Consider the following 72089-nt stretch of genomic DNA (forward strand, 5'->3'; position numbering starts at 1 on the left):
TATTTTTATATGTTTTTGAGGTTTTTGATTGAGAAAAGGGATTACCAAAGCATTTAAAGTTTTTTATTAATGACGAGAGCTTGGATGGGTGAGATGTCCATCTCGAATCTTAGCCTCTAGAGCTCGTGGTATCCACCACGTTCCTTTTCCATCTTTATTGAAAAGTATCTAATAAGATTTAAGTGTTTTTGAATTTTGATTCCTGAAAATGAACTTTTCAAAGGGCTTAGGAAAATGAGTTTGAGGTGCTTATTAAAGAAAAGGGCTTGGTGTTGACTAAGTTGAATTTTTCAAAGGATTGATTTTATTTGTGAACGTTAATAGATGTTAAGCGATTGATTTTGGTTTGGAAAGGTTTTTGTGTAATTTTGAAAAATGTACTTGATGTTGATCAATCACCTTTGATTTTTAGTATTTTTTGAAAGGTTAATTTTGAGAGTCGTTTTACTTTTTTGGATTAACAATTATTCATCAACTAAAAATATAATAAAATAAACTAAAAAATAAAGCAATAATAAAAAAAGATAAAAGAAATAATAAAAGGGAGGGACACACTATCAATACAAGAGGTAAAAGAATAAAATAATTAAAGAAAATAAAAGAAAAAACAAAAATAAATACATAAAGCAATAATAAGAAAACAATAAATAAAAAATACACAAAAGACCAAAACAGACTAAAAATTGGGGGTGCAGCTAGGAAAATGCTCCAGGCCCAGAGAAGGAAGTCTCGCAGGGGTATACTGATCAATTAAGGGGAGTGGGAAGACTTCGACTTCCCCAATTCCACATTTGATTACTATTCCCGTAGCAACAAAAATGGAAGAAAAAAAGTTTCGACGAAAACGTAAAAACACCATAATTTTCTCAAATTTGTACGGAATTAAGAAAATAAATAATAAAAAAATTATCTACTCATTCTCACAAACACAGTGGTATATTTAGAATCAATAAATAAATAATCAAAAATCAACAAAAATGCAGCCACATATATTTGCTTGATTCAGCCATCTTGTCCACCCTCAAGACAAACGAATCATGGATTCATGCTCAGGGTGATGCTGGGAAGCTATTGGGTACATTATTTATGTAAAATAAGCATCAATTTGTATTTTACCATTTTTGTTCAAGGAGGTTCAAGAACACTTTAAACCATTGATTTTGAATCAATAGAGTTTCCATACAAAATAATGGTGATTAATATACTAATTAAGTGTAACAAGAATAATAATGCAAATAAAATTAAATAAACGAAAATTAAACCATATTGAATCACTTTTGCTCATGGAGGTTCAAGAACATTTTAAACTCTTGATTTTGAATCAATGGTGTTCCCATGCAAAATGGTGATAATTAAGATACTAATTAAGTATAGCAAGAATAATAATACAAAGAAAATTAAATAAATAAAAATTAAATCATATTTAATCACTTTTGCTCATTGGGGTTCAACAACACTTTAAATTCGTGATTTTGAATCAATGGAGTTTCTATGGAAAATTGTGATGATTAAGGTACGAATTAAGTGCAACAAGAATAATAATGCAAAAAAAGATTAAAAACACAAAAAAAAGTTTTATGATGGATGAAGAATGACAGATGGACATGTGGGGAATGATGGAGATATATAGTAACGGTGACCTACAGGAAATGAAGAAGACAATGAGGTGGGTGAAGTTTCACTAGGGATAACAATCTACTGGAGAAAAGACATTGGGGAATATTTGAAGTGTGTTTTATCAATAGGTTCAAACATGATTTGATGACACCTTAGAATATATCTAACAGTTCTGGAGATTTCTCCCAAGAAATTCATCCAATCTTTGGAGATTCCTACTAGGGAATTTATCCAAGACAAAAATAAAAGGGAGCCTTCTTACGAGAAGATCATCCACGTAAAGGATCGGGAGTCTTCTACGAGAAGATCAACCATACCAAATATATTGGAGTTTTCTTACGAGAAAATCATCCAAACAAATAGGATTAGGAGTATTCTTAGAAGAAGATCATCCACACAAATCTTTGGAGGTTCTTCTAAATGAATCCATCCAAAAAAACAGGATCGGGAGTCTTCTTATGAGAAGATCATCCACACAAAAATATTAGAGTTTTCTTACAAGAAAATCATCCAATCTTCTGGAGAATTCATTTCAATGAAAAAATCAAACCGACAATATTCTAGGAAACATCACGACAAACAGAGCACAATCTCTGAATGTGCCAGAAAAATCTGGAATCTAAGCCAACAAAAATCGAACTATGGTTCAAGGGTGCCAGATAACAACTGGACTTGAAAGATGCCTACGAAAACCGAACAAGGGTTTAAAGGCACCAAATAACAATTTTATTTGAGAGAATGAATTGCCAGACAAGAACTGGACTCGAAGGATATATTACCATACGGGAACTGGTGTTTTGTCTTATGTTTGTCAGACCAGAATTGGCTTTTAGATAGTCTACCAGAAAAGAACTGGTTTCTTTTGATTTATTGTTAGACGGGAACTTGCTTTAAAAAATATGCTTTCAGATGGAAACTAGTTTTGAAAAGAAAATTATCTACCAGACGAGAACTAGAGTTAGAAGAAGGATACCATATGGGAACTGGTTTTAAAAACTAAATTTCAGATGGGAACTGACTTTAAAAACTGACAGTCAGACGAGAATTGAATTTCAAATGATTTACCATATGAGAACTTGTTTCTGGTGTTTAATTTTTCATTATATAATCATATGATCGATGAATGAGATGGTATGCATGGCTTAAATCTAGAGCAAAATGACACGATTCACGCATGAGAATGATTTATGCAGTGACTCATAGGTTTCTAAAATGCCCCTGTGGTAGGTAATTGATGGAATCCTTTGTAGCAAAGTTCCTTTGTCAAAAGGCAAATGTTATTTGATAGGATGATAACATGATTCCCCGACACTTGTCTCAAACTTATCAGTTGCTGACTGATCGTGACTTAGTAAGTCTATGGGAATCCTGACTGCAAGTGCACAGTCGTATCGCGTAACTTTAAAGATTATCGAACCCAAAAGGACTAATAATCGAACGTATTGTTATCTAATGTTACTATGTAAATCTAAGGCTGAGGATCTTTCTAAGATTGGAGGGATGAAGAGAAGTAACTATAGCATAAACAGAATATGAATAAAGATATTTAATAAAGGGATATCGGTATGTAACGCAACAAACTTCGGGGATTCGATAGATAGTTGGTGTAATCTTAAAGATCAAAATATTCTTCAGTATAGATTATTTATAAAAAGGACTTTGTCTCACACTCTCGTTTTTATTGACTCTGGCCATACTCTTAAATCAGAATGCTTGGCTCTCGCGGTCTCATTATGAATTTAAAAGTAATTTTTCAATATGAATAAAGTCTAATTAATCCTAAAGTGCTATTGCTATGTTTAGGATTAATGCCTAGTTTCATCTATCCGGTCAAAGTCTCACACTCACGTTTTTATTGACCGTAACCTTTGTTTGCTTTGTATTCTCGTACGAAAAACAGTTTTGAATCAAACAAGCAACTAAAACCGGAAAATAATATTTTATAAAAGCCAACACCAATTATTTATGAATCTTGTTGTTTCGACGGTCTTTACATACCGATACCTAAGGGTTTAGCCGGACATGGATCCGGTAACAGACATGATATTCAGAAAATGAAGCATACAATAAGGCATAAGTAATTAAAAAGGCAATTAAAATGAAAACTGGAATATAAATCGAGAACTTGGAATGAATGTTGATTCTTCAAATTAAACAATGTCGATAAGCTTTGGCAATCGAGTACATCGTTACAATCAAATTCAGTAGCTTAAACAATAATTGCAATAGTCCCCCGATGTGGAGAATCTATTGCTTTTACAAAGTAGGGAACTGCCTAAGAAAATCTAACAAAAAAAATCTGACTGGAAAAACGCACCCCCTTTCGTAAAAACTGACCTTCCTTTATATACTCCTCACTCTCCCTAATTGTAGCATTGGTTGGTTGAAAAAGTAAGTGGAGGTCGTAGCTAAGAATGTGGAGGTCGTGGCTAAAAATGTGGAGAGGAATAAGGGAGACCGGGTTGATGGCGGATGCCACAACCCTAATATGGTCTCTGTGGTGGGTGCCAACTTTTGTGGGATGGGCGCCACCACTTCCTAGCTTCGTGGCGGGCGCCACCACTTCCTTTAGGTCATGTGGCGGGCACCACACATCCAAGTGGTGGGCGCCACACGTCCATTTGGTGTGGTGAGCGCCATGCTTTCTATTTTTCTTCATTTTCTTCTCTTTTTTTCTTTCCCTTTTGCTATTTATCACTTTGCTTGCTATACATCTCTTATTCGATAAATACCTGAAATAAACATAAAATATTGTGTAATAATAAGTGTTAATCAAGTAAAAAGAAATGCATATGAAGCCAAATATACGATACGTTTTCGCGTTATCAAACTCCCCCATACTTAAACCTTTGCTTGTCCTCAAGCAAATGCCGCGTACATGAATAAAAAGTTTTGTAAAATCTTTGCAGCATACAATATCAAGACTCGTAAAATACACAATTGCATTCAGATACTCATTCTAGTCTATAAACTCTACTTTGGTCAAAAATTGCATCAACAGGTACTAACTTCCACACTAAGGGTATCGTTGGAACACATAGTCACAATAGTGCAACCATAAGTCTCCATCCTATACAAACCAATCCGAATCATATCGTCATGCCTAAGCCTACCTCACTAAACCTTCTTTTTATCCTTTTTCATTCTGGCGTAATCACATTAAGCCTGTTATCCTTTCACATTCATAGAAAGATAATTTGTTAGTGACTATGATCTCATCATTATTTATTTATTTCTTTTTCGCACTTTGGCTCAAATAACAGTTAAAGATGGTTATACCGTTGGGCTAAATGACCGGGTGAGGGTCACCTAACTTAAAAGGAACAACATTTTTCATACATTTCGTCAATCTTTTTCTCTTTTAAGCCTGAGATCATACACTTATTTGCATCGACTTCTCGCGTAGTGTGTGCTTAGGATGGTGGTGACTGCTAGATAAACTACTAAGGAATATTAAAGGATGGAATTTAAATCTATAGCATAACAAGTACTCAAATCGATCTTATACTTGGGAGATTTAAGGTGTTAAAACGATGCCGATCTTGTAAAGTTTTTCCAAATTTCTATAATTCAACCTCAGTTTTATTTATAGGTTAGAATTTTCAAAAGATGTATTGTATTTATGAGTCTAGATTTTTGAAAAAAAATTGTATGGCTTAAGCAAATGGGAGAATTAGTAAATAACGGGGACCACACATAAAGACTCGACAGCACATTGATATTTTAAGCAAATGCGATAAATAGAAGCGGTAAAGCTTCTTCCCCCATACTTAAATCGTACATTGTCCCCAATGCAATGACATAAGACAGGAAAGAAAGGTAGAACCTGGGTAGCCTGTTACTGGTGCCTTCTGTAAGACCCAAATTTTGTCCCTAAGATCCCTCATGGCATCATAGCATTGCATTGCATAGCCTCAAGGATCTTTGAGCATCTTGGCTCCCTTTCCATTTGGGTAGGGATCTCCTGTGAGTGGTTTAAGATCACCAGGCATGCTTGAATGTATATCATTGCTTTTCTCATTTTTATTCACTAACCAAAAGCACAAAAATATGTCATTTAACATCTTTTGTTGTAGCTCAAGCAATCACCAGGTCAAGAGCTTCAAGAGGATCCTTTGTGCAAGAGATGAGGTATTTTTCTTGAGATGAGGACCACATGATCATTACAAAGAGATCACATGAGCTAGGGTTCCATTTTGGAGCAATTTCATCAAGTGGTAAAGGCTCAAGTTCATCAAGACATTTCAAAGGTCATCTGAGGACCAAAAAGTCAACTGTGCAGTCAACTAAGGACTATGAGGTGGGGAAATGAGTTGAGACACCTCAATCATGTTCAAATGAGGCTTATTCATCATTCTAAACATCCATCTTGAAGATTCAAAGGTCATGGCAAAAGTTACTAAAAATGGAAAATGACCTGTAATTCAAAGTTTCCAAATTTGGCAAGTTTTTGGTCCATATTCAACTTGACTTGTCAATGTCAAATAAGTTTCAAATGGATTTTTGGTGAACATGAAAGTTGTAGATCTTTGTCTCCCCTTTCCAAAAAGTCCTAATTCATGTCCATATGATGAATGGTTGAGAAGTTATGGTCATTTGGTCACAAGGTGTGCATGGAAATTCAAAATGGCCTAACTTTTGATACAAAGCTCTAATTTGGTCCATTCTTTTTGCAAAATTCTCCTCTTGATCAAGACATTTCAAATGAACCATTGCCATGCATGAGAGAGGCTTGTATGCCCATTATTTCCCATGTGTTCATTTTGGAGGGAATTTCCATAATTCAAATTTGGTTTATGATACAAGCAAAATACCAATTCCATGTTGATCCTTGGTTGATTTTAAGTGAATTCAGGCCCTTGCATGAGAAGGAGCATGTGTGTTTTGGCCATGCAAGTTCAATGTGCAATTTTGCAAGATACTCCAATTCTCACTAATCATGATTAAACAAAGCCTAATTTGGATTTCAGTGTGATTAGCACGCCATATAAATACCAAACCCTAACCATAATCACAGGATAACAGAAAACTTCAGATCAAAAACTCAAGAATTCTCTCCACTTTCTCTCACTTTGAATTTCATTTTTCTCCATATAAACACCAAATCTCTTTGCATATTCTTGTTCCTGGTGCAATTCTAAGAAGATCCATCCATTACTTGAAGCAATTGAGCAAGATTTCATGCAGATTCATGAGCATCCACATGTTGATGGAACTTGAAAATTGAAGAAGATTCGAGTGGTTTCAGCTGATTCTCTTTGCATAAAGCTTCAAGGCAAGGATAGTGGAGTAGATTTGGAGTTGTAGAGAGCTTGAGGACACGATTTCAACAACTTCCAATTTCAGGTGACTTCAAATTCATCATCTCCTTTTGCTTTTTTATGATCATAAAATGATAGATCCTGTTGTGTAGAGCTTGTGCATATGTTCAGAATTGAAAATGATTAAGTATTGAGCCTGTATGATGAACTGGAAGTTTTGATCTCAAATATGTTTTGCTTCCATCCGTGCAATCTAGGAAGAATTAGTTGAAATGATTATGATATTTGGATTCCTTGTTGAAAACTGGTTCGATTGATGTATAATTTGTCCATTTCTGGAAATTTTATGGTTGAGCTCCGCCGGAGATGGCCGGAGAAGACGACCAGAGACTGTAGCTCCGGCGTCTGGTTATTTCCTAGGGTTTTAGTCCACCTGTGTGCTGATGTGTTGATCGCTCGACTGTGTGAGTCGAGAATGGGGTACAAACTGCAAGTGCACAGTTCTATCGCGTAGTTTTAAAAGATATCGATCCCACAGGGACTTATGAATCGATATACCGTTATCTAAGGTTACTTCGTAAAGCTAAGGTGGATAATGGTTGATTGTTTGGGGGAAAAGCTAAAACTAAAATAAGATCTAGATTAAATATTAATAAAGCGGATATCGGTATGTAGTTCGTCGTAATTAGGGAATCAATTCTTTGTCGGTTTCTTGGTTTTAAAATAAATCGTTTCAGTTAACTTTATTGATTAAAGGTTTTATCTCAAACTCTCGCTCTGTTGAATAAACCATGATTTTATGTTAATGTAGCTGTCACTTATAATTAAGTCAAAAACCATTTTTTTTTAAAGCAATAAAGTTGCAGAAACTCTTTTTAAGAAAACACTGACCGTTTTAAACACCCTTATCTCAAACTCTCGCTCTGTTGACTTAGGTTATACAATTAAATCCGAATGCTTAACTCTCGTCCTCACATTCAATCTTTAAAAATACTTTTTGGAAAAGGTCAGAATTTAATTAACTCTAAAACTTGCTTTCGCCCTGATCTAGAGTTAATGCCTAATTTACACTGTCCAGTTAAAACCTCAAACTCTCGCTCTATTGATTTTAACTTCTTTATGTCTTTTACTTTTGTAAAAATCTTGTTATTAAACCTGTAAATTGAGACCGTAAAAAGATTGATTTTAATTTTAAATTTAATTAGACCGACTTAGTCTTGATCCCTTATTCCGCTTACTTTACATACCGATATCTAGGCGAATTAGCCAGACATGCTAAACAAACAAAAATATATATCATGCATAAACAGACTCATCCCAGGCAGATAATATAAATAAATAATAAAGCAAAGCATTAAATAATAATTAAAGAACCTGAATGCGTTAAACAATAGTCTTGAACACTCCACCACAAGCCGGTAGGATTTGTTCTTGGATTCTTCAATTAAACAACAAATTAAAACGAAGGAAATAAAAACTAGATTCTAACGTAAGGTTAGATCCGGTAAAAAGGTACACAATAGTTTCCGGTGTAGAAACTATTGTGCGAAAAGAGTTAACTAAATGCTAAAAAGGAAAATGTAAATTGCAAGGGAAATAGTGTAGAACTTGTAAAAAAAAAAATAAAGAAACAATGCCTAAATTGCTGGAAAAGAAAATTGCAAAAGCGAAAAACGGCAAAGGAAAAAATTGGAAAAGCTTCGGAACCACTTTAGGTTTTAAAAGTGGCTATTTATATTGGTGTCATTAAGTAACTGCCTGCTGCCAAAAGGTCTTCAACGTGGCTAATTGCATGGCGTGGATATAGGGCCCAACACTCCTCAACGTCTCTTCAAGTCTCTGAGGCGTTACTTGCGCCAAAAATGTAGGGGAATGGTGTGACGTTCGTCACAAGGCTGTTTTGCGTGACGCTCGTCACGCCCTCTGTGACGTCCGTCACAGGCACAGGATTTGTGTCTTGCGCTTTGGGCTGGGCTTTGGCATTTGGTTCTTTTTCTCTCCTTTTTGCACCTCCTTTTCTTCCATTTTTACTTGTGCTTCAAAATAAACCACCTGAGACAAATAGGAAGAAAATACCACGTAATATCTTATAAAATGAAGTGAACTGAAATAAATAGTCATAGAATTTAATGGAATTAAGTCCTAAAATATGATATAATTTCGTGTTATCAAACTCCCCCATACTTAGATCTTTGCTTGTCCTCAAGCAAAATTCAGTATAGAACTCGTTTTAAAAATTTAGCCAGATGAAATTTCAAAACACACATCAATTCGTAATAGGTTGCATGTGGATTTTGTTTAGAAGCAACTTGAGTTAAATCTTGATATCAACACCCACTGACACAACCTAGATAACCCCACCTTATGCAAATCAGTTCAAGTACACTATGATAGCTATCCTAGTTCCTTTACTCTTATTTCACCCGTTTTCATTCTAGCGAAATCACATTAAGCCCTTTATCTTTTCGCGCACATAGTGGAGTAACCGGTTAGTGATTCTGATCCCCTTTTAGCTAGAAGTTCTGGTACATAAGTCGGATAACTTCGTTATTCAGTCCATTGCAAATTGCGGGGGATCGAACCGTAGTCCGCCCTACCGAGTTCAGTACCAGATACCTACTGAACCAACTCATAATGGATCTTTCATATTATGCTTTTGTATGATCTGCAACCTTTAGATTAAATGATCTGGTAAGGATCACCTAACTTAATTAGTGCATTTCCTGATATATATATTTTTATGTTACTTTGGGAATCATTCACTTATATTCATCAGCTCTCCACGTAGTTTGCTATTAAGATGGTGCTGACTTCTCGTATAAACTACTTGGGGTTACTATAAAACTAAAAGTTCAAGGAATCGGTATAATAGGTACTTATCCTGATCTAACATGTTGAGGTTCTCAGAGCGTTGTTATGGTAATGATTTCGTTTTGATTTCACTCAAGTTTTATAAAATAAGCAACCTTTATACTTATTTGGTGTGTTAAATTTTTGTTATGGCTCAAGAAAATTGAGGGGAATAGATAATACGAAATTTATTCACACTCGGGACTTAACTTAAAATAATAGATTTTTTTTTTATATAGTAATTAAAAAAAACAATGGAGGGAAAGGTACATACTTGAAAAGGGAAATAGAAAGAACATGGTTTCCCCCCCATACTTAAACTAAACATTGTCCCCAATGTTTTAAGGAAATGAAATACAATATGGAAAGGAAAAAGAAACTACAACTAAGGTTGTCTTCCGCCTCTGGTTCTTGGACCTGGTGATCTCTGACGTAAGTCTAAGTTGTCGAACCTGCTGAACAACTCAGTAAACCGCTGGTCGGTTATGGCATTCCTAGCATCCTGTTGTTGTTGCATTTGATGCATCATCTCGACATTCTGTGCCTGCATACCATCGATAGCATCCATGATGTCGTCGTTGGTTGCAGGCCTTCTTCGTCGACGACGTTGGGAGGATGGGCCAGTTGCATTGCCGGAAGGGTTGAGCGGGACTGACTGTTGTGTAGGCGGATGATCACCTTGCTCCATTGCTTCAAACTCGTCAGACCCTAGGTTTGCTATAAACATAGTGTTGAAGAGGAAGGGTATACTCATAGTAGTAATGCCACAAAAAGGGCTTAGGTCAAGCATAGGCTGACGTAATCCAATAACATTACCTATCATAGTTATCAAACCGCCTATTCGGATTGGTGCTCGCTCATCCTGGATAAGGTGGTCCAAATTAGCTAACATAAAAGTAGCACCGTTTACTGGACGGTTCTGGGAAGCACAAAAAATGATGAAGAGTTCATCACGTGAAACTGAAGTACTGTTTGGCTTCTTCCCAAATAAAGTGTGAGTCAGGATCTTATGGAAATAGCGAAAGGTCGGGTTGTGTATGTTTCCAGAGAGAAACTCATGTTCCTCGGGCTCGTCATTTCCAGTCAATTTACCCCAAAAGTGTTCAAGTTCTCTATGTTCAAAAAGTTCTTCCTGGCTTACTGTGAATGTGTCAAAGGAGGTAGGAAAACCCAAAAGGTTGGTAAAGTCTCTAATATTAAATTGGTACTCCATGTTGAACATTCTGAACTGGATAAAACCTCTGCTAATTCCTTTCCCATGGCTGGGTAGATAGATTAATGAGCTAAGGAATTCTAGTGTGAGTTTCCGGTAGGTGGTGAAATGTCTCAGGATAGGGGATGTCTCCCATCCTATCTGGTTCAGCAAATACAGGACACTTTGTCTCAGTCCAAGGGCAGTCATAGCCCAATCATCAGCATATAAACTAGGTAGCATCTCTCTAGTGGCTAGTTCTTCAAACTTTTGTTTCTGAGCCATTCCTCTGAATTTGATACCCATACGATCACTATGTCCCATCTGGTTAGTGTTAGCTAGAGAAAAGAAGACATGAGTTTTAGTCAGGATTTGGCCAAATGCCGAAAGAAGAAAAAAATTATTATTATTATATTTTTTTTTCTTTTGAATTAAAATAAATCAGGAATGAATACTAAACAGAAATTAAAAGAATAATTAAGGAAGAAATAGGAAAATGATAATAATAGAATAAGAAATAATAAAATAATTGTGGGTTGTCTCCCACTAAGCGCTTTGTTTAAATGTCGCAAGCTCGACAAGGAAACTGTTAAATATAATCTATAGGTCCTGGGGGCATTTCGTCTAAGTGTAGGATTTGCGAATCCCCATTGGTTTCCACATAGTGATAGTGTTTTAGACGTTGCCCGTTTACGGTAAATGGTTCTGTGGATTTGCCTTTAATTTCTATTGCTCCACTGGGAAAGATGTTAGTGATATGAAAAGGACCTGACCATCTGGATCGTAGTTTTCCCGGGAATAACTTTAGTCTAGAGTTAAATAAAAGGACTGCGTCGCCTTGCTTGAAGATTTTCCTTGATATACGCTTGTCATGCCATTGTTTTGTTCTTTCTTTATAGATTCTGGCATTTTCATAGGCGTCTCTTCTGAGTTCCTCTAATTCGTTTATGTCAAGGATTCTCTTTTCACCGGCGGCTTTATAGTTTAGATTCAGATTTCTAATAGCCCAATAGGCTTTATGTTCTAATTCTACCGGGAGGTGACAGGATTTTCCATAAATGAGCTTAAATGGGGTCGTCCCTATGGGGGTTTTATAAGCAGTTCGGTATGCCCACAAAGCTTCTGGTAATTTCAATGACCAATCTTTCCTTGAAGTGGCGACCGTTTTTTCTAGTATTTGCTTGATTTCTCTGTTAGATACTTCCACTTGTCCACTGGTCTGAGGGTGGTAAGGTGTCGCTATCCTATGTCTCACTCCATACTTAAGCAGTAGTTTTTCGAGTACCTTGGATATAAAGTGCGATCCACCATCACTGACTACTATTCTTGGGATGCCAAATCTCGGAAATATTATATTCTTAAAGAGTTTAGTTACTACTCGGGTGTCATTTGTTGGAGAAGCTATAGCTTCGATCCATTTTGATACGTAGTCAACTGCCACTAGTATGTATTTGTTACCGAAAGAGGATGGAAAAGGTCCCATGAAGTCTATTCCCCACACGTCAAAAATCTCTACTTCCAAAATACCTTTTTGCGGCATTTCGGCACGTCTAGATATGTTTCCCGTGCGTTGACATCTGTCACATTCCTTAATAGTCGCATGTACGTCCTTCCATATAGTTGGCCAATAAAAGCCGGCTTGTAGGATTTTAGAGCAGGTCTTGGATGTACTTGTGTGTCCACCATAAGGAGCGGAGTGGCAGTGTTGGATTATATTTTCTACCTCTTCTTCGGGTATACATCGACGGAAAATACCATCGGGGCCCCTTTTGAAAAGTAAGGGATCATCCCAGTAATAGTGTTTTATGTCGTAGAAGAATCGTTTCTTCTGCTGGTAAGATAAAGTAGGTGGGACTATTCCGGCAGCTAAATAATTGACGAGATCAGCGTACCATGGTGTGATGGATATAGCTAAGGTGGTTTCTACTTGTTTGTCGGAGTTGCTCTCTTCCAAAGTAGCTATAAGTTTGTCGTACGAGAAATCATCATTAATTGATGTTCTTTCCGGTTCAAGGTTCTCAAGTCTAGAGAGGTGGTCTGCTACTACGTTTTCAGTTCCTTTCTTGTCCTTGATTTCTAAGTCGAATTCTTGTAGCAACAAGATCCATCTTAGGAGTCTAGGTTTAGCATCCTTTTTTGTTAAAAGGTACTTGATAGCAGCGTGATCAGTGTAAACTATTATTTTGGCTCCGACCAAGTAAGAACGAAATTTGTCTAGCGCAAATACCACTGCTAGGAGTTCTTTCTCGGTAGTGGCGTAATTCATTTGCGCTTCATCCAGGGTTCTGCTTGCGTAATATATAACGTGAAGCTTTTTATCCTTTCTTTGTCCTAAAACAGCACCTACAGCATAATCACTGGCATCACACATTATTTCGAATGGTTCATTCCAGTCTGGTGTCTGCATTATGGGTGCTGAGATCAATGCTTGCTTAAGCGTTTGAAATGCTTTTAAACAGTTATCGTCGAATATGAATTCAGCATCTTTCATCAATAGTCCGGTTAAAGGTTTAGTTATCTTAGAGAAGTCTTTGATGAATCGTCGGTAGAAACCGGCGTGTCCTAAAAAACTTCGTACTTCTCTCACGGTTCTTGGGGGTTGAAGATTTTCGATTACCTCTATTTTGGCTTTGTCTACTTCAATTCCTCTGTTCGAGATGATGTGTCCTAAAACAATTCCTTCTTGTACCATAAAGTGGCACTTTTCCCAGTTAAGTACTAAGTTTACTTTTACACATCGCTCAAGAACTCTTTCTAGGTTTTCAAGGCATTCTTCGAAACTTTGTCCGTATACGGAAAAGTCATCCATAAATACTTCCATGATGTTTTCGAGAAAGTCGGCGAAAATTGCCATCATGCATCTTTGAAAGGTTGCAGGAGCATTACACAGACCAAACGGCATTCGTCTATAAGCGAAGGTACCAAAAGGGCACGTGAACGTTGTCTTTTCTTGGTCATCAGGGTGGATTGGTATTTGAAAGAAACCTGAATAACCGTCTAGATAACAGAAATGTGAATGTTTTGCTAATCGTTCTAACATTTGGTCGATGAATGGTAAAGGGAAATGATCTTTTCGGGTTGCTTTGTTTAGTTTCCTATAGTCAATGCACATTCTCCATCCTGATTCGATTCGTTTAGTTATAGTTTCCCCTTTTTCGTTTTCAATAACGGTTATGCCTCCTTTCTTTGGTACTACGTGTACAGGACTAACCCATTTGCTATCAGATATAGGATATATAATACCTGCTTCCAATAACTTGGTTATTTCCTTCTTTACTACCTCACTCAGGATCGGATTTAGTCTTCTCTGGTGTTCCCTAGAGGTTTTACAGTCTTCTTCTAGCATGATGCGGTGCATACAAATAGAAGGACTTATTCCTTTAAGATCGGTGATGTGGTACCCTAGTGCGGTTGGATATTTCCTTAAGATATGTAGGAGTTTTTCTGTTTCGAGTCTTCCTAGGTCTGCATTAACTATCACAGGTCGTTCAAGTTCTAAGTCTAGGAATTCATATCTCAGATTTTTGGGAAGTGTTTTCAGGTCAAGGGTTGTTTGTTAAGACATTGCGTAGGGTCCGGTGTTATTGCTAAACATTGGTTAGATTTGTCTTTTAAAAGATAGTCTGAAGATTTGTCTTCTCCTAGCTCTGCTTCTTTTATGCAATCATCGATGATATCCATGAAGTAACATGTATATTCTATTGCAGGTGCTTTCAAGAATTGAGAGAGAATGAACTCAATTTTCTCTTCACCTACTTCGAAGGTGAGTCGTCCTCGTTTTACGTCTATGATTGCACCGGCAGTCGCTAAGAACGGTCTTCCCAGTATAATGGGTGTAATATCATCTTCTCTAATGTCCATAATTGTAAAATCAGTGGGAATGTAGAATTGACCTATGCGTACGGGAACGTTTTCAAGAATTCCTACAGGATATTTGATGGAACGATCTGCTAGTTGCACAGACATTTTGGTTGGTCTTAATTCTCCCATTTCCAGTTTCTTACATATGGATAAAGGCATAACGCTAATTCCGGCTCCTAAATCGCATAAGGCTTTGTCGATGACAAATTTTCCTATGTGACAGGGTATAGAGAAACTACCCGGATCCTTGAGTTTAGGGGGCATGTTTTGGATTATAGCGCTACATTCGGCAGGGAGTGTAACGGTTTCGCTATCCTCAAGTTTCCTCTTATTAGAAAGAATTTCTTTTAAGAATTTAGCATAGGAGGGCATCTGCGTAATAGCTTCGGTGAACGGAATTGTAACGTTTAATTGTTTAAGGAGATCAACAAATTTTCTAAATTGGCCCGCATCTTTGGTTTTAACAAGCCTTTGAGGGTAAGGGATAGGTGGTTTGTAAGGTGGTGGAGGTACATAAGGTTCCTTCTTTTCTAGGGTTTCCTTATTACTCTCTTCCTTTTCCTTAGGTTCACTTTCCTCAGTTGATTTCTTAGGGTTTTGGTTTTCTATCCTTGGATCAGACGGTCCTTCCACTTCCGTTCCACTTCTTAATATAATTTCATGAGCGTGGCTTCTCGGGTTAGGTTGGGGCTATCCAGGGAATGTACCAGTTGGGGCAGCAGTAGGTGCTTGTTGTTGAGCTACTTGTGATATTTGTGTTTCCAGCATTTTGTTATGGGTAGCCAAGGCATCTACTTTGCTTGCTAGTTGTTTAAGTTGTTCGCCAGTGTGTACATTCTGGTTTAAGAAATCTTTATTGGTTTGTTGTTGGGAAGCTATAAAGTTTTCCATCATGATTTCCAAGTTAGATTTCCTAGGGGCGTTATTGTTAGGCATGGATGGGTTCGGTTTCTGATATCCCGGAGGTATAGCTGGGGCTTGATTTGGAGACTGTCCAGGTGCGTACAAAGCGTTATTACTCTTATATGAAAAGTTTGGATGGTTCTTCCAATTTGAGTTATAGGTATTCGAGTAAGGGCTTCCTTGAGCATAGTTTACTTGCTCTGCTTGGATTCCTGTCAAGAGTTGACAGTCCGTAGGAGTGTGACCTTGGATTCCACAGACCTCGCAATTCTGAGTTATAGCAACCACGGCGGCTGGAGGTGATACATTTAAACTTTCAATTTTCTGGACCAGAGCATCCACTTTTGCGTTAACGTGATCAAGGTTACTTATCTCGTACATGCCAGTTTTCGTTTGAGGCTTTTCCACCGTTGTTCGTTCGGTTCCCCACTGATAGTGGTTTTGGGCCATGCTTTCGATAAGCTGGTAGGCATCAGCATAAGGTTTGTTCATTAGTGCACCACCTGCAGCGGCGTCTATTGTTAACCTTGTGTTGTATAGGAGACCATTATAAAATGTGTGAATTACTAACCAGTCTTCCAAACCATGGTGTGGGCAAAGTCTCATCATGTCTTTGTATCTTTCCCATGCTTCAAAAAGAGACTCGTTGTCTTTCTGTTTAAATCCGTTTATCTGGGCTCTTAACATAGCTGTTTTGCTTGGCGGAAAGTATCGGGCAAGAAAAACTTTCTTCAACTCGTTCCATGTGGTGACTGAGTTGGAAGGGAGAGATTGAAGCCATCTTCTAGCGCTATCTCTCAATGAGAAAGGAAAAAGACGAAGTCGAATTGCCTCTGAAGTGACACCATTAGCTTTAACAGTATCAGCGTATTGGACAAATACGGATAAATGAAGGTTTGGATCCTCGGTAGGATTTCCAGAGAATTGGTTCTGTTGTACAGCCAGCAACAGCGAAGGTTTAAGTTCGAAGTTGTTTGCTTCGATTGCGGGCGGAGCAATACTTGAATGCGGCTCATCTTGCGATGGAGCGGCGTAATCTCTAAGAGCACGAGCTGGTTCTGCCATCTCGGTTATCGAAGGAAAAAGGTTTTTGAAATCAGGAAGTTCTACAGGAGGGAGATTGTTTGCAGCACGATATTTCCGAATTCGTCGTAAGACTCGGAGATATAGTTCGATATCGTTGATTCGTAAATAGAGCGGCTCGCCTTGTGAGCGAGTGCGTGGCATACAAATCAACGAAAGAAAGAAATAGAAGAAAAAGAAACCTTAGTCTCTACAGTGTAACGGAATAGTTACGATATCGATTAAATAAAAGTCCCCGGCAACGGCGCCAAAAACTTGATCGCTCGACTGTGTGAGTCGAGAATGGGGTACAAACTGCAAGTGCACAGTTCTATCGCGTAGTTTTAAAAGATATCGATCCCACAGGGACTTATGAATCGATATACCGTTATCTAAGGTTACTTCGTAAAGCTAAGGTGGATAATGGTTGATTGTTTGGGGGAAAAGCTAAAACTAAAATAAGATCTAGATTAAATATTAATAAAGCGGATATCGGTATGTAGTTCGTCGTAATTAGGGAATCAATTCTTTGTCGGTTTCTTGGTTTTAAAATAAATCGTTTCAGTTAACTTTATTGATTAAAGGTTTTATCTCAAACTCTCGCTCTGTTGAATAAACCATGATTTTATGTTAATGTAGCTGTCACTTATAATTAAGTCAAAAACCATTTTTTTTAAAGCAATAAAGTTGCAGAAACTCTTTTTAAGAAAACACTGACCGTTTTAAACACCCTTATCTCAAACTCTCGCTCTGTTGACTTAGGTTATACAATTAAATCCGAATGCTTAACTCTCGTCCTCACATTCAATCTTTAAAAATACTTTTTGGAAAAGGTCAGAATTTAATTAACTCTAAAACTTGCTTTCGCCCTGATCTAGAGTTAATGCCTAATTGACACTGTCCAGTTAAAACCTCAAACTCTCGCTCTATTGATTTTAACTTCTTTATGTCTTTTACTTTTGTAAAAATCTTGTTATTAAACCTGTAAATTGAGACCGTAAAAAGATTGATTTTAATTTTAAATTTAATTAGACCGACTTAGTCTTGATCCCTTATTCCGCTTACTTTACATACCGATATCTAGGCGAATTAGCCAGACATGCTAAACAAACAAAATATATATCATGCATAAACAGACTCATCCCAGGCAGATAATATAAATAAATAATAAAGCAAAGCATTAAATAATAATTAAAGAACCTGAATGCGTTAAACAATAGTCTTGAACACTCCACCACAAGCCGGTAGGATTTGTTCTTGGATTCTTCAATTAAACAACAAATTAAAACGAAGGAAATAAAAACTAGATTCTAACGTAAGGTTAGATCCGGTAAAAAGGTACACAATAGTTTCCGGTGTAGAAACTATTGTGCGAAAAGAATTAACTAAATGCTAAAAAGGAAATGTAAATTGCAAGGGAAATAGTGTAGAACTTGTAAAAAAAAAAAATAAAGAAACAATGCCTAAATTGCTGGAAAAGAAAATTGCAAAAGCGAAAAACGGCAAAGGAAAAAATTGGAAAAGCTTCGGAACCACTTTAGGTTTTAAAAGTGGCTATTTATATTGGTGTCATTAAGTAACTGCCTGCTGCCAAAAGGTCTTCAACGTGGCTAATTGCATGGCGTGGATATAGGGCCCAACACTCCTCAACGTCTCTTCAAGTCTCTGAGGCGTTACTTGCGCCAAAAATGTAGGGGAATGGTGTGACGTTCGTCACACCATGTGTGACGTTCGTCACAAGGCTGTTTTGCGTGACGCTCGTCACGCCCTCTGTGACGTCCGTCACAGGCACAACATTTGTGTCTTGCGCTTTGGGCTGGGCTTTGGCATTTGGTTCTTTTTCTCTCCTTTTTGCACCTCCTTTTCTTCCATTTTTACTTGTGCTTCAAAATAAACCACCTGAGACAAATAGGAAGAAAATACCACGTAATATCTTATAAAATGAAGTGAACTGAAATAAATAGTCATAGAATTTAATGGAATTAAGTCCTAAAATATGATATAATTTCGTGTTATCAAACTCCCCCATACTTAGATCTTTGCTTGTCCTCAAGCAAAATTCAGTATAGAACTCGTTTTAAAAATTTAGCCAGATGAAATTTCAAAACACACATCAATTCGTAATAGGTTGCAAGTGGATTTTGTTTAGAAGCAACTTGAGTTAAATCTTGATATCAACACCCACTGACACAACCTAGATAACCCCACCTTATGCAAATCAGTTCAAGTACACTATGATAGCTATCCTAGTTCCTTTACTCTTATTTCACCCGTTTTCATTCTAGCGAAATCACATTAAGCCCTTTATCTTTTCGCGCACATAGTGGAGTAACCGGTTAGTGATTCTGATCCCCTTTTAGCTAGAAGTTCTGGTACATAAGTCGGATAACTTCGTTATTCAGTCCATTGCAAATTGCGGGGGATCGAACCGTAGTCCGCCCTACCGAGTTCAGTACCAGATACCTACTGAACCAACTCATAATGGATCTTTCATATTATGCTTTTGTATGATCTGCAACCTTTAGATTAAATGATCTGGTAAGGATCACCTAACTTAATTAGTGCATTTCCTGATATATATATTTTTTTATGTTACTTTGGGAATCATTCACTTATATTCATCAGCTCTCCACGTAGTTTGCTATTAAGATGGTGCTGACTTCTCGTATAAACTACTTGGGGTTACTATAAAACTAAAAGTTCAAGGAATCGGTATAATAGGTACTTATCCTGATCTAACATGTTGAGGTTCTCAGAGCGTTGTTATGGTAATGATTTCGTTTTGATTTCACTCAAGTTTTATAAAATAAGCAACCTTTATACTTATTTGGTGTGTTAAATTTTTGTTATGGCTCAAGAAAATTGAGGGGAATAGATAATACGAAATTTATTCACACTCGGGACTTAACTTAAAATAATAGATTTTTTTTTATATAGTAATTAAAAAAAACAATGGAGGGAAAGGTACATACTTGAAAAGGGAAATAGAAAGAACATGGTTTCCCCCCCATACTTAAACTAAACATTGTCCCCAATGTTTTAAGGAAATGAAATACAATATGGAAAGGAAAAAGAAACTACAACTAAGGTTGTCTTCCGCCTCTGGTTCTTGGACCTGGTGATCTCTGACGTAAGTCTAAGTTGTCGAACCTGCTGAACAACTCAGTAAACCGCTGGTCGGTTATGGCATTCCTAGCATCCTGTTGTTGTTGCATTTGATGCATCATCTGCATCATCTCGACATTCTGTGCCTGCATACCATCGATAGCATCCATGATGTCGTCGTTGGTTGCAGGCCTTCTTCGTCGACGACGTTGGGAGGATGGGCCAGTTGCATTGCCGGAAGGGTTAAGCGGGACTGACTGTTGTGTAGGCGGATGATCACCTTGCTCCATTGCTTCAAACTCGTCAGACCCTAGGTTTGCTATAAACATAGTGTTAAAGAGGAAGGGTATACTCATAGTAGTAATGCCACAAAAAGGGCTTAGACCAAGCATAGGCTGACGTAATCCAATAGCATTACCTATCATAGTTATCAAACCGCCTATTCGGATTGGTGCTCGCTCATCCTGGATAAGGTGGTCCAAATTAGCTAACATAAAAGTAGCACCGTTTACTGGACGGTTCTGGGAAGCACAAAAAATGATGAAGAGTTCATCACGTGAAACTGAAGTACTGTTTGGCTTCTTCCCAAATAAAGTGTGAGTCAGGATCTTATGGAAATAGCGAAAGGCCGGGTTGTGTATGTTTCCAGAGAGAAACTCATGTTCCTCGGGCTCGTCATTTCCAGTCAATTTACCCCAAAAGTGTTCAAGTTCTCTATGTTCAAAAAGTTCTTCCTGGCTTACTGTGAATGTGTCAAAGGAGGTAGGAAAACCAAAAGGTTGGTAAAGTCTCTAATATTAAATTGGTACTCCATGTTGAACATTCTGAACTGGATAAAACCTCTGCTAATTCCTTTCCCATGGCTGGGTAGATAGATTAATGAGCTAAGGAATTCTAGTGTGAGTTTCCGGTAGGTGGTGAAATGTCTCAGGATAGGGGATGTCTCCCATCCTATCTGGTTCAGCAAATACAGGACACTTTGTCTCAGTCCAAGGGCAGTCATAGCCCAATCATCAGCATATAAACTAGGTAGCATCTCTCTAGTGGCTAGTTCTTCAAACTTTTGTTTCTGAGCCATTCCTCTGAATTTGATACCCATACGATCACTATGTCCCATCTGGTTAGTGTTAGCTAGAGAAAAGAAGACATGAGTTTTAGTCAGGATTTGGCCAAATGCCGAAAGAAGAAAAAAATTATTATTATTATATTTTTTTTTCTTTTGAATTAAAATAAATCAGGAATGAATACTAAACAGAAATTAAAAGAATAATTAAGGAAGAAATAGGAAAATGATAATAATAGAATAAGAAAATAATAAAATAATTGTGGGTTGTCTCCCACTAAGCGCTTTGTTTAAATGTCGCAAGCTCGACAAGGAAACTGTTAAATATAATCTATAGGTCCTGGGGGCATTTCGTCTAAGTGTAGGATTTGCGAATCCCCATTGGTTTCCGCATAGTGATAGTGTTTTAGACGTTGCCCGTTTACGGTAAATGGTTCTGTGGATTTGCCTTTAATTTCTATTGCTCCACTGGGAAAGATGTTAGTGATATGAAAAGGACCTGACCATCTGGATCGTAGTTTTCCCGGGAATAACTTTAGTCTAGAGTTAAATAAAAGGACTGCGTCGCCTTGCTTGAAGATTTTCCTTGATATACGCTTGTCATGCCATTGTTTTGTTCTTTCTTTATAGATTCTGGCATTTTCATAGGCGTCTCTTCTGAGTTCCTCTAATTCGTTTATGTCAAGGATTCTCTTTTCACCGGCGGCTTTATAGTTTAGATTCAGATTTCTAATAGCCCAATAGGCTTTATGTTCTAATTCTACCGGGAGGTGACAGGATTTTCCATAAATGAGCTTAAATGGGGTCGTCCCTATGGGGGTTTTATAAGCAGTTCGGTATGCCCACAAAGCTTCTGGTAATTTCAATGACCAATCTTTCCTTGAAGTGGCGACCGTTTTTTCTAGTATTTGCTTGATTTCTCTGTTAGATACTTCCACTTGTCCACTGGTCTGAGGGTGGTAAGGTGTCGCTATCCTATGTCTCACTCCATACTTAAGCAGTAGTTTTTCGAGTACCTTGGATATAAAGTGCGATCCACCATCACTGACTACTATTCTTGGGATGCCAAATCTCGGAAATATTATATTCTTAAAGAGTTTAGTTACTACTCGGGTGTCATTTGTTGGAGAAGCTATAGCTTCGATCCATTTTGATACGTAGTCAACTGCCACTAGTATGTATTTGTTACCGAAAGAGGATGGAAAAGGTCCCATGAAGTCTATTCCCCACACGTCAAAAATCTCTACTTCCAAAATACCTTTTTGCGGCATTTCGGCACGTCTAGATATGTTTCCCGTGCGTTGACATCTGTCACATTCCTTAATAGTCGCATGTACGTCCTTCCATATAGTTGGCCAATAAAAGCCGGCTTGTAGGATTTTAGAGCAGGTCTTGGATGTACTTGTGTGTCCACCATAAGGAGCGGAGTGGCAGTGTTGGATTATATTTTCTACCTCTTCTTCGGGTATACATCGACGGAAAATACCATCGGGGCCCCTTTTGAAAAGTAAGGGATCATCCCAGTAATAGTGTTTTATGTCGTAGAAGAATCGTTTCTTCTGCTGGTAAGATAAAGTAGGTGGGACTATTCCGGCAGCTAAATAATTGACGAGATCAGCGTACCATGGTGTGATGGATATAGCTAAGGTGGTTTCTACTTGTTTGTCGGAGTTGCTCTCTTCCAAAGTAGCTATAAGTTTGTCGTACGAGAAATCATCATTAATTGATGTTCTTTCCGGTTCAAGGTTCTCAAGTCTAGAGAGGTGGTCTGCTACTACGTTTTCAGTTCCTTTCTTGTCCTTGATTTCTAAGTCGAATTCTTGTAGCAACAAGATCCATCTTAGGAGTCTAGGTTTAGCATCCTTTTTTGTTAAAAGGTACTTGATAGCAGCGTGATCAGTGTAAACTATTATTTTGGCTCCGACCAAGTAAGAACGAAATTTGTCTAGCGCAAATACCACTGCTAGGAGTTCTTTCTCGGTAGTGGCGTAATTCATTTGCGCTTCATCCAGGGTTCTGCTTGCGTAATATATAACGTGAAGCTTTTTATCCTTTCTTTGTCCTAAAACAGCACCTACAGCATAATCACTGGCATCACACATTATTTCGAATGGTTCATTCCAGTCTGGTGTCTGCATTATGGGTGCTGAGATCAATGCTTGCTTAAGCGTTTGAAATGCTTTTAAACAGTTATCGTCGAATATGAATTCAGCATCTTTCATCAATAGTCCGGTTAAAGGTTTAGTTATCTTAGAGAAGTCTTTGATGAATCGTCGGTAGAAACCGGCGTGTCCTAAAAAACTTCGTACTTCTCTCACGGTTCTTGGGGGTTGAAGATTTTCGATTACCTCTATTTTGGCTTTGTCTACTTCAATTCCTCTGTTCGAGATGATGTGTCCTAAAACAATTCCTTCTTGTACCATAAAGTGGCACTTTTCCCAGTTAAGTACTAAGTTTACTTTTACACATCGCTCAAGAACTCTTTCTAGGTTTTCAAGGCATTCTTCGAAACTTTGTCCGTATACGGAAAAGTCATCCATAAATACTTCCATGATGTTTTCGAGAAAGTCGGCGAAAATTGCCATCATGCATCTTTGAAAGGTTGCAGGAGCATTACACAGACCAAACGGCATTCATCTATAAGCGAAGGTACCAAAAGGGCACGTGAACGTTGTCTTTTCTTGGTCATCAGGGTGGATTGGTATTTGAAAGAAACCTGAATAACCGTCTAGATAACAGAAATGTGAATGTTTTGCTAATCGTTCTAACATTTGGTCGATGAATGGTAAAGGGAAATGATCTTTTCGGGTTGCTTTGTTTAGTTTCCTATAGTCAATGCACATTCTCCATCCTGATTCGATTCGTTTAGTTATAGTTTCCCCTTTTTCGTTTTCAATAACGGTTATGCCTCCTTTCTTTGGTACTACGTGTACAGGACTAACCCATTTGCTATCAGATATAGGATATATAATACCTGCTTCCAATAACTTGGTTATTTCCTTCTTTACTACCTCACTCAGGATCAGATTTAGTCTTCTCTGGTGTTCCCTAGAGGTTTTACAGTCTTCTTCTAGCATGATGCGGTGCATACAAATAGAAGGACTTATTCCTTTAAGATCGGTGATGTGGTACCCTAGTGCGGTTGGATATTTCCTTAAGATATGTAGGAGTTTTTCTGTTTCGAGTCTTCCTAGGTCTGCATTAACTATCACAGGTCGTTCAAGTTCTAAGTCTAGGAATTCATATCTCAGATTTTTGGGAAGTGTTTTCAGGTCAAGGGTTTGTTTGTTAAGACATTGCGTAGGGTCCGGTGTTATTGCTAAACATTGGTTAGATTTGTCTTTTAAAAGATAGTCTGAAGATTTGTCTTCTCCTAGCTCTGCTTCTTTTATGCAATCATCGATGATATCCATGAAGTAACATGTATATTCTATTGCAGGTGCTTTCAAGAATTGAGAGAGAATGAACTCAATTTTCTCTTCACCTACTTCGAAGGTGAGTCGTCCTCGTTTTACGTCTATGATTGCACCGGCAGTCGCTAAGAACGGTCTTCCCAGTATAATGGGTGTAATATCATCTTCTCTAATGTCCATAATTGTAAAATCAGTGGGAATGTAGAATTGACCTATGCGTACGGGAACGTTTTCAAGAATTCCTACAGGATATTTGATGGAACGATCTGCTAGTTGCACAGACATTTTGGTTGGTCTTAATTCTCCCATTTCCAGTTTCTTACATATGGATAAAGGCATAACGCTAATTCCGGCTCCTAAATCGCATAAGGCTTTGTCGATGACAAATTTTCCTATGTGACAGGGTATAGAGAAACTACCCGGATCCTTGAGTTTAGGGGGCATGTTTTGGATTATAGCGCTACATTCGGCAGGGAGTGTAACGGTTTCGCTATCCTCAAGTTTCCTCTTATTAGAAAGAATTTCTTTTAAGAATTTAGCATAGGAGGGCATCTGCGTAATAGCTTCGGTGAACGGAATTGTAACGTTTAATTGTTTAAGGAGATCAACAAATTTTCTAAATTGGCCCGCATCTTTGGTTTTAACAAGCCTTTGAGGGTAAGGGATAGGTGGTTTGTAAGGTGGTGGAGGTACATAAGGTTCCTTCTTTTCTAGGGTTTCCTTATTACTCTCTTCCTTTTCCTTAGGTTCACTTTCCTCAGTTGATTTCTTAGGGTTTTGGTTTTCTATCCTTGGATCAGACGGTCCTTCCACTTCCGTTCCACTTCTTAATATAATTTCATGAGCGTGGCTTCTCGGGTTAGGTTGGGGCTATCCAGGGAATGTACCAGTTGGGGCAGCAGTAGGTGCTTGTTGTTGAGCTACTTGTGATATTTGTGTTTCCAGCATTTTGTTATGGGTAGCCAAGGCATCTACTTTGCTTGCTAGTTGTTTAAGTTGTTCGCCAGTGTGTACATTCTGGTTTAAGAAATCTTTATTGGTTTGTTGTTGGGAAGCTATAAAGTTTTCCATCATGATTTCCAAGTTAGATTTCCTAGGGGCGTTATTGTTAGGCATGGATGGGTTCGGTTCCTGATATCCCGGAGGTATAGCTGGGGCTTGATTTGGAGACTGTCCAGGTGCGTACAAAGCGTTATTACTCTTATATGAAAAGTTTGGATGGTTCTTCCAATTTGAGTTATAGGTATTCGAGTAAGGGCTTCCTTGAGCATAGTTTACTTGCTCTGCTTGGATTCCTGTCAAGAGTTGACAGTCCGTAGGAGTGTGACCTTGGATTCCACAGACCTCGCAATTCTGAGTTATAGCAACCACGGCGGCTGGAGGTGATACATTTAAACTTTCAATTTTCTGGACCAGAGCATCCACTTTTGCGTTAACGTGATCAAGGTTACTTATCTCGTACATGCCAGTTTTCGTTTGAGGCTTTTCCACCGTTGTTCGTTCGGTTCCCCACTGATAGTGGTTTTGGGCCATGCTTTCGATAAGCTGGTAGGCATCAGCATAAGGTTTGTTCATTAGTGCACCACCTGCAGCGGCGTCTATTGTTAACCTTGTGTTGTATAGGAGACCATTATAAAATATGTGAATTACTAACCAGTCTTCCAAACCATGGTGTGGGCAAAGTCTCATCATGTCTTTGTATCTTTCCCATGCTTCAAAAAGAGACTCGTTGTCTTTCTGTTTAAATCCGTTTATCTGGGCTCTTAACATAGCTGTTTTGCTTGGCGGAAAGTATCGGGCAAGAAAAACTTTCTTCAACTCGTTCCATGTGGTGACTGAGTTGGAAGGGAGAGATTGAAGCCATCTTCTAGCGCTATCTCTCAATGAGAAAGGAAAAAGACGAAGTCGAATTGCCTCTGAAGTGACACCATTAGCTTTAACAGTATCAGCGTATTGGACAAATACGGATAAATGAAGGTTTGGATCCTCGGTAGGATTTCCAGAGAATTGGTTCTGTTGTACAGCCTGCAACAGCGAAGGTTTAAGTTCGAAGTTGTTTGCTTCGATTGCGGGCGGAGCAATACTTGAATGCGGCTCATCTTGCGATGGAGCGGCGTAATCTCTAAGAGCACGAGCTGGTTCTGCCATCTCGGTTATCGAAGGAAAAAGGTTTTTGAAATCAGGAAGTTCTACAGGAGGGAGATTGTTTGCAGCACGATATTTCCGAATTCGTCGTAAGACTCGGAGATATAGTTCGATATCGTTGATTCGTAAATAGAGCGGCTCGCCTTGTGAGCGAGTGCGTGGCATACAAATCAACGAAAGAAAGAAATAGAAGAAAAAGAAACCTTAGTCTCTACAGTGTAACGGAAAAGTTACGATATCGATTAAATAAAAGTCCCCGGCAACGGCGCCAAAAACTTGATCGCTCGACTGTGTGACTCGAGAATGGGGTACAAACTGCAAGTGCACAGTTCTATCGCGTAGTTTTAAAAGATATCGATCCCACAGGGACTTATGAATCGATATACCGTTATCTAAGGTTACTTCGTAAAGCTAAGGTGGATAATGGTTGATTGTTTGGGGGAAAAGCTAAAACTAAAATAAGATCTAGATTAAATATTAATAAAGCGGATATCGGTATGTAGTTCGTCGTAATTAGGGAATCAATTCTTTGTCGGTTTCTTGGTTTTAAAATAAATCGTTTCAGTTAACTTTATTGATTAAAGGTTTTATCTCAAACTCTCGCTCTGTTGAATAAACCATGATTTTATGTTAATGTAGCTGTCACTTATAATTAAGTCAAAAACCATTTTTTTTGAAAGCAATAAAGTTGCAGAAACTCTTTTTAAGAAAACACTGACCGTTTTAAACACCCTTATCTCAAACTCTCACTCTGTTGACTTAGGTTATACAATTAAATCTGAATGCTTAACTCTCGTCCTCACATTCAATCTTTAAAAATACTTTTTGGAAAAGGTCAGAATTTAATTAACTCTAAAACTTGCTCTCGCCCTGATCTAGAGTTAATGCCTAATTTACACTGTCCAGTTAAAACCTCAAACTCTCGCTCTATTGATTTTAACTTCTTTATGTCTTTTACTTTTGTAAAAATCTTGTTATTAAACCTGTAAATTGAGACCGTAAAAAGATTGATTTTAATTTTAAATTTAATTAGACCGACTTAGTCTTGATCCCTTATTCCGCTTACTTTACATACCGATATCTAGGCGAATTAGCCAGACATGCTAAACAAACAAAAATATATATCATGCATAAACAGACTCATCCCAGGCAGATAATATAAATAAATAATAAAGCAAAGCATTAAATAATAATTAAAGAACCTGAATGCGTTAAATAATAGTCTTGAACACTCCACCACAAGCCGGTAGGATTTGTTCTTGGATTCTTCAATTAAACAACAAATTAAAACGAAGGAAATAAAAACTAGATTCTAACGTAAGGTTAGATCCGGTAAAAAGGTACACAATAGTTTCCGATGTAGAAACTATTGTGCGAAAAGAATTAACTAAATGCTAAAAAGGAAAATGTAAATTGCAAGGGAAATAGTGTAGAATTTGTAAAAAAAAAAAAAAAAAACAATGCCTAAATTGCTGGAAAAGAAAATTGCAAAAGCGAAAAACGGCAAAGGAAAAAATTGGAAAAGCTTCGGAACCACTTTAGGTTTTAAAAGTGGCTATTTATATTGGTGTCATTAAGTAACTGCCTGCTGCCAAAAGGTCTTCAACGTGGCTAATTGCATGGCGTGGATATAGGGCCCAACACTCCTCAACGTCTCTTCAAGTCTCTGAGGCGTTACTTGCGCCAAAAATGTAGGGGAATGGTGTGACGTTCGTCACACCATGTGTGACGCTCGTCACAAGGCTGTTTTGCGTGACGCTCGTCACGCCCTCTGTGACGTCCGTCACAGGCACAGCATTTGTGTCTTGCGCTTTGGGCTGGGCTTTGGCATTTGGTTCTTTTTCTCTCCTTTTTGCACCTCCTTTTCTTCCATTTTTACTTGTGCTTCAAAATAAACCACCTGAGACAAATAGGAAGAAAATACCACGTAATATCTTATAAAATGAAGTGAACTGAAATAAATAGTCATAGAATTTAATGGAATTAAGTCCTAAAATATGATATAATTTCGTGTTATCATGTGTTGCTTGCGTGTGAGAACCACTGGCCATGGATTGTTTGACTTGCCATGTGTGTGCGTTGAATCTGATTGTGCATGCCACGCGTTTAAGTGAAACGGTGCGTTTTGCTTTTTAAATGTGATCCGTTGATCTGTTTTGCGCGCCTCATCATGTGGTTGTGATTAATTCTGAGTTTATTCAAATATTTGAATTTCCCTCCTTATTTCCATGTATTTCCATTTATTTTGCTCATCTTTGAAAATTCATACAAAATTGAAAAATGATCCAAATTAACTCCAATTTTTTTTCCTAGTTTTATATGAATGTCTAGTTTTTTATAGTATTATTTTCATGAATTGTTGATGTCTGATTTTTAATGTGTGAATTTTTTGATCCATGCCATGCTATTTTGATATGTTGCATTCAATGCTTTGTGAAATCTTCATCTTTGATCCAATTGATCTGATTTTTTGTATGCTTGATATTCACTCATGATATGATTTTTGATCACTGGTTTGGATTTTTTCTCATATTCTATCATTGTTTTTGACACATGAAGATAAGTGTGAAAATTTGTGTCACATTTTTGACATTCAATTTGGGCATTTTTGTTCATCTATCATTTGAACCTTTCTGGATTTGATTTTTTGCACATTGTTTTTTCATGACATGAGAAACTTGCATAAAAAATTTCAAAGCCTTTGCATGCTTTTCTGTTTTGATTTGAATTTTCTAAATTGGAAGTTCACTTTGTGCACATTTTGTGATCATTGCATATCATAGGCCATTTGAGATATTTTCTTTTTGAATTGATGCTGGTCCTTTTAAGGACATTTTGTTGATTGATTGAATGTGCATTATGTAAAAGATTGGGTTCTTTTTTTATCATTTTGTTTGGTTTTGAACTTAGTCTTTGTACTAGTTTTTTGTGCATATATTAACTGTGCTTTGTGTTTCAGGTTTGGACATTTAGCATTGATGGTTGATTTGTTCTCATTTTGTGAGATGCAAATGATTTGAGTTCTAACTTGTGTTTGTTTTGTAGGTTCTAATTGATGTGCTTGAGCTCATGAGTGCTTGAGTATTGTTCATTGAGTTGTGTAACTATGAAAGATCCACCGTTTGTCTGTTGGTTTTCTGATTGAAATATTAACTGTTTAGTCTTTGTACAGGTACATTAGTTGCTTGCTTTTAGCTCTTTCTTGAGCTTTAGATTGTGGTTGATGCACCACTTAGGTAGTTATCCTCTTACTCCATGTAGTCTGGAAGTCCTGTCACCTTTTTGGCAGGCATTTTGCTGGCAAGTCCTCCTTAAGAGGCTCTGTTTGTGTTTGTTTACAATTGTGCCAAAGACCTCTAAGATGAGGCATGTGCTACTTGATAAGACCTCCAAGAGTTGAGGCAATTGACAGATAAAAGGGATTAGTAGCCAATCCCCCGTTATTCAGTGAGTCGTTCATTATGCTCGCACTACGTGCTGATCCTTTTGAACATGTACCCAAGATCTTTGTCCAGTGTATGTCAAGTGGAATAGGATCCCACTTTCTGGATCCCCACGCTTTCTTTGGCATGAGCTCACCCAGGCCAGGGTTAAAAGCATGAGGTCTTATCCTGATTTACCATCTTTGATCAGCTTCACCCTAACTCTCAATGTTAGTGGTTAAGAGCTACAGCTTACCCTTTTACAGTTTGGCTTGTTTGTCGAGGTTGATATGACCCCTCTTGACTAAAGCCTACCCTTTTATTTGAGCCTCTTGTATGTATATAGTGTGTGATGATTGTTTGCTTTTGATGTGTTTGCTTTTGATGTTTGTTTTTATGGTTGGGAGTCGGATATAAGTCCATGTATTGGCATTCTGTTTCCTTTTTGTGGTTGGGAGTCGGATATAAGTCCATGTATTGGCATTCTGTTTCTGTTTTGTTGTTAGGAGTCGGGTGTAAGTCCATGTATTGGCATCCTGTTTCCTTTTATTGAGGATCTCTTATGAGACTTGTGTGATTTGCTTATGCTTTGTGCTTGCTTATTCCAAAGGATGGGAACCACTTGGATCATCTCTATGATCTCAAGAAAGGAACTCCTAGTGTGGCTTCATTTCTTAACCATCACCCTTTCTTCTTCATTTCTCCACCTTAACCCAAACCAAAAAAAATTGTGCAAACATTTGACTTTGTTTTCAACATTAGAAACCTAAGCCTTATGCTTTTGATTTTCAAACTTTCTTTTCATAACACTCATTGTGAATTGAATATTTAAGTCAACTTTGACCATTTTTGTACATACTTCTAATTGGTAAATGTAACCCATTCAAATGTCTTTTTGTGGTTTCAATAGCCACTTCTTAATCAAATTTTTCAAAACCTTTAGCTATTAGGTTTGAGTTATCTTTGTGGTAGATATAATACCCACCTATATCCTTAGTGATGGACAATGAGCCTTCCATGCTTATTATAGGGTTAACCCCTCACTAGCATGTTGAAGTTATCCTCACGTGGTGGACTTGTGGTTTTTCAGGTTGAGTTTTCTCCCTTTGATAACAAAAGACCATAAGGCTTTTGGACCAATCAATCCACTCATTTGTTTTGAAAGTTTTTTACCCGAACTACGAGGTTTTGATCCTAATCTTTTCATAAGAGGGTACGTAGGCAATGGGTTTATCCATCCAAACACAAAATGTAAATAAACTTATATATTCTTTTCTCATCTCTTCAATCATGTTTGCACAAATAAAAATTTTCACAAAAATAATAACCTTTGCAACAAGTATGAAAAGGGTTCCCTAGGAGTACCTAGGATGTTTTGGGTGCCTAACACCTTCCCATTGCATAACAAACCCCTTACCCAGATCTCTGTTTCTTTTACTAGTTTTGTTTGTAAAACTTTTAGGTTTTTGTTCGCTTTCTAACCATTCCTTTGGATAAATAGAAGTGCGGTGGCGACTCGACTTTGTATGATTTACCTTGGATTTAGTCAATATCTCCAATGGTAACGAATACACCGCTACACCTTCTGCCAGATGTTTGAGCACGTCCACCATTCCCAGGTTGGTGAGGTGGCGCATAGTCTTGTAGATCTTCCACACGCACTGTCAATGCTGCCATTTCATCGATCAAGCCAGACATGTTATGTTCGGTTCTGAAAGCGTAGCCGTACTGGTCATGCTGCATCTGGCGAAGTATTTGCAGCATTTATGTCTGTTGAGCTTCCATATTTTAGATTTGTTGGTCGCACTGAGCGTTTAGTTCGCTACACCGCAACAATTCAGCATAGATCTCATCAAGAGTGGCAGGTGCCACATTTCTTCTTCTGGGTCTTTGGCTGGAGGATGTACCTGCAACATTTTCAGATGACATGTGTGTGGTGTGTGGTTGTGTGTCAGTAGCGGGAGCAGCTTGCTCTGGAATATAATCCTCGTCGGTGTCCCCGCCAGAAGCTACATTCTCAAGAATGTGCACGGGGGCTTGGTTAGGCACCAGATCATTAATATAACAATAATTTTCCGGGTTACGCACATTTATGCGAGTTGGATTTGGGAGGATGAAATCTTGTAACACATTATTTGTAATTATTAGATTAAACTTACCGTCTCGCCTTCGTTTTACCAATTTCATGCTCCTCGTCATGTCAATGTCAATGGCATGATACAGGAGCGGAGTTAGCCGGGAGAATTTTTCTTCGAGTCCTAGGACTCTGGCTATTGAGGTTATTAAACCACCAAAAATAATTGACCCTATTTTTGCATTGACAATGGCCTGCATGTGAGAGAACATAAAAGGGACGGTATTTACCTTTTGTGGCAGAAAAGTGGCAAACAGATAAAAGAGTTCTTTTTCGTTCACCTTGTTAGAGTTTGCTCGAACAAAAATGGTGCATGTCAATATTTGGTGGAAATATCGAATAGTCGGGTTGTGAATTAAAATGACTCTATTTCCCACAAAACTATGGGTTACTGTACTTGTGATTACCCTCTAAAATGGTTGAAAGGAGCGTTGCCAACCCTCAGTATCTGGGACCTCACTTACTACGCCATCCCCATGGGAAAATTGTAGCATGCCCGCTAGTTGGGCAAGGGTAAAAGTATATTCTATGTTGAACAAGCGAAACTGGACAGTCCCACTGGAACAATTTGTGTTGGGTGTGGGACTAAAAATTAACGAACTTAGGAATTCTAGTGTTAATTGAGCATAGACCGGGTCCTTAAAAGATAGTAAATAATTTAAACTTAAACTGTTTAGCATATGGTTAACACTATCTAGAATTCCTAAGGATATTAAGCAGGGTTCATCGGCGTACCTTGTCTATTCGATTTTTCTTGCGTTTAGAGTCGTGTAAGTCTCTTCCTGTAATTCACCTGGTTCGCCGTTTCTGAACAATATTTCGTATTCCCTCATTTGTGCCATGACGGAATTTCACACTACTCATGTGAAGTAGTAAGAATATAGCAAGAAATAGGAGAATTGTGCTTATGAGAGGTGTGGTTTTGTGAGATTATGTTGGTGGTTTATTCAGAGGTGATGGAGGTTGGGAATTGATGAATGAAATAAATTTTATTTAATGGTTTTGAAGAGCTTTAATACAATGTCCAGCATGCAAGGGACAAGGCAATTAATGGAATCATGTGACATTAGTATAGCATCGTGCACGTGAATGTTAATGTAGTGGCTCGTGCCACTTTTTATATGTGTGGCGGCGCCACTAGGAGCTTGTGGCGGGCGCCACAGTGTTCACATGGGCGCCACAGCCGGTGTGTGGCAGGCGCCACATGCAGTGTTGTGTGTTCCCATGTGTGATCCTTTTGATAATTTTAATTGACCAACATTAAATAGTAGTTGTATAATTAGGTAGAAGAAAACCAACATAATATATAGAAGTATGAATGAGAAACAAGATATGGTAAAAATGACATTAAAACGCAAAATAAAAAAATAAAAATATGAGGTAGATAGGAAAAGATGATATAATTCGTTTGGTGGAATTAAAAAGAAATGAAATAAATAAATAAAATTCCCAATGTGTAAAAACAAAAATAAAATTCCAAACATAAAATAAAATAAATGTCAGTAAATCGGTAATATTCAAATAAATTAGCCATTACGACGACTGCTGGTAGGAGGAGCGGACGAGTAGAAGTGCTGGTAGATGTGATCCAGGTTCTCAGTCACTACATCCATAAAGTCGTGGAATTCCACACGCAAAGTGCTCAGCTCGCCTCTCAGGTTGGCGATATCTGTCTGGACAACTTTGATGGCAGCATCATGATCGGTAGGAGGCGCTTCAGGTATAGATGGGACGTGCGATTCAGCGTCAGAGAGAAAAGTATCATAGTGGTCATAGATTTGGGGTGTCTCTGGAGGAGAAGGTGGTGCATCTGGTGGTCCATCCAAATCATAGAGCCAGTGGTTCCTATCATGTACACTCGTCCTATGGTCTGGCAGGGTAAACAGGTGTACTACTTGGAGGTTAATTAGAAGTTCAAACACATTCGGGCCTAGGTTCCTAATGATACTAGTGTTGAAACAGAATTGTATATTCATTGGTCGTATCCCACCTAAAAGGTTGAGCCTGATAAGTGGTTGTCTCAGTCCAATGGCATTTTCTATCATCGTCACTAAGCCTCCCCCTAAGATTGGTCCATGGTTATCATGCGATATACGGTCCAAATTAGCTATCATAAATGTAGCGGCTTTAACAGGTCGGGCCTGTGATACACAATACATTATAAAGAGTTCGTCTTTGGACGCGGAGGTTATGTTCTGTTCCTTTCCAAGTAGGGTGTGAGCTAGGATCTTATGAAAGTAATGAATGGCAGGGTTGTGGATGTTCTCAAAATGCATGATACCCAGCTCGGGATGTTTGTTTCTTGTAATGCTACCCCAAAAGTAATATAATTCAAGGTCTGCAAGCCTGTCTTCCTGGGTAATGGTAAAGGTATCAGGACCATTAGGGCATCCTAGGAGTTCAGTTATTTCTCTATGAGTGTAGGGATACTTAATATCGAACAACCTAAAGGTGATGAGGCCTTTGTTAAAACTCATACCATGGTTTGGCAAGTAAATAGGGAGCTTAGGAATTCTAAGGTTAACCTACAGTAGGAACTAAATTTTCTTTTGATAGCAAAGGTGTCCCAGCCTATTTGGTTAATTAGGAACATAACATTGTCTCTTATACCTAACTTGGTCATAGTACGTCCATCTGGGTACATGGTTAGTGCCATTTCTCTCTGAGTTAGGGCCTCAAAGCGTCTCCTTTGACCTATGCCTCTGAAGACTATATCCATGTAATTTACTTGTTGCATTGTGATGGTCAGTAGCTAGATAAATTTAAGTAGATAATAGCATTAAGTTAGTAACGGTCAATAATAAAGAAAGATACCGATTAACTTTATGAAAAATAAGAAAGAAAGAAAATGAAAAATAAGCAATAGTAATAAACAGAAATTTAGAAAATTGAATTAATAGTTAAAAATAGAGTGTGGGTTGTCTCCCACCAAGCGCTTTGTTTATTGTCGTAAGCTCGACATAAATAGGATAGATATTAATCTGGTGAATGAGCGGGCAGCTCTGCAAGCTTTAGATTTGCGATGAAATCATTGTTGTCAATGTTATGGTAATGTTTCAAACGCTGCCCGTTTACTGTAAATGGTTCGCTCGCTTTTCCCTTTATCTCTATCGCTCCATTGGGAAAGACATTGGTAATTTCGAAAGGATCGGACCGCCTAGAACGAAGTTTTCCTGGAAAGAGTCTAAGGAGGGAGTTAAACAGAAGTACTTTATCACCTTCCTTAAACTTTTTCCTCGATATGAGATTGTCATGCCACTTCTTTGTTCTTTCTTTATAGATCCGGGCATTCTCATACACAACTAGTCTAAGTTCTTCTAGTTCATGGATATCTAATATTCTTTTTTCTCCTGCGGCAATATAATTGAGATTAAGGGTCTTAATGGACCAATATGCTTTATGTTCTAATTCTACCGGCAAATGACATGAGTTTCCATAAACTAGCTTAAAAGGTGTGGTTCCTATTGGGGTCTTATAAGTTGTCCTATATGCCCGCTTCGTGTAATTTTAAGGACCAATCTTTCCAAGAGGTGGCAACCGTCTTTTCTAAGATTTGTTTGATTTCTCGGTTCGAGACCTCTACTTACCCACTCGTTTTTGGGTGATAGGGTGTTGCTACACGGTGTCGGACTCCATATTTCAGTAATAGCTTTTCAAAAATCTTTGAAATGAAATGGGAGCCACCGTCACTGATGACAAGTCTCGGCACGCCGAATCTAGGGAAGATTATGCGCTTAAAGAGTCTAATTACCACTCGTGTGTCATTTGTTGGAGAGGCTATAGCCTCGATCCATTTTGATACGTAATCGACCGCAACGAGGATGTACTTGTTACCAAAAGAAGATGGGAATGGTCCCATAAAATCAATTCCCCAAACATCAAAGACTTCTACTTCCAAAATGCCTTTAAGTGGCATTTCTTCGCGTCTAGATATGTTGCCAGTGCGTTGACACCGGTCGTAATTGATGATCACGGTGTGGACATCTTTCCACAGAGTGGGCCAAAAGAGGTCGGCTTGCAAGATCTTAGCGCAGGTCTTCGAGGTGCTTGCATGTCCTCCATAGGGAGTAGAATGACAGTGGGAGATTATGTTTTCCACCTCATCTTCGGGGACACATCGACGGAAGATACCGTTGGCGCCTCTCTTGAAAAGCAGAGGCTCATCCGAATAGTAATGTTTAAGATCGTGGAACAATTTTTTCTTTTGTTGGTAAGTCAAGTCTGGTGGAAGCACCTCAGCTGATAAGTAGTTGACGAAGTCAGCGTACCATGACAGCATGGTTTTAGTGTAAATTGCTTCCACTACCTCGTTTGTTTTGGTATCCTTATAGGTTAATGCATATTTAGATGTATTTCTTTCCAGTTGGGCTATGAGTCATTCGTAAGGGAAATCGCCGTTTATAGGCATTCGTTCAGGTTCAATACCTTCCATTCTTGACAAGTGATCGGCCACGATGTTTCCAGTGCCCCTCTTATCCTTGATTTCTAGGTCAAAATCTTGTAGTAGTAAGATCCATCTTAGGATTCTTGGTTTGGCGTCCTTTTTATTTAACAGGTACCTAATTGCAGCATGGTTGGTATAGATAATTATCTTTGCTCCTACTAGGTAGGAACGGAATTTATCTAGAGCGAACACTACGGCTAAAAGTTCCTTTTCTGTGGTGGCGTAGTTCATCTGTGCAGGGTCTAGGGTTCTACTTGTGTAGTATATTGCATGAAGTTTATTATCCCTTCTTTGTCCTAAGACTGCGCCTACAGCATAATCACTAGCGTCACACATGATTTCAAAATGTATTCTCCAATCGGGCGGTTGCATGATAGGTGCGGTGGTAAGAGTTGTTTTCATTTGTTTAAACACCACTTGGCATTTGTCATCAAAGATGAATTCGGCGTCATTCATCAATAAGCTAGTCAGTGGTATGGTGATATTTGAGAAATCTTTAATGAATCGCCGGTAGAAACCGGCGTGTCCTAAGAAGCTTCGTATTTCTCTTACGGTTTTCGGAGGCTGAAGGTTTTCTATAACTTCTATTTTAGCCTTGTCGACTTCAACCCCTTATCGGATACTATGTGTCCGAGTACGATCCCTTGTCGGACCATGAAATGGCATTTTTCCCAGTTTAGCACGAGGTTCACTTTTACGCATCTTTCAAGTACCATTTCAAGATTCGATAAACATCCTTCAAAGCTCTGTCCACATACAGAGAAATCGTCCATGAAGACTTCCATGATGTCATATATAAAATCAGTGAAAATTGACATCATGCATCTTTGGAATGTTGCGGGAGCGTTACACAGTCCGAATGGCATTCGTTGGGAGGCGAATGTACCATAGAGACATGTGAAGGTCGTTTTCTCTTGGTCGCCAGGATGAATAGGAATTTGGAAAAATCCTGAATAACCGTCTAAATAGCAGAAGTGAGAATGCTTAGCCAATCGTTCAAGCATTTGATCAATCAACGGTAAAGGAAAATGATCCTACCAAGTGGCTTTATTTAATTTTCTATAATCAATGCACATTCTACTTCCAGTAGCCACTCTTTGTTCTATAGATTCTCCTTTTTCATTATTAACAACTGTGACGCCGCCCTTCTTCGGTACGACATGTACTGGGTTGGCCCATTGACTATCGGATATTGGGTAGATAATACCTGCTTCTAACAGCTTTTGCACTTCTTTCTTTACTACATCACTCAGAATGGGATTTATCCTTCTTTGATGTTCTCTAGAGGTCTAACTGTCTTCCTCTAGCATTATGCGATGCATGCATATGGAAGGGCTTATTCCTTTTAGATCTGATATATTGTAGCCTAAAGCAGTTGGATATTTTCTTAAAATGTGTGGAAGCTTTTCGATCTTTATCTGCCCTAAGTCTGCATTGACTATTACAGGTCGCTTGAGTTCGGTGTCTAGGAATTCGTACCTTAGATTTTTGGGTAGCGTTTTGAGTTCTATGGCTGGTTTCTTTGGGCAAGGCATATGATCGGGCGTTAGTGCTAGGCATTCGGTTAGGATGTCATCTTGGTATTCCTTACTCCAATTTTCATCCTCAAAAGTAGGAGGCTTTGGAATTTTTAGTATTTTGGAGTATGATGTTTTTCCATTCTCCATTTCTCTTATACATTCATCGATGACATCTAGTAGACAACATGTATCGTCTATAGCTGGTGCCTTTAAGAATTGTGTCAAAATGAATTCGAATTTTTCCTCACCAACTTCAAAGGTTAGCTTGCCTTTCTTAAGATCTATAATAGCTCTGGCAGTAGCTAGGAATGGTCTTCCTAATATGATAGTGATGTTGGCATCCTCTTTTATATCCATGATTATGAAATCAGTAGGAATATAGAATTGACCTATACGTACCGGAACATTTTCTAACATACCTACGGGAAATTTAACAGAACAATCTATAAGTTGTACGGACATCCTAGTAGGTCTAAACCTCCCATTTTAAGCCTTTCGCATATGGACAAGGGCATTAAGCTAATATTGGCTCCTAAGTCGCATAGTGCTTTGTCTATGACAAACTTTCCGATTACACGGGGTATGGAGAAACTCCCTGGGTCTTTCAGCTAAGGAGGCATATTATTTTGTATTATGGCACTACACTCAGCAGTAAGTGTAATGGTTTCGTTATCCTATATCTTCTTCTTTTTAGATAAGATTTCCTTGAGAAACTTAGCATATGAGGGCATTTGAGTAATAGCTTCCGTAAAGGGTATCATGATGTTCAGTTGTTTTAGAAGCTCTACAAATTTTTAAATTACCCTACACTTTTAGATTTAACAAGTCTTTGAGGATAAGGGATTGGAGGTTTATATGGTGGTGGAGGAACTTATGGTTCTTCTTTCTCTACGGCCTCTTCTCTTTTATCTTCCTCTAGTTCGTCTTCCTTCTCAATTACCTTACCAGGGTCTTGGTGCATGGGTGGGTTTTGAATTCTAGGGTCGGTCCGTCTAGTTCTATCCCACTTCGTAGTATAATAGCATTTGCATGACCTTTCCGGTTTGGTTACGGTTGTCTAGGAAATGTGTCTGCAGGGGCGACAGTAAGTGCTTGTTGTTGAGCCACTTGCGAAATTTGTGTTTCCAACATTTTGTTATGGGTGGTTAAAGCGTCTACCTTGTTTGCTAACTGCTTGGTTTTCTCACTAGGAGCATTTTAAGTATTTGTGGCAGCTTTATGATATCCTAGTGGTACAGCAGGTGCTTGGTTAGGTGCATACAATGTATTATTATTTTTGTATAAAAAGTTAGGATGGTTCTTCCAACCTGGGTTATAGGTGTTTGAGTAAGGGTTTCCTTGAACCTAGTTCACCTGGTCTGTGGAGACTCCTGTAAAAAGTTGACATTCATAGGAAGCATGCCCAGGAACTCCGCATATCTCACAGTTTGGTGCTATGGTAGCCACGATCGTTGCGGGTGTTAAGGTCAATTTGTCTATCTTTTGAGTAAGAGCTTCTACCTTAGCATTGACATGGTCAACACTACTTACTTCGTACATACCGCCTTTCGTTGGAGGTTTCTCTACGGAGGTTCTTTCGCTTCCCCACTGGTAATGATTATGGGCCATACTTTCGATAAGTTGATAAGCCTCATTGTAGGGTTTATCCATCAATGCGCCACCTGCGGCTGTGTCTATTGTCAATCTTGTGTTGTACAAGAGATTGTTGTAAAAGGTATGGATGATCAATCACTCTTCTAGACCGTGATATGGACAAAGCCTCATCGTGTCTTTGTATCTCTCCCAAGCTTCAAAAAGTGATTCATTATCTTTTTGTTTAAACTTGTTTATTTGGGGTCTTAGCATTGTCGTCTTACTAGGTGGGAAATATCATGCTAAGAAAACTTTCTTCAACTCGTTCCACGTAGTGATAGAGTTGGGTGGTAGATACTGTAGCCAAGCTCTAGCTATATTTCTTAATGAGAATGGGAAAAAACGTAGTCTTATAGCTTCGGGACTGACACCATTTCCTTTCATTGTGTCTGCGTATTGCAAAAACACTGACAAATGTAGGTTCGGGTCCTCCATGGGACAACCTGAAAATTGGTTTTGCTGTACGGCTGACAACAACGAAGGTTTTAGCTCGAAATTATTGGCCTTGATGGCAGGGGCAGCGATGCTATTATGTGGTTCATCCTGCGAAGGGATTGCATAGTACTTAAGAGGACGATTTTGCGGTCCTTCGGCCATCTCTGGTTGTATAACTGGTTCAGGAATAGGGATATTATGATTGGGAAGATTTAGCTTGATACGTTGTTCTCGTATCAGGTCTCATATTCAGCATTCTAATCTTAGATAACGCTTAGGTTCATCGAACGGTAGCTTTAATTTCTCGCCTTGAGAGCGAGTACTTGGCATACACTCGACAAATTAGAAAGGGAAAAGAATTGTTTGCCTTAGTCTATACTGTGAAACATTGGAGTTACGATATCGACTAAACTAGTCCCCGGTAACGGCGCCAAAAACTTGATCGCGACTTAGTAAGTCTATGGGAATCGTGACTGCAAGTGCACATTTGGATCGCGTAGTTTTAAAGATTATCGAACCCAAAAGGATTAATAATCGAACGTATTGTTATCTAATGTTACTATGTAAATCTAAGGCTGAGGATCTTTCTAAGATTGTAGGGATGAAGAGAAGTAACTATAGCGTAAATAGAATATTAATAAAGATATTTAATAAAGGGATATCGATATGTAACGCATCAAACTTTGGGGATTCGACAGATAGTTGGTGTAATCTTAAAGATCAAAATATTCTTCAGTATAAATTATTTATAAAAAGGACTTTGTCTCACACTCTCGTTTTTATTGACTCTGACCATACTCTTAAACATGAATGCTTGGCTCTCGCGGTCTCATTATGAATTTAAAATTAATTTTTGAATATGAATAAAGTCTAATTAATCCTAAAGCACTCTCGCTATGTTTAGGATTAATGCCTAGTTTTAGCTATCCGGTCAAAGTCTCACACTCTCGTTTTTATTGATCGTAATCTTTGTTTGCTTTGTACTCTCGTACGAAAAACATTTTTGAATAAAACAAGAAACTAAAATCGGAAAATAATATTTTATAAAAACCAACACCAATTATTTATGAATCCCGTCGTTTCAACAATAATACTGATACCTAGGGGTTTAGTCGGACATGGATCCGGTAACATACATGATATTCAAACAATGAAGCATACAATAAGGCATACGTAATTAAAATGGCAATTAAAATAAAACCTGGAATATAAATTGAGAACTTGGAATGAATATTGATTCTTCAAATTAAACAATGCCAACAAGCTTTGGCAATCGAGTACACCGTTACAATCAAACTCAGTAGCTTAAACAATAATTTCAATAGTCCCCGATGTGGAGAATCTATTGCTTTTACAAAGTAGGAAACTGCCTAAGAAAATATAACAAAAAAAACTGACTGGAAAAACGCATCCCCTTTCATAAAAACCGACCTTCCTTTATATACTCCCCACTCTCCCTAATTGTAGCATTGTTGGTTGAAAAAGTAAGTGGAGGTCGTAGTTAAAAATGTGGAGGTCATGGCTAAAAATGTGGAGGTCGTGGCTAAAAATATGGAGAGGAATAAGGGAGACCAGGTTGATGGCGGCTGCCACAACCCTAATATTGTCTCTGTGGCGGGCGCCACCTTTTGTGGGATGGGCGCCACCACTTCCTAGCTTCGTGGCGGGCGCCACCACTTCCATTAGGTCATGTGGAGGGTGCCACATATCTAAGTGGTGAGCGCCATGCTTTCTATTTTTCTCCATTTTCTTTCCTTTTTGCTATTTTCCACTTTGCTTACCTATACATCTCTTATTCGATAAATACCTAAAATAAACATAAAATATTGTGTAATAATAAGTGTTAATAAATTAAAAATCAATGCACATGAAGCCAAATATACGATATGTATTCGCGTTATCAGTGACGTATGGCATAAGCTTGAGCATCTTGAAGGCATGGAGATGACTTGTCCCTATGTGGATCATCTTTCCCTAGTCTGGGTCTTTGAAGACGTTTATCCTGAAGAAGAGTTTGGAAGCAGCTTGCCACGACATGACCTTGAGATGGCTTGCCTCAATGTTTGAACATTGCAGTGGTCCTTGACTAACCAAATCTTGGAATGGGATATTTATGATTTAATGACCTTTGGAGAGTTGGACTCATTGAGATCTTGGTGGTAGCGTGCCCTAGTCTGAGTCTTGAAGTCAATTTCTTTTGCCTAACCGACTCTTGGGGTGGTTGGCTCGGATTGACTGATGCTCAAAGTGAATTGCCTTTAATTGGATTTCTTTCACATGATCAAGTTCCTCAACTGAATGTACATTGTTGGAGATCCTTGATGTTAAATTTAATAAAATTGTTCATTCCAAAAATGGTAGTTTTAATGCAGTGCTTAAGAAAAATTTGAAATCAAAATTTACTGAAATCAACTGGTGAAATGCAGTGAACGGGTCAATGATAGAAAACAAATGCTGATCTTGCCATTCATAGTGTGCAAGGTGGTGTGATTAATACAAATGATTAACAAAGATAATTTGGGAGTTAGGTTAACGCAACCTTATTGTAGTATGCTTTCAAAATAAACAATGCCTCACTCAGGTCTTTTAAGGGTTGTGACATGGTCTGGTTCATGAATTTTGAAAAAAGATATAAGGCTCAAAATTTAATTTTAACACACCCCTTCTTCTTGATGATCTTCAGTCCTACACTCAGTTTATTGACACACACATTCAACTTCCAATAGGATTCGAAGGTATGATGGTAAGGATGAGGGTTCAAGATGATATTTTCTTGAAATGATAGTCATCTTATTTCGTTTTCTTTGTTTTTTTAAGGATTTGATGACCTCTTTTGATTGATTTTTATCCCTAGTTTTTCCTAGACCGCTTCTTTGAAGATTTCGGTCCACCGGGATGCCCTAATTTTGCCTAAGTCGTATTTTATGGTGTTCAACTTAGCGGGCCTTTCTTTCTTTTTTTTTGAAAGATTGTGACTGCCATGTTATTGGTGGATGATTATCAACCAATATAATTTATTTTGTCTTTTTCTCCACAACTTCTTTGACACTTCATGATGTTTGCAAAGAATAACATGTGGTTGATCCTTACGTGGGATGTTTTCTCTTACAATTTGAATTCAAAGTCTTATTAACTTAACAAAATTACCATTCCCCTGGTTAAGATGAATGGTTTTAATTATGAAATAAACACCAACTTCTAGGCTCAAAGAAGTTGATTAGGGATTAACTCCATAATCTTCAGTGTTTGGGGATTTGAAAGAATGTCTTACATCATCGGCAAAGTTCTACTCAAAACTATACCGTAGCAATTATGGGTATTTCATTTTCATCATCCTCCCTTCAGTCTTTGGTTAAACAAGAGTTTGATAAAGATAAGTGAATGGGAGAAGAGTTTTTTTTCATAAATGAAGAAAAAATAGCAAGGGTGAATACGAATGGATTGATTCAGAAAATGCATGATCACTTCATTAATATTACCATTAAGAACAACAATGTTTAAAAACAAGTAGCATTTAACGGACAAATAAAATACAAATGCAAATGATAAAATCCCAATGACTGTCAGCTTTGAGGAAAGTTTCTCGTGCTTGTTGGGCTAGCCTTCTTCAGAGTTAGAGGTTGTCATGCTTATTGATACCATTATGATAATTAACTCATCACCTATTCTAGGAAAATTCTTCTACGACCTTTTCTGATGGACCCGCATGACCCGGTGAAGGATTGTTGTTAATTCGAAGGCTTTGAGGCTTAAATGAAATCACTTTGGAATCAATCAGATCCTACACCTTACTCTTGAGTGCTTTGTAGTCTTCAGTTGAATGTCCTGATGCACCAACGTGGAAAACACATAAGGCGTTGGGGTCAAAGTCGGATGGGTACGGAAGAGGCACTGGATTCAATTCATTCGGCACTATCAGTCCACAGTGGATCAGGTATAGCAATATATGATTGTATGGCTTTGGCAAAGGATCAAAATGTTTCTTTGGCATTTGAGTGTACTAGAATTATTATTATGGAGCATACTGTCGTTGGTGTGGATGTTGTTATGACATGTGTTGTCGATACTGCTTCATAGCTTTAGCCGGTTGATCTTGTGGTCTTGGCCATTGTCACCGACACTAAGGTGTGAGAAGTAGTGGCTGCTGACAGGGCATACTAGGAATTATGAGTTGCTCATCTTTAGCCATTTTAAGATTGGGGTCAGCAAACTCGTCGAAGTTGGAAAGATTATATTCAAGTTCTTTTCCTTCAACCTAATCGTTGGACATAGGCCTTTTTTATCCATCTCCGACTTCTTCTTTGCTTCTACTGGCGTGGGTGTGATACGGTGAACTGACTTTGTGTTTTTGCTTTGAAAAGCAATGTTGCGGATAGCAAGAGTCGCCACCGACTTTTCTTTTATCCAATAAGTAAAGGCGGAAAAGAACAGGAAAGACCTTGATTAGATTTTGAGTTCGGGAGGTACATTATACAAAGGGAAGGTGTTAGCACCCTTTGTATCCATGGTTATCCATGGGCTCTTAATTGCTTAACTCACTTATGTTTTCCTTGTTTGAGAAAGTGTTTGAGAAATGTGGTGTGTTTAGAAAATAGTTTGAAAGGAGAGTTTAACTTTGTAATGATTCTTGTACGAATGTATACAAAGTGTTTATCTCGTTTGATTTTGAAAGATGTTTAGAAAAATATAACTCGGCGATGATTCTGGTGCGAATGTATACCAAGTGGTGATTTTCTAAAAGATGTTATGAAAAGTGTGAGGTGTGAAAAGTATTTTAAGCTGTGAGCAAGCATTTAAGAGTTATACCTAACCAAGGTCTTTATAGGTATTTCCTATCCTTAGGAGGGTAAAATTGTCCTTACTATTGAGAAGTAAGTAGTCTTATCTTTTGGATGTAAAGGGACATCGTGGGGTCGTCGATTGGTCATTGAAGGCAACATTTGTAAGGATACCTTAGCATTCGAAGGGACGGTCATCATTTAATCGTAGGCTACAACGAAGGGTCATCGAGGGACAAAGTCATATATTCGAAGGCAACGTTCGAGGGACAAGGTCATATATTCGAAGGCAATGTTCGAGGGACTATGATTTATCTTGTAGGGACATTGACCTTTTGATCGAAGGGACTATGACTTATCTGTTTAGGGATGATGATGATTTAATCGAAAGGGTCTTTGCTAAGGGTATCCCCACATTCGCGGGACATGACCGTAATACCGTAAGGCAACAAAGAGAGGGTTACCCTAGAGGTGCAAGTGTGAAAATGATTGGATTCGGATATATTATCTTGAATTAATTTATCTAAATTTGATTATTTATCTTTCCATGCAATCCTATTAGCATACATCTAGACAGTTATATTCACAGTATGGAAAAATTAAAGTGCGAAAAATAAGACTACGCTATTACATGGCTTCGGGATGGGGGGTACATAATTTAAAAGGGGATATAAAATATCTAAATCTTAATTAACGAGTACAAAAGTAAAAGGGCATACAAAATAATAAAACCTAATTAAACTAAAAAGAAAGAAATAAAAAAATATATAATTATATTTTTATTATTCAAAATAGCCCATTTTAATTAATTAAGTGATATATGAAAATTTAATTAATAAACTAGATTAAATTATATCCTAGTTTAAATAACTAATATAATATATTAATTAGAAAATTAGTTAATGGGTTTTATTTTAATAATAGAAAAATAGTGGTGAATTAATTATAGTGGAAAGGGAGTAAACATAGTAAAAATACTGAAAAGCTAAAAAATAGGTCCTGGGGGCTCAAACCCAGGACCTCTACGTTGCAGTGAGGGGGGAGCTACCAACGAGCCATGTTGGTCCATTCATTATTTATTCGCCTTCATTAAAATATATATTAATTCTACATGGATTTTTCCATTTTGTGCATGTTACAGCTTTCTCTCTTACGGCAAGCTACTTTATTTTTTCTCATGATGTTTCTTTCATGTGAATACAACAAACCTGTAACTTAATCTTATATCAAACCACACACATAAAATAAGATCATATGTAATCATCATGCAATAATAAAAATAGTCATGCACAAATCAAGAAGCTTATATTATTTTACTCATGTATTAGTTCTCTTTACTGCAAGTGATAATGATAAAACAAACCTTACACATACATGTTAAAGACAACCAAGGATTTATATTATCACCATTATATCATCATCATCATTATTATGTAATAACAGCCTGTGAAATAAACATAATCATGCTAGAAACAACACTCATATAATAATAATTAAATGGCAGATATAATTCTTTAATCATGCAAACAGAATTTCTCCATGCTATGACATATCAAGAACATATGCATACTTGAATAAAGCTATATCAACATCCACCAAACCATGAATACATCATCTCAATATATATATATATATATATATATATATATATATATATAATATATATATATATAATAATATATATAATATATATATATATATATATAATAATATATATAATATATATATATATATATATATATATATATATATTAAACCAATATTATTCATACATGAATTAAGGAGTATTGCAAGGTAATCATGTTGGATGCAAATTCCATAATGAACACTTACTGGGGATTTGATTCTTCTAGTTTGCTCACTGTATGTGTGTTGTTCTTATTCAGGCTATGAGTGCTTTATGGTTGCTTCTCTTTTCCCTGCCCGTGAATCTTCTTGCTTCTGTCTTGCCTTGCGTATCTTCTTCTGTTGTATCTCTCCTTTTTTCCGTCTTTTTTCTTTTGCTGCAGCCATATGAAGTATTTATAATGGTGTGGATTAGGGTTTAACCTTGCTAAATATTTGGATCCCTTCCTATACTTTAGGGTTTAACCTTGCTAAATATTTGGATCCCTTCCTATACTTTAGGAGAGTTAGGGTTTAACCTTGCTAAATATTTGGATCCCTTCCTATACTTTAGGAGAGTTATGGTTTAACCTTGCTAAATATTTATTAAATACAAATATTATTATAAATAATGAATAATTTAAATGACTTTTAACAAATAAAAATTAATTTAAATTTTAGTTACATAATTGAATTAAAATTTAAACCTATTTCTATTTTTACTTTCATCATTTAAAAAAAATCAAAATTATTCTTACTTATATCAACCAAAATTATTTTATAATTTATGGGCTTTTAAAAAAATGTTACTCTTATAAATAAATTTTATTAAGTAAAAAACGTGAATTACTAAATAAATACTATTTATAAATAATGAATAAATGGAACATGAGTCACTAAATTATAAAAAATAGTTATTATAATTTAATGAGCTTTAACAAATAAAATTAATTTAAAATTTTAATTATACAATTAAAATTCAAATCTATTTTTATTTATCATTAAATTAAAACTATTTTGTTTATATATATATATAATTTATTTATATCATACAGATAACCTAAATTATTATTATTTTTTATATCTGTATCACATAATAAATAAATTAAAATTTATAATTTATATGAGAATGTATGCTAATGAATGAATGCAAATGTGAAATGAATGTCATGCATGAATCAATTTATCATAAAAATTAACAGGCAAATTTTGGGGTATGACAGCTGCCCCTGTTCAATATTCTTAAACCGAGGGAATTAGAATGGTATGTACGCCATTCGTGATCTGGAGGTGGAAGATTATTGAACACTTAGAATGCCCCAACAATTTGCACTTGTTAATTAAAAGATAGTCTTGATGGAGATGGGCTTAAAGATGCCATCCAGAAAGTTTGATGATGAGAGCTTCAGAGTGCGTCGTACATTAGACCATATCTGAAGACATGGGTGTCACACTGGGTCGTACGCTAGACCGTATAATGAGTCATCCATTAGGTGATATTAAGGTGAGCTGAACCTGATGAGATAAGGATCAGAATGGGTCATACGCTAGACCGTATCTGAGTAGCAGAGTGAGCCGTCCGTTAGGCTGTATCTGGAGAAATAAAGATCAGAATGGATTGTACGCTAGATCGTATCTGAGTAGTAGAATGAGCCGTCTGTTAGGCTGTATCTGAAAATAAAAAGTAGTCGTACGCTAGACTACATTTCAGAATGTATCGTACGCTATGTAGTATCTGATGAGAAGAGCCAGACTGGGTCGTACACTAGACCGTATCTGAGTTGCAGAATGAGTCGTCCATTAGGTTGTATCTGAGGATAAAAGATCAGAATGGATCATACGCTGGATCGTATCTGAGTAGCAGAATGAGCCGTCCATTAGGTTGTATCTGATGATAAAAGGGGTAGTCATACGCTAGACTACATTTCAGAATGTACCGTACGCTAGGTAGTATCTGAGGGGATGAATATCCAAATGGGTCGTATGCTAGACTGTATTGGAACAGTTGAAGGAACCATACGTTAGGCTGAATCAGAATGAGTCATACGTTAGGCTATATTTGATAATATTTGTATATGTTGTATTTGCAATAAATGTCTGGAATGGGCTTAAAGATGCCATCATTAGGAGGATATCAGAATGCTTGTCAGAATGAATATTCATATGGATTATATCTGTAGGTGTTTAATTGGCTGCATTATATGGTAAAACACTAGCTGGATTCAAATGTCTTGACTGATGTCATGACATGGTGTGGATGTGTGACTACAGTGTAGGTTAGAATATCTAACTGTACTCTGATGTCTTGACTGATGTCATGACACACTTGAGTAGTTACTGCAGGATTAGCTAATACAGGATTTATTGAATGTCAAACTGGAGACTGTGACATTCATCCCTGTCAGCAGCTACTGAGGAATAGAACAGTTGGTGTTCTGTTAGAGCTCAGTATTCATTTGCAGTCTGGTTATCAAGGAAGAACCAGACCTGGCATAAGGCCTAATGTGTGAATGTCAAACTGGATGTTATGACATTCATCATGGACAGTATATACTGAATAATAGACAGAGTGGTTTTCTACTACACTTCAGTATGTCTCTTAGTTTGTTCTTCAAGAGGATAACAGAACTAACTTAAGGCCAAATGTGTAAATGTCAAATTGGATGCCTTGACATTTATTATTGTAAGCTGCTACTGTAGAATGGACAGGTTGGTCCTGTACAGTTCAGCAAATTATGTACAGTCTGTTTTCAGGAAAAACAGACCTAGCATATGGTCCTTGATGTCAAGCTGAATGTTGTGACATTCATTCCTGACAGCATATGTTATATTGTAGGTTGTTTAGTTTTTCTGTTTCAGCATTTTTCTCAGGCTAAAATCCAGGAAACCAACAACCAAGCTACAATTAAGGAACCTAACAAATAGCCTATTTGTTAGCACACTAATATCTGGAAATTAGTTAGAATCCTATGTGGCATTATTTGTGGAGGTCTTGGAATATATATAGGCTCAAAATAAGGAGATATATATGGAGAGATTTTAGGATTGAAGACCTTGTTTGTAGCAGAAAGTTTCTGCTGACTTTGTAACAGCAAAGAACAAGTTGCTGCGATTTTCTGAAGGCCCAAATCCAGTTGGGTGATTAGGTTATAAATAGCACTTTGTAACCTAGTATTTGTAAGCCTCCTAGAATGAAAATTTAGGGGTGTGTGTAAGGTAAACCTCCCAATCTGTGGGAAGGTTACCATGTGTTTCTCAGTGGTAAAACCTGAGAGTGTTTGTAACTCGAAGCCTGTAGGCAAGAGTGATTATGTTCTTGAATGAAGCTGTGACGCAAGTTCAAGGTGTTTTGCAATACGTTGTAATTGTAGTGATAGGAATGGAAATTGGAGGTTTCTATCTAGGAGTTATTAAGTGAAGAGTTGTAAACGGGTGAGTTTAGCTCTGAATTGATACTACTAATAGTGGATCTTCTTCCTGGCTTGGTAGCCCCCAGACGTAGGTCATGTTGGACCGAACTGGGTTAACAATTACTTGTGTTTTTACCTTCTGCATGTTATAATTTGGTGTGATATAAAAGAAGGTTAACCTGTAATGCTGTAACAGATGATGTTCAAATCAATGTTGAGACATCATGCTGATAACTGTGCAGGATCAACAGAAGCAAGTGCTATGTTTGATCTCTGATGTGCCTCTGTACCAAATGGACAGAACTGGGTGTTCTTCCATTCTATGGTGATACAGTAGCAGATGTCGTGACATCTGTGAACGTGTGCACATTAGTACAGTGGTTAATAACTATCTTGCTGTATTAGTTACAATGTTAGATCAGATGTCATAACTTGGAGTAGAACATCTGAATTCTGACTACACCAGAATTTCAATTGGTATCAGAGCAGGCATCCTGTTCTGCTTCTGGATGAGATCCATGGGTGATACTTTCTGGTATCTTGCAAGGAGTTATGTTAGTACTGATGCTGGAACCTGTGAAAGGTTCTGTAATTTCCCTGAATGGTCCCTTGAAGTAGGTGGATGGACTGTTCATGACAGGAATGGTGTGTACCTGTCTCTGGAGGGTGGCAATTGGCCTGTGTGTGGGACAGATGTGCCAGTATTGAATCACATTCAAACTTGGTATGGTCTTGGAGGCTGATCTGGTGAAGTGTGTGTTCATAGGTTGAGTTGTATTATGATTTCCGCTGCATAATACCTGGCAAAACTCAAACTCTGATGTTGTTTCCCCTCATGTGGATGAAAGGTTGCTGTATTCAAGATCTCATCATAATCTACTGAAGATGTCAAAGATACTTGAGTCTCCTCAAGTCCACTCATCATGACGTTCTCACTTCAGGATGGTAAGAATCACTTAATCACTGATTCTTTTACTCACTTGAGTAGGGTGTATGAAGACCTTGAAGACCTTCAAGGAAGGTTTGTTCCAAGGAGGTGGAACTAATGTTCTATGCAATGTTAGAACATGGTGTTCAACAAGTATGCAGCTACTGGTTGAAGAGCAGATGTTTTTAGGTATCAAACAAAGGGATACTTCTGTTTGGAACCTACTCCTGACCTGGAAGAGGAGACATCTGTGTGTGCTAAGTTGACAAGGGTAGGGTCAACTGTGTGTGGGCTCAAGAAGGTCACCTTTAGAAGTCTGATCTCTAGAAGTTGAGCTGGTTGAGATGTGACATGGTGCAATCTCCTGCTGTTTGGCATATTCCTGTTGATTGATCAGGGTTGGATAGTTGTTCCCTGAAGTACTATGTTGTGTTGGAAGACAAGTCCTCTGGATGTTAGTAGTCAAGAATGGGATAACCTGATTGCTATACCATTTAAGAGTATTGGAACCATGAATCTTGTTATTCAAACACCACGTTTCAGAAGTGGCAGTTCTTTCGAGGAGTGAGAATATGAAGATTCAGAGGTTAGTTGAGGTAGTATGCTCTAGCAATGCATATTTACCATTGACTGGTGCTGTTTTGTATCACTAGTACTTATGGTCAGCTGGAGTCTGATTGGTGTGATTGGAGTATGTATAGGTGTAACTCATAGAGTTAGTTGCCACTGGTAGGGATGGTGAATGTCAGGTTGAGACATTTATATACAATGCATGGTTATTGGTGTGGAGTTTCCATGATTGTTAAGTTAAGGGGGAGTTTTGGTTAACCTCCTCAAGTCTGGTCAGCCTAGGGTCTGGTTGGCTGTTGACCTGTGTCACATGGGTTCTGGTGGTTGTGTGACACATTTGCAAGGAAGAATTCATCTCTCTTATTCCTAAGGGTGAATTTAATCTGGGAAGACTTTCAAAATTGTCGAGGTGCTTGCAAGCAGAAGATGTTGACACAAGAAGAGTACTTTCAAAGTAGTCTTATGGTGGAAGTATCTGAAAGGATAATTGGGAAAGGATTTAAGATCAATGTCTACTTGTGCCAAGTACAAGTGTTTAATTGATTATCCTTGGAGCTCAAGATAACTGATGTTCTTAAAGATGTTGGTACATCACTTCTTCAAGACCCTGTGCAGAATCACAGGAAGGATAGTACATTGGCTTATGATCTATCTCTTTGGTGGCAGCAAAAGCATATGATCTCTGAAAAGGTTTCCTGGCAAGAAACATGTTCAGCCTTGGTATGTACAAGAAGAAGAAGACATCATAGTCTTGATGGTGGTTACTTGGATCAGTTTATTTCTGATCTAGGTAAGGAAGTGCATTAGCTTATGCACACTGTGGAGTCAAGAACAAGTGGCAGCATTCTTGACATCATGGAAACAGCCTTGCCTTAGGACGTGGAATCCTTGGTATAGCTGAAGGGTTAGTCTCTAACTGGTCCTTCTGAAGACTCATGCACCAGAGTGTCTGATGTCTTTGGAGAAGAAGCAGGGATTCATCAAGGTGTGAACTTGGATGACTTAACTGCAAACCTGCAGGATGGAGGTTGTTTACTCAAACTTGGTACCACAATCAAGTCTATGAGAACATTGAACTCGTGTTCTGTGAAGGGAGGAAGTTCTTTCAAGTGGCAGAAGAAGGAGCTGAATTCAACAGCTAGATGTCTAAACACAATGTTGTGACATTTGGTTTAACATCAGATTCTTAGTTGGTGAAGTGGCACATCAACTTAAGATAAAAGGGTCTACAGAGTTGTAGATTGGGTACTTCAAAAGGATCGTTCTCATTGCAGTTCTTAGGAGTTGCTGGTTGGAGAAGATGTTACATGTTCATGCCTTAGAGACCCTAAGCTTTGTTTAACATGTAACTTGAAGTTCAAATCTCACTTGGAAGATCAAAATATCTTTGGGAGAAGTCTGATACACTTGGGGAGGTCAAAAGGCAGCAATTGACTTTCTCAAATGAGGACTCATGAAGGAGGTAATCAACCAGTGGCATTTGGTCTATCTCAGAAGTGAGTTCGAAGAATCAAGATAATCCACATATGGCAGCTGATTATTCTTGAGGAAAGTCTGAGACAAATTACTTTTGAGCAGAAAAGTAGTAAGTTGAAGACTAAAGGAGGTGTTTTCTATTCATCTCTTGGAGCTTGTGGTAGGAGTTCTGAGCTATCTATGGAAGAGTATCTCTTGTAATGGGATGAAAGTGTATATGTCCCAATGTGTGTCTGGGTTCTTCTTGATCAACCCAGTGACTCAGTGATATCTGAAGACTATCAGATGGTGTGCCTTGTCTTGATATGAAGGATGTCCCAGCCGATGTTAGAACATCGTGTGAAGTGGTCTTTTGTTCTTGTTAGAAGAGAGATTGACACAGAGTGTGAATGTGTTCAGCTAAGAGGGTTGAACAGAGGGTGTGCTCTTGAAGACATGAAGATGCGTCTTATGTTTTCCATTCATCAAGTGGTCTGGGTTCTCTTTGAATCAGGAAGCATGTGAAGGTCCAACCTTGGGATGTTGGATATGATCATGTGTGATCTCCCAGTTTCAAGAGGAGAGTAGGTTGTTCATGACAGGGGGAGTTCTGTCCTTGCACTGCAAGTAATCATCAAGCTTGTGGTCTATGTGTTCTCAGATAACAAGGTTTGGAAACCTGTTAGCTAGTGGGATGATGTGGTATGTGTCAATGCTGAGTGAGCAGAAGAAAGTCTGACCGGATGTCATGACATTGCCTTGGACAATATTTTTATTTCCTTCTGGAACTTACAGTCATAAGGAAATATGGAAGCAGATGCCAGTAGGACATTCTGGCTGGTACAGGTGCTGGAGTTACAGCAGCTGTTATTTGATGAATGCACAGATTTAGGGGGAGAAGAAGTACCCTTGTGCATTGTACATTTGTGTGTCTTACTAGTTGCATCCATAACTAGTAATTCTGATTGTTGCAAATATTTAGGGGGAGGAGAAGTACCCTTGTGCATGTGTGTATTACTAGTAGCCATAACTAGTAATTGTTTTTGCTCCTGCTGCTGATAGTTTTCCTTGTTAACAAAAAGGACAGAGTATTCACAAGATGTCATATGTGATGTCTTAACATAAGATATCTTATGTGCCTGCTGGAGTTCAAGAAAGTGTTCATGCAGGAGTGGATCAAGATATCAGACTCAAAGTCTTGGAATCTGATATGGCTGTACCTACTGTAAAGCAGAAGTGGGTGAGTACTTGATCGAAGCTGTGAAGCAAGATCAAGGGGATGTTAACTTGGTTGAAACTGTGAAGTAAAACCAAGTCTGGAACTCTGTCATTGTGCTCTGACTATGTTGTTGGCTTTGGCAACATTTTTGACAAAAAGGGGGAGTAACAATACCCCAGACAACAGATTGGTCTGTGAAAACAGACGTTCTTGACAGATTCGAAGATTCCCCCTGCAGCAGCTGATGTGTGCTGCTTTGTGAAGTTTTCATTTAACTTCCATGTATGTGAGTGTGCTGCCACTCTGAGTGTATTAGCTAGGTTTATTTCCTGCTAGATGTGTGATTTCGCTGCTATGAACTCTGTTATGGGGATCAAAGTGTTTTAGCCAAAAATTTGCCAAAGGGGGAGTTTGTAGGTGTTTAATTGGCTGCATTATATGGTAAAACACTAGCTGGATTCAAATGTCTTGACTGATGTCATGACATGGTGTGGATGTGTGACTACAGTGTAGGTTAGAATATCTAACTGTACTCTGATGTCTTGACTGATGTCATGACACACTTGAGTAGTTACTGCAGGATTAGCTAATACAGGATTTATTGAATGTCAAACTGGAGACTGTGACATTCATCCCTGTCAGCAGCTACTGAGGAATAGAACAGTTGGTGTTCTGTTAGAGCTCAGTATTCATTTGCAGTCTGGTTATCAAGGAAGAACCAGACCTGGCATAAGGCCTAATGTGTGAATGTCAAACTGGATGTTATGACATTCATCATGGACAGTATATACTGAATAATAGACAGAGTGGTTTTCTGCTACACTTCAGTATGTCTCTTAGTTTGTTCTTCAAGAGGATAACAGAACTAACTTAAGGCCAAATGTGTAAATGTCAAATTGGATGCCTTGACATTTATTATTGTAAGCTGCTACTGTAGAATGGACAGGTTGGTCCTGTACAGTTCAGCAAATTATGTACAGTCTGTTTTCAGGAAAAACAGACCTAGCATATGGTCCTTGATGTCAAGCTGAATGTTGTGACATTCATTCCTGACAGCATATGCTATATTGTAGGTTGTTTAGTTTTTCTGTTTCAGCATTTTTCTCAGGCTAAAATCCAGGAAACCAACAACCAAGCTACAATTAAGGAACCTAACAAATAGCCTATTTGTTAGCACACTAATATCTGGAAATTAGTTAGAATCCTATGTGGCATTATTTGTGGAGGTCTTGGAATATATATAGGCTCAAAATAAGGAGATATATATGGAGAGATTTTAGGATTGAAGACCTTGTTTGTAGCAGAAAGTTTCTGCTGACTTTGTAACAGCAAAGAACAAGTTGCTGCGATTTTCTGAAGGCCCAAATCCAGTTGGGTGATTAGGTTATAAATAGCACTTTGTAACCTAGTATTTGTAAGCCTCCTAGAATGAAAATTTAGGGGTGTGTGTAAGGTAAACCTCCCAATCTGTGGGAAGGTTACCATGTGTTTCTCAGTGGTAAAACCTGAGAGTGTTTGTAACTCGAAGCCTGTAGGCAAGAGTGATTATGTTCTTGAATGAAGCTGTGAAGCAAGTTCAAGGTGTTTTGCATTACGTTGTAATTCCTAGGTATAGATTGCATTGGGTAGGGATTAAGTGAAGAGTTGTAAACGGGTGAGTTTAGCTCTGAATTGATACTACTAATAGTGGATCTTCTTCCTGGCTTGGTAGCCCCCAGACGTAGGTCATGTTGGACCGAACTGGGTTAACAATTACTTGTGTTTTTACCTTCTGCATGTTATAATTTGGTGTGATATAAAAGAAGGTTAACCTGTAATGCTGTAACAGATGATGTTCAAATCAATGTTGAGACATCATGCTGATAACTGTGCAGGATCAACAGAAGCAAGTGCTATGTTTGATCTCTGCTGTGCCTCTGTACCAAATGGACAGAACTGGGTGTTCTTCCATTCTATGGTGATACAGTAGCAGATGTCGTGACATCTGTGAACGTGTGCACATTAGTACAGTGGTTAATAACTATCTTGTTGTATTAGTTACAATGTTAGATCAGATGTCACAACTTGGAGTAGAACATCTGAATTCTGACTACACCAGAATTTCAATATCTGAAAGATGTATCTGAATCTTGAATGTAATCGATAAAGATATCCGTCTGAATGAATCTTTATTTTGACTGTATCAGGAGGATAATTAACCTGGAAAAAAAGAGTTAGCCTCATGCCATGTCATGATGCATGAGATGTTTTATGCTCTTGAAAATAAATGCGAACATTGCATGCATGTATATGCTGTGAAATGATGCATGAATGAATTATGCGTCTGAAAATTTTTGCCATGGGAAAATAAATCCCGATATTCTGGTTGGAGATATTTGTATGGATGACCCTTTCTTAGCTGGGGATATTTGATTTCTGTCTGATGGTAGAAATATTCAACAGAACCTGACTGGGGATAAAAGAGATGACTAGTCTGTCTAGTAGTGCCAATTTCTTTTGGGAATAACTGGTTTTGCTGGGGAATAGGATTTGCAACCGGATTTGTTAGAACGCATGGTTAAACCTTATCCTTGATCCTAAAGTCTTTTAGTAATTGCTATTTCTATTTTATGCATGTATTTTCGGTAAACATCAATCATATTCAAATGCATATATTAATTCGAATTAAATCAATGGACGTTTATGCAAACAAAACTGAGAAAGTAAAACAACAGTATCTTTTTGGAAATAAAATTGTATTGATTTTAAAAGAGGGCCTATAAACAAGCAATTTTAATACAAGGAGACAGAAATCCTAGTAAGAGGAAATTGTCAAGAAAGCAAAGAAAAAACAGCTATGAAAAAAAAAGTCCTATTGATTTTAATTCTACTACTGCTATTATGTCTTCAAGCATCTCATCTCTTGCTGTCGGATAGAAGTGATTGACTTATTCAGTCTCTTTGACTTTGGTGAAGCTGACCGAGAATGGGACATAGTCATACGCTTTAATCCCTAATTTTTGCCTGGACCGCCTTTTCAGGTTTTCAGTCCACCAGGATACCCTTTTTTGCCCAAGCCGCCTTTTCAGGTTTTCGACTTGCCGGTGTACATTTTTATATGTTTATCCCTAATTTTTGCCCGAACCCTTTTGGTTCGCCGGGATGCCATTACTTTTGCCTAGATATGTCGACCTAGCGGGTCTCTTTTATGCGTAGTATTTTTTAACTATGTCCGCGTTCACGGGATGCGGGAAATCTTCGCCATCCATTATAGCAAGCATCATGGCTCCACCATAGAATACCTTCTTAACTACAAATGGCCCTTCGTATGTGGGAGTCCATTTGCCTCTAGGATCACCTTGTGGTAGAATGATACGCTTTATCACCACGTCGCCAATTTGATACACCTGTCTCTTGACTTTTTTATTAAATGTCTGGGTCATGCGTTTCTGATATATTTGTCCATGACAAACAGCCGCAAGTCTCTTTTCATCAATCAAATTTATCTGATCGAGTCGAGTTTGAATCCATCCATCTTCATCTAAGCCTGCATCTTTCATAATTCTTAGAGAGGGAATCTGAACTTCCACTGGTAAAACGGCTTCCATTCCGTAGACTAAAGAGAAAGGAGTTGCCCCTGTCGAAGTGCATACTGAAGTGCGATAACCATGAAGAGCAAATGGTAACATCTCATGCCAGTCTTTGTATGTTACTGTCATCTTTTGTATAATCTTCTTAATATTCTTATTAGCAGCTTCTACGGTGCCATTCATCTTTGGCCGGTACGGAGAAGAGTTATGGTGTTTTATTTTGAACTGCGTGCAGAGTTCAGTAATCATCTTGTTGTTCAAATTAGTACCATTATCAGTGATAACTCTTTCAGGGATGCCATACCGACAAATAAGACTATTCTTGATGAACCGTGCCACCACATTCTTGGTGACAGAAGCAAATGAGGTTGCCTCTACCCACTTCGTAAAGTAATCAATAGCAACAAGAATGAAACGATATCCATTAGAAGCAGTAGGTTTAATCTCTCCAATCATATCAATGCCCCACATTGCAAAGGGCCAAGGGGTTGTCAACACGTTCAATGGAGCAGGAGGTATATGTACTTTGTCCGCATAGATCTGGCACTTGTGACAAGTTCTGGAGTGATGGTGGCAATCAGCTTCCATGGTAGACCAATAATACCATGATCTCAGAATCTTCTTGGCCATCGTATGTCCACTAGAATGAGTCCCAAAAATACCGTCATGCATGTCTTCCAAAATCTTTTCTGCTTCCTTTTTATCCACACAGCGAAGCAAAGTCGAATCATGATTACGTTTGTATAATACTCCATTACTCAAAAAGAATTTAGCGGAGAACTTCCTCAGAAATTTTCTGTCATTGATGGATGCCCCTTCAGGGTATTCCTGAGTTTCTAATATCTTTTTACTTCATGAAACCAAGGTTTCTCTTCTACTTCATCAGCATTAAGTTCATAATAATATGCTGGTTCATCTAATCGTTCAATGGTGATCATGGGAGCTTCATTGTCCCATCTGACTTTGAACATAGATGACATGGTAGCCAATGCGTCTGCCAACTGATTCTCTTCTCGTGGAATATGTTCGAATGTAATCTCTTCAAAGTATGGGATTAATGTCAACACCCGCTCTCGATAAGGGATGAGATTCGGATGTCTAATGTCCCATTCTCCTTTGATCTGACTGATTACTAAGGCTGAGTCTCCGTACACACTTAAAAACTTGATTCTCAGGTCTATAGCAGCTCTGAGTCCCAAAATACATGCTTCATACTCAGCCATATTATTGGTACAATCAAAACATATTCTAGCAGTGAAAGGCGTATGGCAGCCCTTGGGAGAAATAATTACAACACCAACACCATTGCCCAATGCATTAGAAGATCCATCAAAAACCATAGTCCATCGGGATCCCAGTTCGGGTCCTTCATCCGGTCCAGGTTCTTCATAATCAGTAACAACCATAACATCCTCATCCGGGAACTCAAAATTCATAGATTGGTAATCATCAACTGCTTGATGAGCCAAATGATCAGCTAACACACTTCCTTTGATTGCTTTTTGGGTAGTATATTGGATATCATACTCTGTTAAAATCATCTGCCATCTTGCTATTCTTCCGGAGAGAGCAGGTTTCTCAAATATATATTTGATATGATCCATCTTAGAAATCAATAAAGTGGTATGATTCAACATATACTGTCTTAGTCGGCGAGCAGCCCAAGCCAAAGCACAACAAGTTTTCTCAAGCAGTGAGTATCTTGTTTCACAGTCGGTAAACTTTTTGCTAAGGTAGTATATTGTATGCTCTTTTCGACTAGACTCGTCATGTTGCCCCAGCACACACCCCATTGAATTTTCTAACACGGTCAAATACATGATTAGAGGTCTTCCTTCAACTGGTGGCATCAGAATTGGAGGTTCTTGGAGATACTTCTTGATTTTGTCAAAAGCTTCTTGACATTCATCATTCCATATTATCTCTTGATTTTTCCTCAGTAATTTGAAGATGGGTTTGCAAGTAGCAGTCAAATGGGAGATAAATCGGGCAATGTAATTCAAGCGTCCCAAGAAACCTTTGACTTCTTTATCTGTACGGGGAACTGGCATTTCTTGAATAGCTCTCAGCTTAGCCGGGTCAACCTCAATTCCTTTACCACTGACAATAAAGTCCAAGAGTTTACCGGATCTTACTCCAAAGGTGCATTTGTTCGGGTTCAATCTCAACTTGTATTTCTTCAACCTCTCAAATAGTTTGTATAAATGATCGAGATGTTCTTCTTTAGTATGAGATCTGGCTATCATGTCATCCACATATACCTCTATTTCATGATGGATCATATCATGGAACAAAACCACCATAGCACGCTGGTATGTTGCCCCTGCATTCTTTAAACCGAATGGCATTACTTTGTAACAGAAAGTGCCCCATTGCGTCACAAACGTAGTTTTCTCCATGTCTTCAGGTGCCATCTTAATCTGGTTATAACCTGAGAATCCATCCATGAATGAGAATACCTTGTGTTGAGCGGTGTTATCTACCAGAACATCAATGTACGGAAGTGGAAATTCATCTTTGGGACTTGCTTTATTCAAATCTCTGTAATCTACACACATTCGCACCTTACCATCCTTCTTTGGCACTGGTACCACATTAGCTACCCATTGAGGATAAGAAGTAACAGCTAGAAACCTGCATTAAATTGTTTCATAACCTCGGCTTTGATTTTCTCAGACATTTCAGGACGCATGCGACGAACCTTTTGCTTAACAGGATGACAATCTTCCTTCATCGGCAAACGATGTACTACTATATCAGTATCCAGTCCTGGCATGTCTTCGTAAGACCAAGCAAAACCTCTACATAGTCATGTAACATCTGAATCAATCTTTCTTTGACACTGTTTTCCAAGCCTGCTCCTATTTTGACTTCATTCTTGTCTACTTCAGTACCCAGATTTATAATTTCAATTGATTCCTCATGCGGCTGTATAGTCTTTTCTTCTTGTAGTAACAGTCTAGCAAGCTCTCCAGGCACTTCGCTATCTTCCTCACTTCCATCCTCGGCTTGGTAGATCGGATTTTTAAAGCCATAATTAACAGTAGCAGAATTATTATCAACAGGATCCAGAGTGGATATGGATCTGCAATTTGTTACGTGAGTGTGTGTAAGAAAACATAGCTTATTTGAGAGATGACAGGAAAGATAAAGAGCGCAATATTTGAATGCAAAAAGTACATTGATTTATTGAATGTGAATATGCTTCTGAAAATGACAAAACCCTTAACAAATTAGCTATTGTGCCCCGGGCATAGACACAATGCTTTAAGAAGTTCAATTGTTCATAATAAAAATTACAAACTTTGAAACACTAAAATAGGCAATAACAATTACTCCTGACTAAAGGAAATCAGGATAGTGTCTTCAGCCTTCCAATTATTGAGTCCGTCACCAATTGTTGGGATAATCCAGCTATCCAAGTCGCAATCGCTATCAGCATCTTCTACAACATTAATCTGATCTTCGACTATCTTTTCAGAGCTAAACCCCAGGCCAAATTTATCAGACTTGTACGGTACGTCGATCAGTTGACCCCAGCCAGTACGACCACCATCTTCAACCACGGCTTGAGCATCTTTCAGAGAAATCATAGCAGGAGGAGCACGAATAACCTTGGGCACACGGGAAGTTGGCTTAAGGACAGGACTGGTCGGAGGAACTACTTCAAATGACTGAGAAGGAGTCTCAAAGAATTCACCATCCATCTCGACGTATCTGAAGGTATGCACACTACTGACAATATACTCTTCTTCTCCACACACAGTTACAATCTTGCCCTCTATTGGATACCTCAGCTTTTGATGGAGAGACGAAGCTACAGCACTTGCCCCATGGATCCAAGGGCGTCCCAGCAAGCAGGAATAGGAAGGACGAATGTTCATTACGTAACAGGTAGTGTTTAAGACTTGAGGTCCTATCTTGATAGGGAGAACCACTTCACCATGGACAACACTCTTTGCACCATCGTAAGCACGCACCACAACGTCACTAGGTTTCAGTTCAATGCTTTTACAGTCAAGCTTATCGAGCACAGCTTTCGGTAGCACATTCAAAGAAGAGCCATTGTCGATCCACACATGAGACAAGGTGATCCCCTTACACTCAATGGAGATATGCAGAGCTTTATTGTGATTCTTTCCTGCTGGTGTCAGGTCAGCATCAGAAAAGCCTATGCCATTATCAACAGCCAAGTTAGCAACATAATTTTCTAACTGATCGACAGATGTCTCCTGAGGTACATGAGCGGTCTTCAAGAATTTTATCAACACATTGGCATGAGATTCAGAAGATAACAACAAGTATAACATCGAAATTTTAGACGGAGTATGCCCCAGTTGTTCTACCACATCAAAATCACTCTTACGGATGATTTTCAGCATTTCTTCCACTTCCTGCTTGGCAACATCTTCGATAGTAACTTCGATTGGTGTCTTTGACTGAGAAGGATTGATTACTGGTCCCTTTCCTCGGGTTTCAGGGGCGGGAGGTGAGATTTCTGGGGAGAAAATCCTTCCACTTTCAGTAATTTTACTAGTCCCAACAATGTCAACGTCATTAGGATTAGCAGAATTATCATCTTGCTTTATGCCGTGGATGTAAACATCACCTCCATAATTCCACGGAATGGCTTTGCTTGAGGAATACGGTACTGGGCCAGGTGCAGTAATAATTAGGGGAGCTACCTTGGGCTCAGCAGTAATCTTCACAGCACTCTAGTAGCGGTAATCTTCACTAGAACTTTGGACCTAGCAATCACAGATATTTCTTCAATAGGGTTTTCCACCTTAGGAATCTTTTCAAAGAGAATTGTACGATCATCCATCAGTCGTTGAATACCATTCCTCAACTTCAAGCAATCATTGGGTCGGAGTATACAGAGATCACAATTTTCAACACAACCTGGAAATAAACCAGTTTGCAATAAATTCTTCTCGATGATCAGGAGAGGATATGCTAAGTCAGCTACATTAGTAATGTGAGAATTGTCATCCACAGCATTAACAGTCTTGTCATGATTAAGCATAGGAGCAGTGATGACATTAGGAGTCTCCGGAGGATCAAATTCAATTTCTCCAGCGTCGATCATATCCTGAATCTTATTCTTCAACAACCAACAATCGTTTGTATCATGCCCGGGGCTATCGGAGTGATATGCACAACTGGCATTGGGATTATAACGAGGAGAAGTAGTGTTGGGATTTGCAGGAGGATCTCTGAGGGTAATTAAATTTGCTTTTAGCATACCCTGCAGTGCTTGTGCTAAAGTCATATTGATCTTAGTAAACTGCCTTCTTGGCCTGTCTTGTCTGTGTTGGAAGTTTTGAGATGGCGGTGCTGCAATCGTAACTGCTCCAACAGTATGGTCACGATTTTTCTTGTTATGACCCCTTTGACCGTACACAGCATTTGATTCATTCTTCCCCTGATAGGACTTTTTGGTGGTTGCAGAGGTAGTCGCCTGTATCTTTCCACTTCGAATGCCGTTTTCAACACGTTCACCCGTCAATATAAGTTCAGTGAAACCCGATGAGGAACTTCCCAATAGATGGCTGTAGAATGGGCCAGTCAGTGTACCCATGAACATGTCCACTAATTCTCGATCAGTCATAGGGGGTTTGACTCTGCCAGCCAAGTCTCTCCATTTTTTAGCATATTCTTTGAAGCTTTCTGTAGAGCCCATAGTCATATTCTGCAGCTGTAGCCGGGTAGGCGCTAATTCAGAATTATACTGGTAGTGCTTGTAGAAAGTTGTCGCTAAATTAGTCCAGGTGCGGATGTTAGAGCTCTCGAGCTGATAATACCACTCTAACTGTGTGCCAGACAGACTCTCTTGGAAGAAATGGATCCATAGCTTCCTATCAGTGGTATACGGCTGGATCTTTCTCACATAAGCTCTCAGATGCATCTGAGGACAAGACGCACCAACATACTTAGTGAAAGCAGGGACCTTGAATTTGCGAGGAATGACCACATCAGAGACTAGACCTAAGCTTTCGAAATCCAGACCGGGCGCCTTCTGACCCTCCATAGCTAGCATACATTCTTCCAGCAACTTATACTTATCATCTTTCGGAGAGTACTGTTCATTTTCATAATTTTCATAGTCGTCCTCAAGGTTGAAGGGATCAGCATTCTCATCTTCTGAATCATTTTCTGTCTCATCTTCTTTATCCTTCGGAATTCCAATCTTGACTCATGGAGCCTGTCCTTTAAGCCTTCTTCCCGGGTTAATGTAACTCACAGATTTCTTGTCTTTCTTCTTCTCGAGCAATAGAGTCTTCAGTTCCTCCTGCCCCTTGGATAAGTTCAAGATCATCTCCTGGAATTGAGCATTCTGAGCCTGGAGATCCTTGACAGTTTGTTCGAGGGCCATTTTTCTGTTTGAGAGGGAGACCGTGAGAACATTGATCCTTTAGAGTACCTGTTATGCAATGTTATGTTATGCTATGCAATGTATGAAATGTTTTCAAGGACTTTTGGAATTTAACTTTGCACAAACCACCAAAAAGGGGAACTTTTATTAATAATTTCTTTAATCAATGTTCATTACAAGAAAAAATGAAAGCTCAAGTCTCCCAGGGACGGCTTCTTTTTGGGCGGAGATATGCATTGAGACTTTGTTCCTCATTAAGCTGGCTGGTGAGCTCTAATACTTTCTTCCTTTCAACACAGAACTGGGCTTCAAAAGTATCCCTTTCCTCTCTCAACTGGATCCAAGATTTCTTCAATTCTTTAACATTGGTAGGCATATCTGGATAAGGAATGATCTGAGGAGTACCTACTTCAACTTTTGGTTCAACAATCAGAGGTCCGATTACAAGATATGGCATGATAAGCTCACGAGCTCTGGCGCGTACCCATCTGAGATAAGGTTCCATAGGAATAGAATTTTTCTGTCCTAAAGTACTTCTTTTCACCATGCCCCAAGCTCGTACAAACCTTTGATGGAGACCTTGAGAATCGTTGTCATAGTCAAACACAGTGCCTTGGATAATTATTTCATGTGGACCATCTCTTCGAGCATAACCAAACTGATGTAGGGCTAAAGCAGGATTATAAGTAATACCTCCTCTTATCCCCAGGAGTGGTACGTTAGAGAATTCTCCACAACGGTCAATGATGATAACATTTTCTTTGGGTTGGGGACACCAACGGATGTCTGAATGGGAGAGCGACATTATCCTTTGAGACCATTTCAAATTTTTCTCATTCTTCAAGACTGATTGAGGAAGGTGCGAAATAAACCACCTAGATAATAAAGGTACGCAGCACATGAGAGTCTCTTGCCTTTTCATAGTACGAGTGTGAAGGGAATGCAAAATGTCTCCAAGCAAGGTGGGCACAGGGTTATGAGTGAGAAATATCTTAACAGCATTCATGTCTATGAATTGATCCGGATTAGGAAATAGCACCAAACCATAAATTAGTAATGCTAGAACATCTTCGAAAGCGTGGACACTCATAGCTTTTAGGAATTCTCGGGCCTTATTTATCAGAAATTTGGCAAGTAAACCCTTAACTTCACTTCTTGTTACCCAATTAGTTTCAATGTCGGACTTTGTCATGGGTAAAGCCACGGCAACCTCTTCAGACCTCATAATCTTTTCTAAACCACTGAAAGGTGTTTGATCAAGGATAGGTATCCCAAGCAACCTGGAAAATTCTTCTAATGTGGGTACCAACTGATAATCTGAGAAGGTGAAGCAATGATGTTTAGGATCGAAGGACTGGAATAGAACTTTCATCATATCTTCCTTGAAACCGGTGGTAACTAAATTGAGGAGATAACCATGTTTCTTGATGAACTGAGCATGATCGGGAAGTTCCGACACTAAATCCTTGAGTTGAGGAGAGGTCGCTACAAAATTGATCTGGATGGTCTTCCGGGAAGCCATAGCCCTACAAAACAGAGCAAAGTTAAATCCCTAAGTCCTCGAAATGGTTAGTACAATGCCATGATGTCATGATGTTATGATGTTATGATGTCAAGTAAGTAACAAGCACAAACAAGTCACACCACAATCATTTCTAGGTTTTAAGGCTTGCATGAGTTCCATAGGTAAGTACCCTCCCCACTGAAGTTTGGTTGGTTCAACCTGTCCTAGAATAGTAACCGGGTTCTAGAAGGATCTCAAATCATTGACCTTTCCTTAAGTCCACTTCAGTGCAACACCAAGCGGTTTACCAAAATTTCCCTAAAGTCCAATCTCAAAGAGTGTAGTTTCGAGTATCAACCAACCCCAGTCGGAACCGAAGTCAGTTATCTCGCTACTTTCTAATGGCTAGGATGAGTCAATTAGGGTTCTAAAGGTCTGGTTAATGCTTTGATGACACCACGCAGACGCCAAATTTTTCCTCAAGTAAACATGAGGAACATCAGGACATTCAAAGTGTCACATTAACCGTAGCCATCATTTTAACCATTCCAGTATACGCCGGACAATCGCGATAATCTCTTGCTACTTACCTAAGGTACACTAGATCCGGGTGTAGGATCTTTCACTCAAGCATAGAATACCCAAACAATCCCTTAAAAGTAAATCAGACAAAGAAACAATTTGAAAACATAAGTGATCTCATCTTTAAGGTAACCTCTCTTTTTAAGATTCCCCAGCAGAGTCGCCAGTTCTGTGATACGGTGAACTGACTTTGTGTTTTTGCTTTGAAAAGCAATGTTGCGGATAGCAAGAGTCACCACCGACTTTTCTTTTATCCAATAAGGAAAGGCGGAAAAGAACAGGAAAGACCTTGATTAGATTTTGAGTTCGGGAGGTACATTATACAAAGGGAAGGTGTTAGCACCCTTTGTATCCATGGTTATCCATGGGCTCTTAATTGCTTAACTCACTTATGTTTTCCTTGTTTGAGAAAGTGTTTGAGAAATGTGGTGTGTTTAGAAAATAGTTTGAAAGGAGAGTTTAACTTTGTAATGATTCTTGTACGAATGTATACAAAGTGTTTATCTCGTTTGGTTTTGAAAGATGTTTAGAAAAATATAACTCGGCGATGATTCTGGTGCGAATGTATACCAAGTGGTGATTTTCTAAAAGATGTTATGAAAAGTGTGAGGTGTGAAAAGTATTTTAAGCTGTGAGCAAGCATTTAAGAGTTATACCTAACCAAGGTCTTTATAGGTATTTCCTATCCTTAGGAGGGTAAAACTGTCCTTACTATTGAGAAGTAAGTAGTCTTATCTTTTGGATGTAAAGGGACATCGTGGGGTCGTCGATTGGTCATTGAAGGCAACATTTGTAAGGATACTGTCATACCCCAAAATTTGCCCATTAATATTTCAAGACATTTCAGGGCACTCCGACTCACTTTATGACACTTAAAGGAACAAAGGCCCAGCTCGCGAATGACCCAAATTGGCCTACTCGCTACACGCTCACCTAGTGATAATATGAAAGTGGTTTATTTGGAAGCGGAGGAAAAGGGGTGCAAAAAGGAAAGAAAACGATCCAAACAGCAAAGCCCAACCCAAAGTACAAGAACACGGGTGTGGCATCTGTGACGAGCGTCACGCCTCGCACACCCTTGTGACGGGCGTCACACATGGTGTGACGAACGTCACACCATTCCCCTACTTTGTGGGCGCAGGCAACGCTTCGGAGACTTGAAGATCCGTTGGGCCCTATATCCACGTACGTGTTGAAGACCTTTTTGGGCAGCATGCATGACCTAATGACACCAATATAAATAGCCACCTTGAAAACCTAAAAGGGGGAGCTTTTGCCGAGATTCTTTTTCCTTTGCCGTTTTCGCCTTTGCATTTTCTCTTCTTTTCCAGCAGCTTAGGCATTGTGTTTTACAAGTGCTACACTATTTCTTTTGCAATTCCTGATTCCCTTTTGGTATTTAGTTGATTCTTTTTGCACAATAGTTTCTACAACGGAAATTATTGTGTGCCTTTTTACCGAATCTAATCTTACGGCGGCAGCAAGGTCACCTCCGCTCAATTCTATCCGATCGGCCAATTCAAGGTTGCGACTCAATTGCAAACAGGTTTGCGTTACTATTATCGCTTTATGTTCCTAATTCACATGTGATATCATAATTGAGATTCATAAATATATTTGAGGCTTTGCATGTAACTTAAGTCTGCCTGGATACTTTGAATTGTTGTAATGGATGCCGCTGTTTTATCATAACCATGCTTTGTTTACCTATTACTTTGGTGCAACTCTCGATTGCATCCTGATTTGGTATTCTAACCCGTTTGCTGAATTTTGCAAAGGTTCATATGTCCCAGGAAAAGATTGTTGTTTAGGTCTTCCACTTTATTTGTGGGATACCCTTGTGGAGACTCACCCTAAGTGGCCTAATTAATTTTAATGTGTTAATTTTAACGTCTTAATTTTAATATATTAATTTTAATGCATTGATTTTAGTATGGACTTAATTACTTAATTGACTTTAAAATATGACTTTTAAATAAGTGATCTTGGACCTCTTTTTGCTGCCTTACGGTACTACGGTATAACGGTCATGTCCCGCGAATATGGGGATACCCTTAGCAAAGACCCTTCGGTTAAATCATCATAAAATAAATTATAGTCCCTCGGATGTTGCCTTCGAATATACAACTTTGTCCCTCGATGACCCTCCGATGTAGCCTACGGTTAAATGATGATAGTCCCTTCGAATGCTAAGGTATCCTCACAACTGTTGCCTTCAATGACCTATCGATGACCCTACGATGACCCTTCAACATCCCCAGGATAAAACTACTTACTTCTCAATAGTAAGGACAGTTTTACCCTCATAAGGATGGAAAATGCCCCGAAAGACCTCGGACAGGTATAACCTTAATTGCTCATTCATAATAGAAAAATGCTTTTCACACCCCACACCTTTCAAACATCCTTTTTTAGAAAATCACCACTTAGCATACATCCGTACTAGGATCATTGCCAAGTTATATTTTTCTAAACCATTTTCAAAATTAAGAGGGATAACCACTTTGTATACATTCATGCAAGAATCATTACAAAGTTAAATTCTCATTTTCAAAACATCTTTCATACATTTCTCAACCACTTTTTCAAACCTAGAAAACATAAATGATTGAGCAATTAAGAGCCCATGGATAACCATGGATACGAAGGGTGCCTAACACCTTCCCTTCGTATAAAGTACCTCCCGAACCTAAGAATTTAAAATTAAGGTCTTTCCTGTTCTTTTCCGCCTTTCCTTAAGGGATAAAAGAAAAGTCGGTGGCGACTCTTGCTAACCGCGACATTGCGATTACAAATCCGATAAAGTCCAGTTCACCGTATGACAGAACTGGCGACTCTGCTGGGGACTAAAAGAGAGGTCCATCTTAAAAAAAAAAACAAAAAAAAAAAACCATTTATGTTTTCCTTCTTTTAAGGGGGGCTTTGAGTGAAAGATCCTACACCCGGATCTAGTGTACCTTAGGTAAGTAGCAATAGATCATCGCGACTATCCGGCGTATACTGGAATGGTTAAAATGATAGCTACGGTTAATGTGACACTTTGGTTGTCCTGATGGTCCTCATGTTATTTGAGGAAAAATTTGGCTTCCGCGTGGTGTCATCAAAGCATTAACCAGACCTTTAGAACCCTAATTGACTCATCCTAGCCATTAGAAAGTAGTGAGATAACTGACCTCGGTTCCGACTGAGGTTGGTTGATACTCGATGCTACACTCTTTGAGATTGGACTTTAGGAAAGCTTCGGTCAACCACTTGGTGTTGCACTGAAGTGGACCCAAAGAAAGGTCGATGATCTGAGATCCTTCTAGAACCCAGTTACTATTCTAGGACAGGTTGAACCAACCAAACTTCAGTGGGGAGGGTACTTACCTATGGAACTCATGCAAGCCTTAAAACCTAGGAATAATTGTTGTGTGACACGCTTGTGCTTGCATAACATCATAACATCATAACATCATCATACTGACCATTTCAAGGACTTAGGAATTTAGCTTTGCTCTTTGAACAGGTTATGGCTTCCAGGAAGACTATCCGGATCAATCTTGTAACAATCTCTCCTCAACTCAAGGATTTGGTGTCAGAACTCCCAGATCATGCTCAGTTCAACAAGAAACATGGTCATCTCCTCAATCTGGTTACCACTGGTTTCAAAGAAGATATGATGAGAGTCCTATTCCAGTTCTTCGATCCTAAGCATCATTGCTTCACTTTCCCAGATTATCAGTTGGTACCCACATTAGAAGAATTTTCCCAGCTGCTTGGGATACCTATCCTGGATCAAATGCCTTTCAGTGGTTTAGAAAAGATGCCAAAAGCCGAAGAAGTTGCCGCAGCTTTACACATGACAAAGTCCGACATTGAAACTAATTGGGTAACAAGAAGTGGAATTAAAGGTTTACTTGCCAAATTTCTGATAAGTAAGGCCCGAGAATTCCTAAAAGTGATGAATGTCCATGCTTTTGAAGATGTTCTAGCATTGCTAATCTATGGTTTGGTGTTATTCCCTAATCCAGATCAATTCATAGACATGAATGCTATTAAGATATTCCTCACTCATAACCCTGTGCCTACCTTGCTTGGAGATGTCTTGCATTCCCTTCACACGCGCACTATGAAGAAGCAAGGGACTCTCATGTGTTGCATACCTTTGTTGTCTAGGTGGTTTATTTCGCACCTTCCTCAATCAATCTTGAAGAATGATCAAAATCTGAAGTGGTCTCAAAGGATAATGGCACTCTCCCATTCGGACATCCGTTGGTGTTCTAACCTCAGAGAAAATGTTATCATCATCGACCATTGTGGAGAATTCCCTAATGTACCCCTCATGGGGATAAGAGGAGGTATTACTTGTAATCCTGCCTTAGCCCTACGTCAGTTTGGGTATGCTCGAAGGGATGGTCCGCATGAAATAATTGTTCAAGGTATAGTGTTTGACTATGACAATGACCCTCAAAATCTCCGTCAAAAGTTTGTACGAGCTTGGGGCATGGTGAAAAGAAGCAATTTAGGCAAGAAAAATTCTATTCCTATGGAACCTTATCTTAGATGGGTACGCGCCAGAGCTCGCGAACTTGTCATGCCGTATCTTGCAGTCGGACCATTGATTGTTGAATCAGAGGTCGAAGGAGGTACTTCCCAGATCATTCCTTACCCAGATATGCCTACTGATGTTGAGGAATTGAAAAGATCCTGGACCCAGTTGAGAGAAGAGAGAGATACTTTTGAAGCTCAGTTCAATACAGAAAGGAAGAAAGTACTAGAGCTCACCAGTCAGCTTAACGAGGAACGAAGACTCAATGCATATCTTCGCCCAAAAAGAAGTCGCCCCTGGGAGACTTGAGCTTTCATTGTATTTTACTATTATTCCTTTTGTAACGAACATTGATTAAAAAAAAGTAGCAATAAACATTTCTCTCTTGTTGGTGATTTATGCAAAGTTAAATTCCAAAAGTCCTTGAAAACATTTCATACATTGCATAGCATAACATGACATTGCATAACAGGTACTCTAAAAGGATCAGTATTCTCACGGTTTTCCTTCAAACAGAAAAATGGATCTCGAGCAAACTGTCAAAGATCTCCAGACTCAGAATGCTCAGTTCAAGGAGATGATGCTAAGCTTATCCAAGGGGCAGGAGGAACTGAAGGCTCTTTTGGCCGAAAAGAAGAAGGACAAGAAAGCTGTGAGCTTCATTAACCCGGGCAGAAGGCGTAAAGGACAGGCTACGGGAATCAAATTTGGAATCCCGAATGGTCCAGAGGAGGGGGCGGAAATTGATTCAGAGGAAGAGAATCCTGATTTCTCTAACCCTGAGGATGAAGATGAAGAGTATGAAAATGAACAGTACTCTCCAAGAGATGATAAGTACAAACTGCTGGAAGAACGCATGCTAGCCATGGAGGGTCAGAAGACACCTGGTCTGGATTTCGAAAGTTTGGGTCTGGTCTCCGATGTGACCATTCCTCGCAAATTCAAAATCCCCACTTTCACTAAGTACGATGGTGCATCCTGTCCTCAGATGCATTTAAGGGCTTATGTGAGAAAGATTCAGCCGCATACCACTGATAAAAAACTGTGGATCCACTTCTTCCAAGAAAGTCTGTCTGGCACTCAGTTGGAATGGTATTATCAGCTCGAGAGTTCTGACATCCGCACCTGGACTGATTTAGCAACGGCTTTCTATAAGCAGTACCAGTACAATTCTGAATTAGCACCTACTCGGCTACAGTTGCAAAACATGGCCATGGGATCTAAAGAAAGCTTCAAAGAGTATGCTCAGAAATGGAGAGATTTGGCTGGCAGAGTCAAACCCCCTATGACTGACCGAGAATTAGTAGACCTGTTCATGGGTACCCTGACTGGCCCATTCTACAGCCATCTACTGGGGAGTTCTTCATCAGGTTTCACTGAACTTATACTGACAGGTGAACGGGTGGAGAGCGGCCTTCGAAGTGGAAAGATACATGCAGCTACTTCTACAAGCAGTAAGAAGTCCTATCATGGGAAGAATGAATCGAATGCTGTGTATGGTCA

The 72089-nt window shown here is 38.5% G+C and overlaps 1 non-coding gene and 2 pseudogenes across 1 annotated transcript; all 3 read left to right on the plus strand.

Moving 5' to 3' along the window:
- Positions 1 to 16264: 16264 nt before the first annotated feature.
- On the plus strand, positions 16265 to 16364 carry LOC127116089 (uncharacterized; annotated as a pseudogene).
- Positions 16365 to 25990: 9626 nt separating this feature from the next.
- LOC127116090 (uncharacterized) lies at positions 25991 to 26090 on the plus strand (annotated as a pseudogene).
- Positions 26091 to 39730: 13640 nt separating this feature from the next.
- Positions 39731 to 39837, plus strand: LOC127116652 (small nucleolar RNA R71). The gene has a single exon (XR_007801460.1). It is a non-coding gene; the product is annotated as a small nucleolar RNA R71 (small nucleolar RNA).
- The last annotated feature ends 32252 nt before the right edge of the window (positions 39838 to 72089 follow it).

The sequence above is a fragment of the Lathyrus oleraceus genome, chromosome 1, assembly GCF_024323335.1.
Source record: "Lathyrus oleraceus cultivar Zhongwan6 chromosome 1, CAAS_Psat_ZW6_1.0, whole genome shotgun sequence".
NCBI classification, from domain to species: domain Eukaryota; kingdom Viridiplantae; phylum Streptophyta; class Magnoliopsida; order Fabales; family Fabaceae; genus Lathyrus; species Lathyrus oleraceus.